The sequence below is a fragment of the Panicum virgatum genome, chromosome 1N (genome assembly GCF_016808335.1).
Source record: "Panicum virgatum strain AP13 chromosome 1N, P.virgatum_v5, whole genome shotgun sequence".
Classification (NCBI taxonomy): domain Eukaryota; kingdom Viridiplantae; phylum Streptophyta; class Magnoliopsida; order Poales; family Poaceae; genus Panicum; species Panicum virgatum.
Window position 1 is genome coordinate 9,436,188 of NC_053145.1, and position 71,205 is coordinate 9,507,392.

The 71,205-nt window shown below is 46.9% G+C and overlaps 3 protein-coding genes across 4 annotated transcripts; 1 reads left to right on the top strand and 2 right to left on the bottom strand.

Annotated features, from left to right (window-relative positions):
* Positions 1–8,984: 8,984 nt before the first annotated feature.
* Positions 8,985–10,283, bottom strand: LOC120655065 (F-box/kelch-repeat protein At1g80440-like). The gene has a single exon (XM_039932791.1). It carries the CDS (start codon positions 10,238–10,240, stop codon positions 9,065–9,067), a length of 1,176 nt encoding a protein of 391 aa, XP_039788725.1. The 5' UTR covers positions 10,241–10,283; the 3' UTR covers positions 8,985–9,064.
* A 4,236-nt stretch (positions 10,284–14,519) lies between these two features.
* On the top strand, positions 14,520–22,724 carry LOC120655067 (probable ADP-ribosylation factor GTPase-activating protein AGD14). Its single transcript, XM_039932792.1, has 14 exons — positions 14,520–14,793; positions 14,907–15,035; positions 18,426–18,487; positions 18,672–18,759; positions 18,842–18,903; positions 18,992–19,085; positions 19,189–19,740; positions 19,877–20,332; positions 20,420–20,590; positions 21,214–21,318; positions 21,402–21,581; positions 21,691–21,811; positions 21,888–21,954; positions 22,145–22,724. The coding sequence occupies exons 2-14, from the start codon at positions 14,937–14,939 to the stop codon at positions 22,260–22,262; spliced, it is 2,175 nt and encodes a 724-aa protein (XP_039788726.1). The 5' UTR covers positions 14,520–14,793; positions 14,907–14,936; the 3' UTR covers positions 22,263–22,724.
* Positions 22,725–26,884: 4,160 nt separating this feature from the next.
* On the bottom strand, positions 26,885–36,853 carry LOC120655068 (coatomer subunit beta'-2-like). Of its 2 annotated transcripts, none has more exons than XR_005667289.1 (26): positions 36,636–36,853; positions 36,354–36,374; positions 36,176–36,237; positions 36,023–36,077; positions 35,400–35,436; positions 34,998–35,323; positions 34,748–34,879; positions 34,526–34,674; positions 33,294–33,362; positions 32,813–32,963; positions 32,663–32,728; positions 31,976–32,164; positions 31,426–31,566; positions 31,256–31,330; positions 30,892–31,068; positions 30,700–30,791; positions 30,502–30,618; positions 30,308–30,422; positions 30,158–30,229; positions 29,669–29,865; positions 29,492–29,585; positions 28,958–29,064; positions 28,625–28,757; positions 27,944–28,157; positions 27,395–27,459; positions 26,885–27,315 (listed from the first exon to the last, which is right to left on the bottom strand). XR_005667289.1 is itself a non-coding variant. In XM_039932793.1 (26 exons), the coding sequence occupies exons 1-25, from the start codon at positions 36,636–36,638 to the stop codon at positions 27,440–27,442; spliced, it is 2,766 nt and encodes a 921-aa protein (XP_039788727.1). In that variant the 5' UTR covers positions 36,639–36,853; the 3' UTR covers positions 26,885–27,315; positions 27,395–27,439. The 2 variants fall into 2 exon arrangements, 1 of the variants encoding a protein (XP_039788727.1); XM_039932793.1 differs by having other exon boundaries at positions 27,992–28,157.
* Between the last annotated feature and the right edge of the window lie 34,352 nt (positions 36,854–71,205).

A 71,205-nucleotide genomic window follows, 5' to 3' on the forward strand; every position in this document is an offset into this window, starting at 1 on the left:
CATGAATATCTTTGTATAGTGGAGGGACTAATTTCCTAAAGAAATAAAATAGAGGAGCTTGTTTGGGAAAGAACTAGAGAGGTGGGAGGGCTCTTAATAGAATAGAAGGAAAGGGAGGGGCCTCTAGGCAAATCTGCCCTTCTTCTTCCTTACGACCCAGGCACGGGACAGGGGAGGCACAGAAGGGGGGCGCCAGGGGGGTGTGGTGCCGGCGGCTCAGGGCACAGCGGCGGCCGGGAGGAGGGGGAAAACGACGTGGAGGACGAGGGGATTCCATTCCCCTCCTCACCTTGGGCTGTGGTGGAGCGAGGAGTGCTGGCCACGGGGGGCGGCGGGAGGCGGCAGTGGAGCTTGTGGTGGCGGCGCTGGGTCGCAGGAGTGGAGGGCTGGAGGTGGCAGGTGAGTTGTGGAGCTCGAGGGCGACGCGCAGGGCCTATTTATAGGCGGGGAGAGGCGGTGGAGAGGGAGGGGCGCCGGTGGCCGAGCTCGATGGCCATTAATGGCGGCTCGTGGAGCGGCGACGCGATTCGCAACGGTGTATAGGACGACGAGACGGCTCGGGCGGGGCCGGGCAGCGCGCCGGGCATCCTGGCCGCGTGCTGCGCGTGGGCACACAGGCGCACGCGCGTGCCGCGCATGGGGGTCACCGTGCATGAGCAGCAGGAAGGAGGAGAAGGAACGAAGGAGAAGGGAAGAGAAAAAAGAGAAAAGAAAAAAAAAGGGAAAGAGAAAAAGTAAAAAGGGAGAAAAAGAAAAGGAAGAAGGAAAGAGGAGAAAAAGGAGGCGCCGGCGGGATTCGCGGCGGCGGTCGGTCACGCGCGCGCTGCGGCATCTGGTCAGACAATGACGCACGCGGAACGAGAAGAGGGAGATGAAATGGTGATTGGTACTGGTGTCAGGATGGTGATTAGATTTTTGGTGTCCGGGCGACGAATTGCCGAAAAAGATTCGAGCTCGGCGATGAAAATATTTTGAAAAATATTCTTAGCGAGTAATTTAGTTTGGGGAATTTTTCGGGATGTTACACTGACTCTGGTGATCTGGGGCGCCTGTCGAACCCTCGACGGGTCAGGCTTCGAACCCCTGATCAGTAAGGCCTCAGAATAAAATTCCTTCAACGGTAAGGAACCCCCGGAGGGAATATTCCGTCACGGTTTGCAAACGGCGCGGAGTTGCCGGTCGCGCGCGCGGGTCTTCCACTGGTCGTGGGCAACATGGCCCGGTGCACGCGGTGCGGTGCGGGCGCTCCTTTTTAGGCGGTCACCTCGGGCGGGTGGAGAGGCATGGGCGGCGGCAGGCTGACGAGACGGCACTACAGTGCCGCCGCCCACGTCGAATACCGCACTGCGATTACTGCTGCGCATGCGCGTGGGGGTCTCCGCGGTCGTGGGGCCCAGTCGTCGGTGGCTGTGAAATCTCCTGCATTTAATGCTGTAAATTTGGGGTCGTTGCAGTGAATCCGCCCGGCGCGGTGAATAAAAGCAAGAGAGGGGGAGATCCATTCGGCTCACCTGGCCATTCGCTTTTGCCTCCCCTGCCTTCTTCGCCTCCCCTGCATCCAGAGCCTAGAACCAAGAAGCGAGAGGAGGAAGAAGAGAAGAGCGAGCGCACCTGTGCCTTCGTCCGAGTTTGTTTCCCGTGTTTCCCGTCAATCCGGAGTGATGGTGCAGTACGAGGAGCCGCTGCCATGGGGGAAGTCCTCCGCCACCGAGGCGGTCTTGAAGGGGTTAGTCAGCGACGGGCTCCTGCCGCCGAACTCCGACCCGTTGCGGCCGGTGTGGATCGCTCCGTGGGAGGAGGAGATGGTTCCGAAGCCCCCGAGCAGCTACATCCTGAGCCTCGTGCGGCTCCACGAGTGAGGATTCGGCGTCTCCGCCGGCAGGTTCATCCGCGCACTCTGCGACTACTATAAGGTGGAGCTGCACAACATCGCCCCCAACGCAATCTCGTAGGTGGCAGTCTTCGTCGCCCTCTGCGAGGGCTACCTGGGGGAGGTGGCGTACTGGGACCTGTGGATCCTTCTGTTCCACGGCGAGCTCTACACCGACTCTGTCTAGGGCCAGCCAAGGAGGTACGCCCGCGTCGGTGGCCTTATGCTCCACGTGCGCGGGCAAAGGGCAAATATGTACATCCCCAGCAAGATGACTACAAACAACGCCGGGTGGACCCGAGGGTGGTTCTACCTGCGCAACGACGACGAGCGGCTCCCGGCGTTCACCGACAAGGTGCTCCGGGAGAAGCCGGATTCGTGGGGTTGGGGGTGGTCAACGAGCGCCAAGCCAGGCTCGACACTCTCATCGAGGCGCTGCAGCATTTGGTGAAGAAGAGGCTGACGGCGGCCGCCGTCATCGCGAATTTCCATCGACAGAGGGTGATTCCCCTTATGGAGAGGAGGTTGCCCATCTTCGACCTGACCCCCAAGGCTGCGGCCGAGGGTTCGAGGATGTCGAGCGAGCTGCTCCCCATCGACGTCGCTGCTCAGAGGGCGAGGAGCACAGTGGCGCACTTCTCCTCCGACCCCGAGGATCTCTGGAAGATCAAGATGCGCCCCGAGAAGGTGTACATCAGTCTGGTAAGTTGGGATTTTGATTATTATCGATTCCGCGCTATTTCTCTCTTTTCTCTTGTTCCTGATTTGGTCACGCTCGCAGGGACTAAGCCACAAAGGCTACGTCTCGAAGCCCCCACTTCCTGAAGTCCGCGAAGCGAACCGTCTGCACGCGCAGATGTACAAGAAGAGGAAGGACGAGGCGAAGGCGAAGGCTGCCAGGAAAAGGCAGAGGAAGGACGACCACGATAAGGTGTGCGCTAGAGCGCGGAGGGAGGGTCTCCCGCCGCCGCCCACGCCCGAGTCCACCGAGGAGGAGGATTCCTAAATAGGTGGGGTTGATTTCTCGGAGTCTGATGACTTTGAGGTGGTGATGGGCGCAAGTCCCCCGCTGGCCCAGCGAGGGGCTGGCGTTGAGGCCACGACGACGACGCTGAGCGAGAGGAGGCTCGCACCAGCAATGCTTATAGTGACGCCCGCAGCGAGGGCGGAGCGGAGGTCACCCATGCCGGTGTCGGGACGAAGGTCGCCTGCGTCGGTGACGGACCAGAGGTCTCCCGCCTCGGCCACGGGAAGGGATTCACCCATGCCGGTGACGGGACAGAGGTCGCACGCGCGTGCGGCAGGTGGGAGATCACCCGTGCCAGCGGCGACGACAGGAAGGTGAACGCCTGCGTTCGCGGCACCGGCAGGCGGCAGGATGTCCGCGGTGAATACGGAGACGCCGGGGCAGACGGCCCCGAGGGTTCAGGTCGACCCAAGGGCGACGCCCCCAGGCCAGTCGTCAAGAGGCATCGGCGTGCCGCGGGCTCGGAGGAGCGGCACGGGCAAGCGCAGCCTGAGTTCCCTGTCGGAGTAAGTGGTTTTGATTCCATTTTTCGCACTTGTTCATTTGATTCCTCGGTCCCGCTGACTTCGGCGTCCCCCCCTTTGTCCAGCCACAGGGCCACCTCCAAGGGTCCGGTGCGCCTTGCGTCGACCAAGGCCCTCAAGATCGGGGCAAGTGCGATGCCGCATTCGGTGCCGCAGCCCCCGACCGGAGGGGACCAGACCTTAGAGGCGGAGGCCGCGAAGCTCCGAGAGGCGATGGCTCGAGGGGCCCAGTTGGCCCAACAGACCCGAGCGCAGGAGAGCAGGAATGACGCCGGTCAGAGCGGCGCTGCGGCGGCCACTCGGGCCGACGTCGTGGAGGAGGCCGGCCGGGACGGCGTGGGGAGCGCCGCTCGGCCGGATGTCATAATCGAGCCCGGTCGAGGCGACGCAGATAATGCCGCCCGGCCGGATGTCGGGGACGAAGCCGGCCAAGGTGGCGCAGGTGACGCCGCCCGGGCGGTAGCAGGAGGTGGAGGAACCGGCAGGGATGCGCAAGAGCATCCCGCCAGCTGAGAAGAGGGAGAGACCCTCGCCCCCGAGCCCCCGAGGGCTGGGGTCGACGGCGCCACGGTAGTGGCGATGGCGCCAACGGTGCCAGTGGTGGGAGAGACCCTCGTCCCAGAGCTTGCGAGGGCCGGGGACGAGTGTGCCGCTGTGGCGGCGATGGCGCGGATGGCGCCGGAAAACGTGGTGCCCGTGGTGGAGCTGTCGCTAAGAGAGGAGTACGGGGAGTCAGAGGATATCGACCCGGCCACCGCGGCTAGCGCCGCAGCCCGGATAGCTGAGTTCGTCTTTGCCTCCGAGGGTGTGTTCGGCGCGGGGACGTCCGAGGGGCCCGGTCATGGGGCCAACTATGCGATTGTTCAGTCCAGGGTCCCCTCGGATTTCGCCCATGTCGAGCGGGAAGAAGGTGGTGACTGGCGAGCACATATTGTCCCCCCGGATGTGGCCCACGCCGAGCGGGAAGAGGGTGACGCCTGGCGAGCACATATGGCCATCGGGGCCTAGATTGAGGAGGACCTCTCCCGGGCTCTGAATCTCTTTTCTCGAGCGAATCGCGATGTCAACAGTGTGAGTGCCCTACTTGCCTATTTCCGATTTCGTGCATATGATTTCCACTCACATTTCTTCATCTACAGCAGCTCCTGTCCATGTTGCGGGGCAAGAGCGACAGGCTGATGCGGCTGTACTCCAGAGTGCACTGGCTTGATTCGTACAATGCCACCTTGGTCACGCAGCTGAATGAGGAAAATGCTCGAGCCGACCAGGTGACACCCTTGGAGGCGCGGATCCACGGGCTGGAACGCGAGCTGGCCCGAGCCAACAGCGAGCGCGACGCGCAGCGAGCCGCGGTTGACCAGAAGGCCCAGGAGGCCGAGCTGCGGTGAGCTAGAGCGGTGCTGGTGCAGAGGGATCAAGCACTCGAGGCAAAGGAGACCGAGCTCCAGCACAAGGAGGCCGAGCTCCAATGCGAGAAAGCGGCCGTCGCCACGCTCACCACAACCCTTGCTGAGAAGGACGCAATGCTTGCGGAGAAGGAGGTGGCCGTTCGGAACGCAGAGGCCGCCCTCAAGGAGAAGGAGACTTCCTTGTCCATGCTTCAGGACGCCGCACGGGCTCAGCTGGAGGAGGCGCAAAGGTCTATCGTGGGTAAGTGTCCGAGATTTCGTTTAACTTGATTCTAGTTTGCCGCAACTTATCTCCGTTCCCTCGTTTAGAGCTAAGGAAAGCGGTGGCAGACGAGACCGCGGCGAAGGAAGCCGCCCAGATCATGCTCACGGCGACGCAAGTTGAGCACGCAGACCTGGAGCAGACTGCCACGGCCATGTGCCAAGAACTCGAGGGGGAGGGAGCCTCGTTCGGTAACTCGGTGGCCAGCCGCCTGCGATCGTTGGGCGGTCGGGTGGCCGAGCATATCAAGAGCGCCTTCCGCCTCGGCATTCAGAGGACACTCGGCGTGGCCTCGACGCACTGCAACATGGACCTCGCACTGGTGTCGTCGGGGTATGTCGTCGTGCCCGGCGTCGATGGGGATGCCGCAACGGCTGCTATGGATGAGGCCGACGCCGCCATTGAGGGCTTCACCGCCGCCTTGTCCAAAAAGCTTGAGGATGACGTCCTCCCCCTAGCCGAAGTCGACGTTGCTGAGGATCCTCAGGGGGGAGAAGGCAACCTGTAGGAAGTCTGGGCCTCGGAACCCAAGTAAATGAGTTAGTATTTTGCCATTACTGTATTTCTGGGTAAGAAAACTAGTTAATACGTATTGACAGTGTGGCCGATCGAGGCCTTGTGCGTTCAAGCCCTCGTTTTCTCTACTTTAATTTCCATGTTCTCGTATGTGCCTTAGATAGGTCTCAGCGAGGAAGTTTGCGTTCATAAGAAACTTAGGCGTAAGGAGGCGAGTGGGGATGCTGTATCCCGGAGGCGTAGGCGGTCCCGCGGCTCAGCCGATCCCATTCCATAGTTGTTTATGCCTTGCGTCTACCTTTCTAAGTATGCGAGAAACTTAGATACGGATTTTTTTTTTCAAAAAAATGTTGGCGTTTTCGGGGACGTTCGGGGTCCCCCCCCCCCCGTAGTAGCCCTCGAGGGAGGCTTGGCTTTGCCGAGGGCAAAGTCGAGCCTACCTCAGTGTTCGTGCGCACCCGAGCCCCCGAGGGTTCGGATGATTCCCAAACAATAAATAAGTAAAGCGTACTCATTTATTATTTCGGGAAATACAAAGTACGAATACAAACTATGCACAAAGAGTTTGGAATTTTAAGGATAGAAATTACATAGCTGCTAAATATTCCAAGCGTTAGTTCTGGGCGTGGTTCGTCGGAGTAGCTGCTATGGGCGTAGTGGGATTTACCAGTGGCTTAACGGGTAAGTTCGTCGGTGGGTCCGCTGTGTCGTTCGCCGCGTCATCGCCCTGTTCCGCCAGCCCGACCATGAAGAACTCTCGAGTGAGGTCGTAACCCTCCTCGCTGGAGTCGTCGGAGCAGGAGAAGCAGTAGTCCGCCGCGGCTTGAAACAACAGGAGTGCTTCGTGATCACGAATCCTGGAGAAGTCCGGGGCGACGCGTTCACGCACGAAGACGTACCCCTCATCCGCGGAGTTAGGGTACGAGCCGTCAGGTGGCGGCGCGACGAGGTTGCAGATCGAGATGAGGAAATGACCCGGCAGATCCTCGTGCGCACTCACGTTGGTGCTGACGGGTGAAGCGTGGGTCACAGCGGGGGTGTGCGTCCCGGAGGGAAGGGGCGGCGGCTCAGCCGCGCCCTCCTCGGGGGGCACCGTTGCTATAGTCGATGATGGTGAATCGGTGACGTCCTCCGCCATGGCGCTGTGCTGCGACACGCCAGCCTCGACCCGTGTGGGGGAGCTGAGGCGAGCCGCTCTACGCTGCTCCATGTGCGCCTGCCGCGCGCGCCGGCCCGAGCGCCTCCTGCGCCGGGGCGGTGGTGTTGGTGTGTCGGGGTTGGCTTCGGGCGGGAGGAGCTCCATGTCGTGGCCGCTGCCGGTAGCCATGAAGTCGAGACTCCCAAACCGAAGCACCGTGCCCGTCGGGTGTGGGCGTGGCCCGTCTGCCATCTAGGGGACAAGAGGAAACGAAGAATCCACGCAGTGCTCCCCCTACCTGGCGCGCCAACAGTCGGTGTCCAGACCCGGTGGTCCGGCACCAACTAGTACGATGCTGCGTGATCCCTCACTCCGGATGGTTGATGCAAGAGGTAACACAGGGATGCACGGGTTTATCCTAGTTCCAGCCGCGAGGCCGTACGTCCAGCGAAGTGTTGTGCGAATGCACTGTACTATCTTGCGCCGGGGGTGCCTGTAGTAGGGGGTATAAGCGAGGCGAGAGAGGGAGGGAAGCCCCCAAGTCTCTGCTAAGCGATTGAGGCAAGTGCCAATATCAGGAGAATGAGAGGGCGAAGCTAAGGAGTTGGTCGTATGAGAGCGTGGAGGCAAGAGAGAGACAGAGAGGATAGAGCCCGCCTCCTCCTTTTATAGACACAAGGAGGGGCGGTGTACATGTACGGGAGGGGGAAGAAGTCACCATCTCTCCCCGCATCGGGGGCGCACAGTGAACAACTACTGTAGAAAGTATACTGTGGGGCACTGGAGATCATGGCGCTGGGCGTGCGGTTGTCTTGAGCGTCGTCCTTAGCCTTGCGGAGATCGTGCCGGCGCCCCTGCAGCTCCAACGGGCGTCATGGTGATCGCTGTGGAGGGTACCATCCACCGTGGTCGACGTGGCGGGGCACCGGGGGTCCTACGGGCGGGGATCGTGCTCGGGTCAAGACCCGGGCCGCGTTCGAGGGTCGCGCCGATGCCGATCGAGGGTTCCGCAGCGGGGAAAGTACACGGGGTAGTACGGGGAGTTGGCAGCACTGTGGCGGGAGCAGTGCTGGGCACGTTCGCACAGGGCATCGCAGGTTAGTGCCGGGGTTGGCTGAGCAGTGATCGGAGTTGGCAGATGGGATTCCAGTCACAGCCGCTGTGCGGCGTGGTGGCCTGACGCCGCCTGACCTCCCACTCCGTGGTGGAGTAGTTGGCATTTATTGCCTATGTCAGGCGGACGGTGAGCCGGCGGATCGCTAACTCCGTCTGCCGAGGGGTAGACTCGAGCGAAGCGGAGTTGGCCTGCTCTCCCGAGGGTAGGTCCGCTACCCTTGAGCGAGGCGGAGCTGCGGTGCGGGGTGTTGTCGAGGGCCTCGGCAGGGAGACCTCGAGCGAAGCGGAGATTGCTCCGCGGGTTCGAGGGGGTTCGGACGGGCCGCACTGTTTGAGCTGAGCTGTGGGCCGAGTGCGAAGTGGGCCTCTTTGAGTCCTTTCCTTTTCTTTGGATCGGAAGAAGACTGCAGGCCTTTGCGGGCCCGATCGCTTAACTCATGTTTTGCGTTTTGAGGACGGTTTAGTCCCCTGGTTAGGGTGTCCCTAATCATGATACCCGACAAAACTCGACTTTATTTGTGAAATATAAAAATAACAAATTTCAAGCCAGAAAGCTGTCCAGATGATTTAGTTAATATTAATCGTGAAATCTTCTTCTCAGTTTTATACACCCTTCCTCTCAGCAAACTACTCCACCGCGAGAATGAGCATGTAGCCCTGGTGGAGGAGCTCCCTCATCTCGGGAGGGTAGTCCTCGCGCGACTCGTCCTCGCGCGAATTCCACTTGGGAAACTTCGTCCCGCGCAGCATCTCCTCCTCGCGCCAGTCTCCCTCCAGCCCCGCCGCGCCCTCCGAGCCGGCGGCCCTCTTCTTCCCCTTGGCAGTGACGGGCGCCGGCGCCAAGTCTGTGTCCATGTCCATCTCTCCCCCTCCCAAACCCCCCCCCCCCCCTCCCCCTCTCCTCTCTTCTCTCTCGAAAACAGATCAAGATGGTGGCGGCGGCGGCTAATTCTAATGGTGGTGGTGGAGCGTGACGTTCCGGTTGCGAGCCTCGTGGTTTTATGCGCCGATGATCCGACTCCGACCCAAGTCCGAACTTGACGAGCCGACTCCGACCCAAGTCCGAACTTGACGAGCTGACTCCGACCTAAGTCCGAACTTGACGAGGAAGGCAACGCCGAATTCGACTAGACAAATTGCTTCCGAATGGAGAATTATCTTCACACTCACAACATGGCAGCCGAATGGAGATCTTCCGCACACTATATCTGTACACAGCATGCGGCTTGGACGTGCCCGGTGAACTCCGGCGGCGCGGCGCCGCGCGTCCACGACGGCGTCGCCGCCCCGCCGTGGCTCAGCACGTACACGGCCTGCTCGGCACCGTGGCACGCCGAGCCGACGACGGCCACGCGGCCGTCCCCGAGGGCTGCGACCTCCGCCGCCGCCGCGCGCCCGTCCTCCGGCACGCGCGCCACGGCTCGCCACGCGCCGCCCTCGCTGTCGTCCCGCGCCATGACGTGTCCGTCGCGGAGCATGTACATCCCGCTGTCCGCAGCGGTCCCCGGCGCGGCGCAGCAGGTCCTCGGGCACGCGCCGTCCTCGATCACCCGCTCCGTCAGGGGCCCCCACGACCAGGTGGCCGGGTCAAACGCCTCGGCGGAGCCCGCGAACCGGCCCTGCGCCTCCGTCGGGTACCCGCCGAGCGCGACGAACCGGGCGCCGGCGCGGACGCCCCTGGCCTCGTCCCGCTCCCGCGCCATGTCCGGGAGCGCCGCCCACGCGTCGGCCGCAGCGTCGTACGCGGCCGCCGACCGCAGCGCGTTCTTCTCCTCGTCGTGCCCGCCCGCGACGAACACCCTGCCGCCGACCGCCGCGCACGCGAAGAACGACCGCCGCGGCGGCGGCATGTCGGCGCCGCGGCGCCAGAGGCCGGCCACGAAGTCGTACACGTGCACCGCGGCCGTCGGCGCCCACGTCTCGGGGTCCCACCCGCCCAGCACCACCAGCTTCGTCGCCGGTCCCTCGCCGACCGCGGCGAGCTGGCAGAATAGCGGGAGGCCGCCGCGCGCGCCGGGGATGGCGGGCAGCGGCGTCCACGCGCCGGCGGCCGGGTCGTGCAGCACGAGGCGGTACGAGTAGCCCCCCGCGGCGGCGTACTTGCGCGCCGGGCCGGAGCCCGCGAGCGGGGGCCGCGCCTGCGCGAGCGCGAGGAGCGAGCGGGGCCGGCGGAGGCGGTGGTGGAAGGGCGACTCGACCTCCGCCTTCCACCCGCGCGAGACGCGGCGCGCCGCGGGGAGCTGGTCGAACCCCAGCCGCACCAGGCACTCCCGGGCCAGGTCCTCCGGGAGCCCCGGGATGAGGTCGCCAGTGTCCGATGTCTCTCGCGCCGCCGCGGGCTCTTGCTTGCGATCGCCGGTGTCCGGAGTGGGAATCATCTCGTGAGTGGCGGTGGTGGTGGTGTGTCATGTGTGTGGGAGAGCGCGCCGGCCGGAGGGTTTAAAAAAGGCGGGGATTTTGGTGGGAGACGGTAATGGACGGGATCAGGCTGATCGCAGTTGGATTGGATCGGACAGGGGCGTCGACGGCGGCGGCCGTCCACGGGAGTGGCCTGGGATTGCGACGGCGGGTCGTGGGTTTCGATTCCGGCCGGTGTCCTTTTCGGCGGGGCCTCGGTTTGCTGAAACCAGTGTCTGTCCCCGTGTCCCGGTTGGCTTCGAGGCAGGTATTCAGACATTTGGTTGCTATGGACTAGAGAACACCTTCACTAAGTTATTCTTTTTTTTTTTGAAAGGATCATTCAGTTATTCTTGTTTCTTTCACTCCGTTGTAAGAGAAAGTATCAATAAAGAAAAACGAAATAAAAGGTGAGGTGTCCAAATGAAATGATTATCCAAAAAGTGTTGAGAAATGAAATTCTAGGCATCCTTTTTTTTTCTGATCAAAGGCTTGTGTGCATCTACTTTTCTTTTGTTTTTTTTGTTGTTTTGGTAAGTTTTGTACATCCTGAATTCGTGATTGATCAGGAGGTTGGAGGTTGCCTACGTACAGAATCTCTGTGACTCTGTCCCTGTCCCCTGAAACACACGGCTCCGATCCGAAGTCCCGGTAACACGAACACCGAGCACGACCTCTGCTCTCTGTATAGCAAAAAAGAGTTGGCCGCTCGTCTCCTCTCTAAGCTCTGCTCACGAACGCCGGCGCTATTGATCGAGCTTCCTTCATTGCAAGCAAAGTTGCAAAATAGGCTAAATGAATGGCAAACATGCAAATCCTATCCAAAAGAAGATAAGCATGCCCTGCCGATGATGCACACACCATCATTGCATAACTAGATCTTCAGTTTCGGTGAGACGCACATCTGTCAATGGAGTTATCTCTGCATCTGATTCTTCAGATACACTACTTGTCACGGTGCCCCGGTCATGTGACAGAGATGGCAGTGGCCACTGGCCAGTGCTGACTGCTGAGGCGGCCGGGAGGCAAGCAGTAAGCTAGCTCTGGCTGCACCCAGGAGCCAACGCCATGGGCCATGCAGTGTGTGTGATCATTGCAGATGCCGGCAGCGCTTGGAGCTTATCCAGGAAGGCCACTCGGCTGTCCCAGTGGCGAAGTGGCAGCAGAAAGATGCGTATTGGAGATTGCACGCTGCAACTGCAAGTGATGAGAACTTGGGATGGCTGTGATGGACATAGGGGTCGCAATCATCGTCCCCAAAACGGCAGCGAGTCCTGTCACCGTGCCGGGCCCGGCAACCCCCCTGCCTGCTGCAAAAATTCGTTGCTACACCGGCGCCGGCGTCTGCTTCGCCACCGCCTTGCCCGCGAGGCCGCGCCGTGACTCCGCGCTCGGGCTGGTGCCAGGGTTTGAAATTTCGGCGAAATTTCGCCGAATTTCGGCGAAATTTTTCATTTCCGCTCGGTACCGGGAAAAAATATTTCGGTATTTTCGGAAAATTTCGTTTTGAAAATTCAAAATTCAAAAAAATCAGCCGAAATTTACCGAAATTCGCCGAAATTCACCGGAATTCCAGAACGAAATTCCGTTTCCGCCGATCACCGGGATTTCACCGGAAAACGAAATGGTTAACCCTGGCTGGTGCGCTGGAGCCGGGAGCATAGGCCCGCCACCCCGTCCTGGGCCCTGGTTGTTCTTGACGTTGCGTTGACTAGTCAACCCAGCTTACACGCAGACAGGAAGGACCGACGGCGTGGTTGGTTGTGACCTTTGCGTTCGCTCGTCCGAACTCGACGCAAACGGCGGGCTAGGCTGTACTGAAATCGGGGGCTCCGCTCACCTCGCCTCAGCGCTCAGGAATCAGCAGGGGACGTCCACGTCACGCGGGATCCTTTTTGGCGTCTGCTCTGCCTCTGCCGCCGCCGTGAGTTTTATAGGTAAATAGCAGCCAACACTACGGCCCGTTTAGTTTCCAAAAAAAATTCACACAGTACTCGTCACATTGAATCTTCGACACATGCATTAAGTATTAAATGCAGTTGAAAAAAATAACTAATTACACAGTCTAACTGATTATCACGAGATGAATCTTTTAAATTTAATTAGTCTATGATTGGACATTATTTGTCAAGTAACAACGAAATATGCTACAGTACCAAAATCTAAACTTTTTCATCAACTAAACACACTCTACGCGCAAAGCTGTAACCCATTATCGAGTGCAGACTGTATATAATAAAATTGTAGTATGTGCAATGCAAGTAGCAAATCGCAATCCACCTTGATCTAGGGGCGTCTGCTTTCACACTAGTGGAAATGATGGCCACCGTAAATCTTGGAACGGATGGTGAACATTTTTTTCGCTGACGTGGCCACCCCTGATTGGCCGCAAGTTCCATATATAAAAATAATGTTTGCTTCTCTTACATAAAGGAAAGTACACTGGATAATATCTGAAAGCCGTTTCTCGGTTTCTGTCTGAAAAATAGAAATTTTTCACACAGCAGTGATCGATTTGAAACGGACTTCTTTTTTTGAAGAGTTATTTGAAACGGACTTATAAGTGGTCATCCATCCTTGTAAGATGATGGCATCAAGTGTGAATTTGAGATCCATTCCTGAAACGCAAATTGTAGTATCCAACCTTTCATTTTATTTGTTCCAGTGGACTAGCCCATATGCCCATATATAGTTCTCGGCGCCGGCACAACACCATTTCCCTAAAAGCACGCGGAGAACTGAAAGGCATACATGGCGAGAAGCATCGAGTCTTTTTTTTACGAAGAAAACCAACAGCGTGCCTTTTTTTTCTTTGACATAGCTCGAATGAAGAGAAGACTGAAGAGACCAGACAAAACGGGATCGGACCTGAGTAAATAAATAAAAAAGTATAGAATACAAGAAAGAAACACAAGAGGATCTTCTGCATGGAATATGTTAACTAATGATCATCGATCGCACAATTTCTTATCACTACTACTAGATGCTGGCGTTTGGGTCTAATTAGTTGCAGATGGGCGTGCGTCATCCTCCCTGCAACCGACCTGAAGTCGTTTTAATTTGTAACCATTTTACTTACCAAACTTATTTTTAACTTTTGACCATGTTCTATAAAGTTTACATAGATGATGATTTTGAACATCTGTAATTTCGTTGCGACTAGTAATGAAATTGGGTGGAAAACCCATGGTGGAAAAAAGATGATGCTTTTTTTGAGATAAATTTATGTTATAATACTAGATTCATCATGAAAAGTACTTTTACACAACTTTAAAACCAGACAAACCCACTATAAATCATTTTACCTGCATGCAAGCAAGTTCTTCCCACCAGGTATGGCGGAAACAAGATCACGACACCACGTCATTTTGTACGTGGAGCACAGAAGTAAACCAACAAAGAAGCACGTGCTTGAATGATGAATGTGAACTTGGTCTGAGCATGTAATTACTAGGGTCTAATTGGTTGGCTACCAAAATTTGCCATACCAAAATATAAGCATGCCGAAAAAATTTAACACATGTTTGGTTGGAATCTAAAAAGTAGCTCACCTTCTAAATTTACCAACATTTTATTAAAATAAATGGGCATGCCTATATTTTGGTAGCCAACCAATCAAGCTCAATATGACATTCCATGGCATGGCAAGTCATCTGAAGCTTTTCTTTCTTGTCATTGTATGTGTCAGCATTGGATCTTAGTATTTCTAGAAGCGGCAGAACTCCCTTTGGTCAAAATACTAGAAACATTGACATTTTAGGCGACTTGATTGCAACTTTGACCACTAATTTATATTTTAATATCCTTATAACATCTAGTAATAAACGAAAGGCATTACAAAACTATTATTTATCAAGACAAAACCAAAAGCATGATTTTTACTACATAATTTGAGAGCAAATATGGCAAGGTTCAAAAGTAAAAAGACGAGAACGAAATGCCACCCACCATCCTCTCCCATACATGCGTCCAACTCATGTGCATGGCCGCACAACCCAGCCGCCAATTTAAAAAGGGCAAAAACACTTCGAGTCTTTCCTGTAATCACCTCCTGTCGGTGATTTAGCACTTCCCCCAGGTATCATTAGCCAGCTAGCTGTAGGGACACTACGCGAACCCGAAACAACCCACCTCCAGCTCACCGCGCACCCACCAGAACAGAACCCCAACTGTCCCTGTCATGCGGGCCCCGTGAACCCCCCGGCCCCACCCCTCGTGCCCCTCCGCTAGAAGCCGCCTCCCCGGCGACCGGCTAACTGGCAGCCTCCGCGCCCCGCTTCTTCCACCCTCCCGGTCACCTCACCTCCTCCCCTTCCTCCTCCCACGAGGCCACGAGGGAAAAGTTTTTTTTCCCTCCCCCTGGTAATAGCACGCGCAGCGAAGCAACCCCAGTAGCAGCAACAGAGGCGAGCCTTTCTCTCGCCGCTGCCACAGCCACCACCTCGTCGCCTCGTCTCGGCCTCGCGCGCGCGCGCGCGGGATCTCGCGCTTGCTCGCCGCGCGCACCGAGGAGGGAGGGCGCTCCCGTACGCAGGTGAGGGGCGGGTAGATTTGTTGCGGTGGTTCGGGGGGCGGATCTGGCCGGATCTCGGGGCATTTCGGTGGGTTTTCGGGTGTGATTCTGTTTGCTCGGCCGTGGGTTCGCAGGGTTTGGAGGCGCGGGGCGATCCGGCGGCGATGGGGAGCCGGGTCAAGGAGGACGAGAGGCACGAGCGGATCATACGGGGCCTGCTCAAGCTGCCCGCCAACAAGCGCTGCATCAACTGCAACAACTTGGTGAGTCCCCTCGCCCGGATTTCTCGAGCGCGCTTGCTAAATGTGGACGGGGTTTGGGAGAGGGGAAGCTAGAAGCTGTGGGGTTACTTGTTTGAGCTCGCTCGGCTCGGCTTGGCTCGGTTGCACCCACCGCAATGCCTCGTTGCTTGCTGCTACGAATGGTGCACGCACGGCATACCGGGAGGTTTCGTTTTTTGACCGGAGAGTGGCGTTTTATTGGGTTGGTTAAGATTCAAGCCCTGCTAAAATGGAATGGAATGTAGCCTTGATGCAGGAGATTAGGATTAGCTTCATCATTGTCGTAGTCACACAACATTATTTCACTGCCTTTACGATATGCGTCCGTTATGATTCTCTGTCTTATTTGCATGACGTTTTGGACCTAAAACTAGGATGCAGCGAGTCAATGGCTAACGGGAATTTAACCTATTAATTATGAAATATGTATTGTTTGTGCCTTGAAGTGGATAGCTAGCAATGACCAATGCAATCAAATGCAAAAGTTGTGCCTGAGGCATTTGGTACTTGTATTGTGTTATGTTTAGGAAACAAAACATTGGTATTCCACCATATTTAGGGCCTTGTGACTTTCATTTATAAGTTGATGTCATGTCTCAGATCATTTTGTTAATATCATACTTCATAGTGTATGCACTATGTGGCACATGAATGATGTTAAAAAACAAACTAATATTTAAGCCAAGGTTCAAGAAAACGCTAGGCGCTAGGCGGGCGCTAGACCTCTGAACAAAGATTAAACGTGATTAATCGTTTGTGAATTTATTATTATTTTCCATAATATATATTAATTTTTGGATTTATAAGTGATGTAGATGCATATATATATGAAAGAATAAATGAGAAATGAAGAGGAATGCCTCAACAGCCCAATACAACCCACTAGGCTCCTAGCGGTCCACCAGCCCATCTAAACACCCTACCACCCCCACCCCCACCCCCATTGATGCCCTACCAGTTCCCAGCAGCCGCCGTCTTCCCCCGCCGCCCGCCGCTCCTCCCTCTCTTCCCCGCGCCGACCGCCGCTCCTCCCTCTTCCCCACGCCGGCCGCCGGCCTCCTTTGCGCCCGCCGCTCCTCCCTCTCTTCCCAGCGCCGGCCGCCAGCCTCCTCTGCACCCGCCACTCCTCCCTCTCTGCTCCGCTCGCACCGCCTCTGCTCTACCTCTCTGCTCCGCTCGCACCAAATCGAGCAAAGGACGAGCAGAATCGAGCACATGACACAGACAGCCGCCACCGCCAGTCGCATCTCCCCCAGTCGCATCTCCTTCCTCTCACCTCTGCAGGCTGGATCTCTCCGGGCTGGCCACATCCACGGCGGTGGTGCGCGCAGCAGCCCGCCTCCCCTCCACAGCGCACCACCCCTGCTCCATCCGCTCTCCTCCATGGCACCACCCCTGCTCTGTCCGCTCCTTCCATGGCGTACGACCCAGCGGCAAAATCAAGCTGAGGAGGGGCAAAATCGAGCAATATGGACACCATGTAGATGGAATCACAGCCCCCGACAACCCATTTTGCGATCCAAATCTCATCTCTGCTCTTGCTTCCTTCACCATCCATGGGTTCCTTTGTTCACCCAGCGTTTAATTGGGCGTTTATGCCCTAAACGAAACGCTGGGGCTCCGTTTCTCCGTTTCGCGATTAAGCGTGCCTAGGCGTACGATTAATAACGTTTTTTCGAACATTGATTTAAGCCAATGATCCCAAAACATCTGCTATTTGTAAACTGCATTTCGTTTTGTGAAGGACCTACTAAATGCTCATGGTGAGGAGTTGGGACTACCCTACTACCCTTTTCCTTCTTTTTTTATTCCTCACGGAAACTCTGTCATGCTGGGAGGTGATGCTTGAGGTTACTCTACTCCCTTAGCATGTGTTTGGTTCAAGGGTCCAAGTGGGTTGGGTTGGGTTGAACCCGTTTTTGGAGGTGTTTGGTTTGCAAATTAGATGGGCTGGGTTCATCCCACTAAGGAATATTCCCTCAATATCCGGGTTCGATTGGTCCACCCAAAATGAAGGAATCAGTTCGACCCACTTGAACGTCGTCAATGCGCTGTCTTCCGTGGCGTGAGTGCGATGTGCTGGGCGCTCTCCTGGCCGCGCTCTTGTGAAGCTGCATGCGCCGGAGCTTTAGGAGCTCGCAATTGGGCCACACGCGCAGGAACTCCCTAGAGCTCGCGCGGAGGGCTCGCATCGGTGGCCGAGTGTGCAGCGTGCAGGAGCTCGTATGGGGGCTCATGCCGACGGCAGTTCGCACGGGGGCTCCTGCTGGCGTCGAATCTTATGTGGATTGGATTTGTGGAAGAGCGGAAGCCTGCAGTGGAGCAAGAGATCGATGGAGAGAGATGATAGCAAGCTGCTGCTTGGTTTGATGGCAGCATGAGAAAATTGGATGGGGAGCAGGGGAGGCGCTAGCTGGTAGCTGCAGCTGCTGGCTTCTTTCTTGGAAGGAGGTGGACGGAGCGGCGTGAAGGCATGCAACGGCGGACGGCACAGCATAGGGGTGTGTGACGGCGGCTGGCGTGACGTGGCACAAAGGCGGGCGACCAGCAGAGGCGGGAGGAGCGGTGCAGAGGTTGGGTGAGCCAGGTGGGGGAGCAAGGAGAAGATGACACAACAGAAAAAAAGAGAAGTTAAAACAGGAATGACATGTGGGCCCCACAGCTGACCAGCGGGTCCCATAGATAACTGTTGCTAACAGAGTGCTACTGGCATCCATTCCATCCCTTTGAACCTGTACAAAAAAGGACGTACCCAGTGCCGTAGGCTCCCGTACTGTGCGGGGTCTGGGGGAGGTTATTAGCGGGAGGTCTTTGCCACACACCATGCAATGTGTAGAGGCCACCGCTCGAACCTGTGACCTCTCGGTTCACAGGCGGCAAGCACTACCACTTGCACCAGGCCGCCCTTTTCCTTTGAACCTGTACAACCAAACAAAAAACTAGGTCAGATCCATCCTTCTCAATCAAACACTATATGGGTTGGCTCCAACCCAAAAAAACAAGGATGGATCCGACCCATCCCACACGGTCCTCGAACCAAACACATGCTTAGTGGCCAAGTGGACATCGTGTGTGCATTTGACTGAACTGCTACCTTGTACCTCAGCAAATGTCAGCCATTACTATCCTTATATTCCATTTGCTTTTAAAGTGAACTAATAAATTTTAACTGCTGGATAACTTGTCTACCTTCTTTCCTCTTTTGCACTGATTTGCTTACCTTGTCCACTTAAAAGTGTATTGGTTATGGAGGATCTTCTGCACACATCTTGCTTATATATTAGAATTGTATTAGTTTATTAGGACATCCCCCTACTGTTCCGCTCAAAATAAGGACAATGATTATTTGAACACATATGCTGATTTGAACAGGGACCACAATATGTCTGCACAAATTTCTGGACCTTCGTTTGTACCAATTGCAGCGGAGCTCAGTAAGATTCTCATTCAGTCCTCTTTCAGTTTAGATGACCAAGCTCTCTAGCTTTCCCCTTCGTTTTGTTTAATCATGATTGGTTTGATAGAGTGAACAAACAGGCCCACCAGTCCTGCTGTCCTCACTCCCCAGTTTATATATGTTGATCCTTTTCTTAATAAAGCACTTTGTTTTTTTCCTAGTCGGGAGTTCACACATCGAGTGAAATCAGTTTCCATGGCCAAATTTACCGCACAAGAAGTTACGGCCCTTCAAGAAGGAGGAAATGAGGTAGCTTCTCTCTCATCTGTTTTTCTATGTTTCTGTAAATTTGATGTCTTCTATTTACGACATTGTTTTGCTTGACCTGTAGCGTGCTAGAGAAGTATTCTTCAAGGAATGGGATCCTCAACGCAATGGATACCCTGACAGCAGGTTATCTTCTTTTTTAGTAATTCCTTCTTTTTGGACACAGCCGCTTTACTTCGTATTCAGAAGCATGACACGTTTCTTTTGGTCTCAGTAATGCAGATAAATTGAGAAACTTCATTAAGCATGTGTATGTGGAACGGAGATACACAGGAGAAAGAATTACTGATAGGCCACCTAGGGGAAAGGTGATGCTGTCTCCTTACTGCTCTAAGAGTTTCTCCTCTGTAACCTATCCCGCAAATTTATTGCTTTCTAAATTCACTCTGCTGATTGATTGTCATCTTTCAGGATGACAAAGATGAGTATAGTGAAAATAGGAGATCTGATGGAAATTGGGGTGGTTCAAGAAGTCCACCAAATGGAAGTTATTCTGACCGTCGGAGTTATAGTGGACGGAGTGATGAGAGAAACTCCAGATATTCCTATGGAGATCGTAGTCCTGGTTGTGACCAAAATGACTACAAGAAAAGTCCTCGCTACTTTGAGGGTGCCGATGATAGATCTGGAAAAACGACTCCGGTTCAAAGGTTTGAGGACCGCAGGTTTTCCGAACCAAGGAAGCCAGATAGTGGCTCTCCAGACTTTCAGAAAGAAGCAGATGGTTCTAGTCCTGTTGTACGGCCAGTGAGGGATATATTGGGTGACAATGCTCCCCAACTTCGGGTTGGTGAGCCCTCGAAGACAGCTGCTGAACCTCCGAAACCAATTGTAGCCAGACCAATTGATCCTCCAAAGCCAACTGCCAGAGCGATTGATCCTCCAAAGCCAACTGTAGCCAGACCAATTGATCCTCCAAAGCCAAATGGAACCAGGGCAATCGATCCTCCACCGCTGGCAAAGGTTGTACTTGACACTCCTGACATTTCCATTCTTTTAGAATCGCTTTTGGATTCTCTCACTATTGTGTGCATGTTCTTTTTAAGCTGGAATTCAATTAAAGATATCTTATTGTTCCTCTTGTGTGTTCTTAATGTAGACGATGTCTAGTGCCAGCAGCATTGCTTCTTCTGAGGGGATTTCAGAACCGGTGAAGGTTGCAAATGCAGTGAGTTTAATTGATTTTAGTGCAGATCCTGAACCTCCTGCACCTGCAGCACCACCACAGCCGGCCTCTATGACTCAACAGCATCCTGTTAATGCAATGGCACCACAGCCTGTTCATGAACAAGGGAAAAGTCCTGTGAGTGGTGGTGACTGGGCATCTTTTGATGCTTTTGGCCAACAACAAACACCACAAACAAGCAGCAGTGCAAACCCACTTGAGTCTGCACTTGCGCAGCTGTCATTCTCTGAAGCACCCTCTGCACGTAATGTGTCAGCTTTTCCAGCTTCAGTTGATCCCACTCTGAAAGTGAATGACGGAGGACATTCATCCATTGTAGATCAGTCACATAACTTGTTTGATGCGCCCTTTGGAATCTCAGGCAACCAGGTACTTATAGTTGCATAAAAACTTCAGGGTGTATACACACAGCCCTTTTTTTCTAAAAAAATAGTTTTCACTTGATTCCTTTCTCAGGCCTCAACAGTAATGTCCAACCAAGGATCTTCAGTTCAACAATCACCTCTTACTGCCCCTACAGCTGGACTTCCATCTCAAGTAACTGCAAATCAACAAGGAACCAGTGGTATTCAAGGAGCAGCATCTTCTACTGACAGTAAATCCAGTGGCAGGAAAGAACTTCCAGCGGTACGTCATTAGCAACTAACTGTTAGCATTGGTGAGCTATTCTTGGTTCCATGTATACCATTTAATGTATTATGTCCTCTGTTCCAAATTTAGGTTGTTTTAGTTTTGTCCTAAGCCAAACTTCTTGAACTTTGATAAGGTTTATAGTAACTATCATGTGGACTTATAATGTTTTGATAGAGATGCAGTTTTGTAAAACAATTCATGCCTTGGTAAGGCCAGGATTTTTTTTTGTGTTTTAATGCACTATCTCGGTTGGCTAACAAATTACGCAGGAAGAAGGTAGTTATTAGTTTTTTCTTTAAAAAAGTTGTTTAAGCCGTGATTAGGTGGAAAAATCATCATAATTATTGCTTTGAACCTTTGGTTTCTGTAAAGCAGCACTTTGAATGACCAGAAATGCTTGCTAATCCATACATATTGGTGCACTGGTGTTTTCTTTTTATTATCGCATGTGTTCATTTGCAAGATCATTACATTATCTAATTGTCAATTGAAGAAAAGTGTATAAATTTCTTCTGATTGAAGAATGTTGCAGAAAATAAATGATGTACTGATGGATCTGATACTATGCCTTTCAACAAAGTCATTTGCACATACTTGACAGACTAAACATGTCACAGGATATCTTTGCTGCACTATATCCAACATCAACTCCAATGATGCCTGGTTGGCAAAGAGCTCCCCAATTCGGAATGGGATATGGCATGCAATATCCTGCTGGAGTGGTATCTATGTCATTCTCACGTCTTGTATATTATGCACCTGAGTTCGTACTACTTTTTATCTTACATATGGAATGCTCTGCCAGTTCCAGGGAATGCAAGGATATCCTCGAGCAGCATTTCCTCAACCCACATATCAACAACCTGTATATCCGCAACATGCATATCCCCAACCCCAACCCCAACCCCAACCCCAACCCCAACCTGTGAAAGCTTCAAATCCTTTTGATCTTGGGAATGAACCAGCTTCAATTCAAGCTCACATGGTATGATTAAAGTGTCTATTTTAGAAAGGGATCTTTTTCCATATTCTGCATGCTTATTTTGTTAACATGTCCATCACTTGTTCCATTAACATAATTGTATTGTGTGCAGCCCCTATCTGGGCCACCAGGAGCATCAGCTGGCACAACTCCCCAAACCATACTTGGGACCTCTAGTTTTGGCGTTCCCCCACAGCAACCTCACCAGCTCTATCAATCGGCTGCACCTCCAAGTAATTACATATTTAGCCATCACAATCTTGCTTTGTTACCAATTTGCATGCTGTGCTAATTTTTGCTTCAATTCAGGCCCTTTCATGATGCAGCAAGTTCCAAATAGCATGCCCCAGCAACCACCTAATAGCATGCATGCAATGTGAGTAAATATTATTTTTAGTAAATCTTCCAAAGTGACTATGAAAATGTGTCATTTAATTGTTGATTTGTTCTATCTGTCACATCCCTGGATTATGCTAAAAAGCAACCTGCTTTAAACTACAAAACATCAGGTTCCGAAAACACCCTGATCTGGTTTCAACCCTGAAGTCTAACGTGTGACATCACAGGCAACAAGGTTTGGGTTCATTCAACATGGGTTTTGATCAGCAAGTTCCTCCCAGATACCCCCAGCCAGGCACCCCACCTTCCTACGGCTCTGTTGCGGGTAGCAATCCTTTTGGGTAAAAGAACTATTCAATGTTGAAATACCTGTACTTTCATCTCCAGACCAAGGGTTTGCAACACTCAGCGGGACAAACATGCATGGACATCCTCAAAGAGAATGTGTTTCATACAACCGGTTGTGTATTTTGTTGCCCGTAATCTGTTGTACAACTTGTTTCCAAGGGTCAATGATCGAATGTAACTCAGTTTTGGAGGGCGTGAGATGCATGCAGCTCCATTCCTTGTATATTTGTGTCCGGTGCATTCTGCTTGTATTGCGTAGTTTGTATATTTTTGCATTCGTTTGTTATCTTGGACGATATCAGATCTATTAGCTCAGCATGCCGTTTCTAGTGCAGTTGGATATTCAATTTACTGTGGATCATATAGGACTGTGTACTCGATCAAGTGTATAATTGTGATGATTAGTACAATCAATTTTGTTATTTTGCCTATTGTGTAGGCATTTGGGAAGATCATTCATTTCATGAACCGTTTTTAAGGATTTCTTGTGGCATTTCTGTGAGGAAATTTCAAATTCTGTTTGTATTATTAGGATCTTTATTTATTTCATGGAAATCACTACATAAACGACTTACGAGTTTGGAGTTTAAATGAAAAATATTACTTGTAGGTGCGGCACCAAAATTTGATAGCCCATATAGGGCCAACTTGATGCAATTTCAGCCTAGCCTTGCGCTACATCATAGCAGCCAAGTCGGACTACATCGTAATGGCCAAGTCAGACGACTTGGGACATGACTGTTCACTGATGATTGTTTAGCCAAATCAAAATTATAAACAAGGTTTATCGGAAAACCTCCAATTGCAAACTTATTCACTACCATTCAAGCTGTAAACTTATTCACTACCATTCCAAAGATAAAACATAATGATACACAGCTCTTAAGTCCAATATACATTACAGGTAAATCAAAACAATAGCTCTGAAAAATCGGCCCCATTCATAGAGTTCATAGAGATTGGAACCATTTCAGCAATCAAACACCTTAATGCATGAAAATAGGTAAATCAAAGCAATAGCTCTGAAAAATTTGGCCTCATTTATAGAGTTCAAAGAGATTGGAACCATTTTAGCAACCAACACCTTAGTGCATGAAAATAGAAGAAAAATCTATAAAAAGTAGGACAATATAAACTGGAGCAGAATTGTGGGTGTTATTTCCCGCTCGATATTTGAAAATTAGTCCAGGTGAAAAATCTCTATACATGTTCACAACGCAAGGCAGTACCCAAATACTAAAACACCAACCATTTACACTGTTACATCATTGCCAAATACTCGAGACACCACTCATTTAGTCCACAACATTGGCAGCAGTTGCGTTGGCAATCTGGACAGCAACCTCAGGAGGGTAGCATCGACGGCAGTTTGGAGGGCCGGTGGTACAGTAGACACATTCACACTCATGCTCCCCACCTTAGCAACTAGTTTAATGGCATCATTGATCATCTTACTCACATTCTTCATGATGTGGCCGAGGGCACATTGAATTTCAACAAGATGCTTTGTTTAATCAATTGATTTTTCGATTCCAAGGTTTTGCCACATGCATAGTACCACATTAACCCCTAGAGGAATTACTTAAATCAATGATTAATCTATACATGCCCCTACCACATGCATGCAATTCTTTTTTATTCATCCCCTAAACTTCAACCAGATGATTTGTTTAGTCAATCAACTTATGATTCAGTTTTGCCACATCCACACTTGGCACATATTAAACAACATCATTTGCATTTTATTTATATAACTAATAACTGTATACCTGCCCCCACTAAATAACATCAGTACCAAAATCATCATTTGCATTTTGCACATACCAAACATCATTTGCATTTTGCAACATCCATATCAGAACCATTTGACTAATGTTTAATGTATACCTACCCCCACTAAACAACACCGATTGCATGTCAAAGGACACCCAAATTTTTATAACACTAACATAGACTGTACTAGTAGAGCAGCAGAAGCATGCAATGTTGAGAAAGTTACATCAACATCATTAATATAGTTGGGGCAGTACAACCACTAACATTAAAGAATAGAAGGTACTGGAGCCTCCAAACTCAAAAAAAAAATCAACATTTCATTAGTTTTGTAGAAAGTTCATGAAACAGTGAGGCTATATTGAATAGAGCTACACGTACTGGACTGATCATGGGGAACCGAAATCTCACGCCCATGTAATAGGTTCAGGCAGAGCAGGCCCATATAGGGCCCAGTGCAAGTGGGCCTATCGCACCAGGCCCCAAAATTTTTGGCTCCCCCAAACACTAGGCCCAATATATGCCTAAATGGCCAAAAACCGATTGGAGCTACCTGTTGATTTCCAAATGAAAAAATTCCTATTTACCTCCCTAAACTGTGGATCGAGTTTACGTTTTCATCATCATGTACTTGAAAACCAGGTATTTTTACTCCTCGGACTCGTGATACCATACAAATGACCTCCTTGAGTGTTTTTTCTTAGGGTTTTCCTCCTTTTCTTTTATATTTATTTTGAACAAATTTTTGAGAATTATATTAAATCACAAAAAAATCATAAAATGGAAAGTCCAATTTTCTTGGACTCCACATGACTATATCTATCCGGTGAACATATGTAATTTACTAAAAAATAGTTTTAAATTTTATATGTATACTTTTCTATAAGTAATTCATATTTACATTTTCTGCGGTCCAATCATGGTGAAATTTCTATGATGGTATAATAATTATATTCTTGAGCTGTAGTAAAAATTTTATGCTCATTGGATCATGTATGCTTGAGCAACTCAAGAGTCTGATATAGCTTGGAATTAAGCTCCTGAATCTATAACTCTGGCATACATAATACAATGAGCATAAAACTTTTACTTAGCCATACATAATCTAATAAGCATGAAATCTTTACTACAGCTCAGACATATAATGATTAGACTGCCATAAATATTCACCATAATTGAATCACAGAAAATGTAGATATGAATTAATTACATAAAGTATATATCTAAAAGTACAACAAAAAAATTATTAAATTATATCATATCATATGTTCATCGCATAGATCTACTCATGCGGAGTCCAACAAAATTGGATTTTCCATTTTATGATGTTTTTGTGATTCACTATAAATTTTCAAATATTTATCCAAAATAAACATAAAAGAAAAGGAGGAAAACCACTAAGAAAAAAACCACTCAAGGAGGACATTTTTCTGGTATCGCCAGTCTAAGGAGCCATAATACCTGGTTTTCGAGTCCAGGGTGGAAATATAAATTCGGCCCATAGTCTAGGGAGGTAAATAGAACTTTTCCTTTCCAAATCGATATGTAGTCCATTCGGCCCGTACGCTTGTGTTTCTCTCGAGAAAAATTGAAGTCCAATCGACAATTGGTGGCTGGTGCTGATTTGTTATGAGAGAACTGTACTGCTGACTGTCTGGTAGCTGGTGGCTGGTGTTAATTTAGTATGATAAAACAGTACTGCTGGCTGGTTGGCTGACAAGCCAAGCGAACAGAGTGAACGTCGCAATATCGCAGGGACCAGGGAGCAGCATGCGCGTCTCTACGCTGTCAGGGAGAAGAAACTAGGGTCAAGGGATGCCGGATGCTAGTGCAAGTGCAGGTACGTGGGTGTCTAGGTGAGTTGCTCCATAATTGGCTTGGCTAGCATCTAGCAGTAAACATCAATTTCACTCTCATCGGCTGGCTGTGGCTGGTGGCTGGTGCTAATTTGTTTTGAGAAAAAAATACTACTGGCTGGCTGGTGGTTGGTGGTTGTTGCTGATTTGTTGTGATAGAAAAATACTGCTAGTTGACTGATGCTTACAGAAGAAATATGAATATAGTTAGGCTCTATCATTGCTCCATGATTGTGTTGTCAATTAGTTTTATTCTGTTTATAATTCATGAAACAGGGAGGCCTATCAATTTGTCATGTCTTCTACAAGTAGAAAATATGAATGCGGTAATGAAAAGCGCAAGTGATATTTTGGAGAAGATTAAAGAATATTAGATGAATGATGCTTTCTCATGTAAGATAAAAAGATATCGGAAAGAAACATTTGCTTTTTACACCTTTTACATGATACCACTACATGGTGAAGTTATCTAAATACATTTTGATTATTTATATTTTCTACATATAAGGATCTCATTTTATATTTCGCATTAGGGCCTCCGAAACTTAGGTACGGGCCTGAGGCAGAGCGTTGGCGTTGGATTTACTTACCCTTGGTCTCAACGCGATGCAAAGAACACCACATGAATCAACAAGGAGAAAGCTAATTGACGGTCGCACGCTAATGTGGTCCAATCAACAAGGTAAGCTCCGAAAAGTGTATAAGTTTCTTCTGATTGAAGAATGTTATTTTGCCTACTGTGTTGGGAAGATCATTTCAAGAACCTTGTTTAAGGATTTCTTTTGTGGAATTTCCGTGAGAAAATTTCAAATTCTGTTTGTATTATTAGGATCTTTATTTCAAGGAAATCCCTACACAGACGACTTGCAAGTTTGGGGTTTAAATGGAAAATATATTGTTTATAAGTACAGCACCAAAATTGCAGCCTGGCCTTGCACCACATCGTACCATCCAAATCAAACCACCCGGGAGATGACTTTTCACTAACAATTGTTCAGCCAAATCAAAATTATAAACACAGGTTACCATAAAACCACCAGCTGTGAACTTATTCACTACAATTCCGAAGGTAAAACATAATGATACACAACTCTCAAGTCCAATATACATCACAAGTAAAACATCCTGAATTTGACATGCTAGTACCCTATGTACCTTGTAAAATATCACGCCATATCACGCCTCCGGTTGCCGCTCATCATATCTCGGTCAAACAGAGTATCTCAGATGGTACGCTATAAAATATCTGAAAAACCTACAGATCTGATCTATATGTAAAAAAGGATGCACAAAATTTCCTATCAGGCACGATGGAGTGCTGATTAATTGTGGTCCAACTTCGTAAGGGACAAGCCAATCCTAGGGCGTGTCCAGTGCTTCAGAAAAATGGCTTTCACGAAATCTGGGCAACAGTCAGCAACCTACAGCCGAAAATTATAGAATTAATAACTCGAGGGTTCTGTGCTAAATGAATCACTATATACTTGGAATATATTTCACCTTTACAACAAAATCACTGAAGCAAAGTTGCTGTCCATGGATCCACTATTGCTCAGGTGTCAGCACTGCAATGAGAAGACAGCCATTAGGAACTTTTTTTTTATCAATGTGTACTGTTAGTAAACAAAAATACTGACAACAATGAGAGAACAACAAATTAACACCATTTCTACCACTCTGGTTGAAAAGAAATAATTCTTAGTGTAGTTTGCCTATCAAAGCTTAGTTCATTTACTATACATGTGTATAATGTTGCACATAATCAATCAGGCAAAAGGCACCAAGAAAGCAGGCACTACTTACAGAAACTGGAGCATTTAAGTATAACACCCTAAGGGAAGACAGACACGTTTTTTAAAAAGTTTGACCAAACCCGTAAAAAAAATTAATGGAGTTTTAGCTAGATTAAAACTCTCCCTGAACTGCCATACTGCTAAGGATAAGGGAAAATGAAGGATATCCAGAACAGATCATCCAGGAGGTGTTTCCTAAGATCACTGGGGCACTGGGAGGGAAGACCAGGAAAAATTAAGGTATTTAGGACTGTACACTTGCTCAACTACAGCTTTTATGCTGATGATTCTTCATTTTTCGTACCCCACTGTTCCTCACTACTATTTCCATTCACAAGGACAGCACCATCAGTTGAACCCTCAGCCTCAACCTCAACAGCATCATCTTGACTCTCTTCTACTCCCTCATCCTCGGCATCAACCTCAACAGCATCTTCTTGACTCTCTTCTACTCCACCATCCTCAACTACCTGTTGAATAAAGATCTGATTTCTCAGTTTTGCAAAAATAGTAAACAAAGAGTAGCAATGAAGTAGTTGCAGTGAAAATAACAAAAATACTGAAAGAATGAAAAATAGTAACAGCTGAAACGAACTTTAGAAGTACATCAACTAACTGATACTGAACTCAACACAAGGGAGTCTTATGCTTGTAAGCTTGGAGAAAACATGAAGTGTGTCCCACTAGTAAGCAACGATGTGAAACTAACCACAGGTTCCAAAACAAGCAAATTTAAATAAAACTTGCATGCACGTGTCAATATCGAACTAGTTCAGCATCAACAGCATTTGGCAGGTTACCCAGCAGATCAAATAGACATTAAAAAAAAAGACGCAAACATCACAAAACCATCCAACCTTACAGCTAGGGAATAATAGTTGAATCAAGCAGTGAATAACTGCATGAAAAACTTTTGAATGCCTGCTCATGGTAGTACCTCATCAACAGCATCTTCATTATCGTTTGGCAGCGCGTCTTCATGTACATGCATATTTTTGAAAGCTTCTACTAAACTCTCACTTGACCTTTCGGCATGATTCATGTACTCCTCTGCCGGCGGATAGATACCCCTATTCAAACATTTTTTGTGTGTGTGTGTGACCATCAGTAAAAATGATAGTTTGGGAAAACAGAAGTATTGACATCATTTCTGATTTTTATCAAATGATCCCAATTAAAGCAAAATCTATGCCCTCATCCGATACATGGAAGAGGTAACCAGGGGCAATTTTACAAAAGGATAGAGCAATACGAAGATAGAAAATAAAACCTTTTGGGGGCAACAGTAGCTTCTACATTGAGAGCAATCTGCCAGTCATCAAATAAGTTTGGGTACTCGTTAGGATCAGCCAGCGACTCTGCTGCTTTTGGGTTTACCTAGAAAGCAAATGGAACAAAAAAAAAGTGCACAGTTTGTAAGCTCCTGCAATTTGGAAGACAGTGAGGTAAATAACAGTGAGGTAAATATCAAGACCTCATGATTTTGGCTTTTTTTTTTGGCATAATACACAACCATCCTGAATTTAATGTACTCTATTGATATTATCTGGTACATTGTGTTTGTCGAATTTGAAACATCCTTATAAGTGAATTAAGAATAAACACCAAAGTGGACTGTACCATGGTTATGCTAAAAAACAAACTTGAATGTGTAACTTAAGGCAAAGTATGTGTAACTTAAGGCAAAGTGTCAGTTTATAATAAGGAGATATACATGCAAAGATAAAGTTAACATAATGAAGATGTGAAATATTTAGCATAAAAGTGAGTATAAGGAATCAAACGAGATTTGTAGACAGAAGACCTTTTGGAGGTCCTTTTTCCACAATGCTACGATCTCAGGGACTTTGCTAGGAAGATAAGATCTTGCCATCAATGCCGCTTCCGGAATACGATTGCTGTATAAGGGATGGTAAATGATCAATATAAAACAAGGGTTAAGCATTGTATTAAACAGGACAGTCTTGCCCGCTGCCTCTACCTTTCTATTAACAGTTGAAGGCATTCTTCCAACTTTCCTAGCATGAAGAAACAAAGGAAAGAAACATTGTTCTTTCCTTGTTCTTTAGCTACAGATGCCAACTTTGTAATACCATCAGCATCCCCAAGGGATGAATATAAAAGTAACAAACCACTAAGGTCCATAGCATATAGAAGACATTCCTCTGCCATATCAAGCTGCAGAAAGTTGTATGACATGTTAGACAATATGCAAAAGTTAAAGATCTGCATGGTTGCGTCCTATAAATATTATCTTCACAAAGAACCCGATTGGTTCAACCTAATAAGGATAGAGCAATAAGCTCAGCACCTCATTGTCTTATAAACGTCTTCATATTATCTGATTAAATTTGTCCTTCGAGTAGTTATGAACTCATACATTAAGAAACTCAATGTTATGGCAGAAAACCATACTTTATAAGGACAGCATAGTTTGCACATGCGAGATAATGATACAAAGTCGCTGTACCTTTCCAGTTGACATAGCTAACTCCCCTAGCTGCTTCCATTTGGACTCACTCTGCACCTCAGTAGCAATCGCCTGCAAAGCAACTATTATGAGAAAAATGGAAAATAATACTTTCTCAAAAATTTGGAAAACTAAAGAAAACAACTATGCCTTTGCAATTTCAAGTCGACCAAGCTGCACAGCCAGGTCAAATCTGTAATTAGTGTCTGTTGCTATCTCAAGGGCCTCCTCCAACATTCCCCGTGATTCCAAGAAACGTGCCACACTGGAAAAAACCGCATAAGGTTATGTTTATATGTTAAACCCAAATTGCTGAGTTTAACAGTTAGTTAAACATTGGACACCTGTCATATTGCTCCTTTGGTATAGATGATAAAACATCATTTGCACGATCAAAATCCCCACGCATTACAAGTGTTTTATACTCAATCAAACTAAGGAGTAAAGTATACCCCACAACACTGCAATTAAAAAATATGTTAGCCACAGAAAATGTGAATGGAAACTGCAAGAGAATATTAGAGCAACGAAGATGAACTCACTTAAATTGCTTATCGATAAGATAGACTCGGCTTTGGTTTGCAAGATATCCTAATAAATACATTGGCCGATCCAAGTGAAACAAGGTTGTGACCTGTAACACATGAAATGGTTATGACATGATATAACTCTAACAATAAATGATCTAAATGGAAAGCTATAAGAATGCCTTTTTATGTGATGAAAACACTCACCTCTCCTCCTACACAGTAATTAAGCCGCCATGAAGAATTATTGTAGATGAAACAATCGCCAACCCATAGCCCAGTCCGAACACGTTCATTGATCTCATGAAGCAGCTCAAAGGCATCTTCCACACCTTCCTCACCAACTGAACCTCCTCCATCCAAATGAGATGAAACTACATCCCTCTAGAAGCCAAAATATTACTTCTGTATTAGTGCATTTAATTTAACAAAAAAACAATTGTTTTGTAAATCCAAATGTAAAAGTTCCTGTCAAATACTAATAGATCTGATATTTTAAAAAAGTACATAAGCTGTGAACATAACAGGAAAGACAACTGATTGTAGGCAATTAAGTTATAACAGAACTCACATTATACTTCAATATGTAGAATGATGAGTCGCTTGCAATTGTTACTAAGTCACCACTGTCGGCCCAGTAAAGATTCTACAACAAAGAACAGATATTTTCAATGGTATAACATTCTAAATGGCATGCATGTAAAAACAGGTTTGAATCCATAAAGCAGCAAACTGAGTCACCTTCACATTGACATCAATTCGACGTATTAACCTGCATTCCGCCCAATCATAGAAGCAAATAAAGTCATTTGTACACATAGCTAGTAACACTCCACCAAATATACGTTCTGCGGAAAATGATGGCCTTATACTTTTCTTCTCCTGAAATGGCCAGCTCAAGTTATAGACTATGTTTCAGGATCCCATAGCAAAAGAGAATGATGCACAGAGCATAGTATGCTCTTTACTAAATGCTAACTGAACAACTTGATCTGAAGCAATACAATAAAATACATCTTAATCTTAAATACTTTACATTGCACATCACTTCAGTCATTGTAGCAAATACTAGGCCACAGATCGAATATGTGGGCCATTTGGGAAAACATTTCAAGATTATCTTTCATGGTATGATTCACCAGTGAACCCCACAATTATAAAAGGGAAGTTAAATATGATACAAGAAATAGGTATTCAATGGCTATTTGTCAGAGATAGACCTATGGTGGTATAGACATAACTAAACAAAACAGTAGCAGGGAAAAGTGAGACAAGTTATATTGAGAAAAACCTGGAAATTTTTACTGTATATCTTTATCCTAGAGGTGCTTTCTCTGACTGCATATTCTCCATCAGTTGACCAAACAAATTCAAGTGCAGACCCAAAAGATCTGTTTCTCCATGCTAATGCTGTGTATATGATGTATTCTCCATCTCCACATACAACAACAAATCTCCCATTCGGATTGTGCCTTAATGTCTGAAACAAATATCAGTATTAGTAACTCCAATGTAAGCAAGATAAAAAACGACATGCATGACCACAGAACAAGTTCCAAAAAGAAAACAAATTCCTGGTAGTTCAAACATTTAGCGTTATTCAAAAGAATCTGCTGTTACCCATCAGTTTCCCAAATGACCTATCTAAACATGAACCACATGCATTCCATTTTCGCCTATGAGCTTAACGTAATTATACTGAAACAAGTGCAGGTAACATAATCTTCACACATGTAAAATATACACATGGGAAGTGTAAACATATATTTGGATGTATAATTTCTAAGCATAAAAATTTTGGATGCATGATGAAATGATGTATTACCAAAACATTGATGTGTTAATATGATGCATTACCATGTCTACGTTGTTTGAGCATTGGAAAGAAAATTAGAATTAATTTTCAAGCATCTACTAGACTCCTGATGAATGATATAACAATTGAAGTATGTGTTCATTCTATCAGAAGTAAATATACTTGTGGGTACAGGTCGCAGCTTCCCAACTCCTTCACGGCCAATGGTAATCTATCGCCATCTGCGATCTGAAAAATGAAACAGCTAAGGACCATAGAGAAAGCCTGTAATGAACCTAAGAACTTCACAGCACAATAGCATGATTAGCCAACCTCATTGTCTACACCAACACTCTTGATATTAACAGTTTGAATTTCATTATGCTTTGCCCATATGATTTTTCCACTGCTGTCCATGCTAGCAACAGGAACTTCACGGCCAATTTTTATCATTATTGTCCCTTCATCATATCCAATCACAACCCTACACAAATTAAGGCACTCCATATCATTAGCTTATGCAGGAAAAAACAATTTAACAAAAGGCTCATAACATGTTTCATTGAGAACAAATTCTCAAACACAAAGTTAGGCAGACAAGCAATTTTACTGTCACAATGTATGAGTACAGGATACTGGAAAAAAAGTATGCCAAATACTTATTTCCAGCAGATAGTTGAGGAAATGTGAAAAATACAATGTATGCAGCATGATTGGGCTGTGGATTTGAGTGGAGCTTTGATAGTAGAATATAAGACATGATGCTCAGTGTCATCACTCATCATGACACTTCACAAGGAGGGAGGGAGACTACCTTCTTGACCCCTTCATGTATCCTAAAGCCCAAACTCGTTCAAGGCCATAGTTAAGAGTGTTCTCAAGCCTGTAAGAGTATCAAGCAAATTGTTATTCCCTTGTTCTATAAGAAAATAAAGGTGTAAATGCATGACAAAACATAGAACATGATTGCGTTTGCGATTCAATTCCACCTAGAAATAATGAATATGGCAGCTGATTTATGACAGTACTATTCATCTAAATCATAAGCAGAAAGCAGCTGTTTCCATATATTCTTGAGTTTTGACGTCAAATTGTAGTGCCATAATTCAATATGAGGAACTCAAAATTCAAGGGATTTTATAATCACACCAGTTCTACATAAAATAGTGAGTCCAAGAATTCCTTTTGTCAACTCAACATTGCAGGAGAAAGCACAGCTCCAAGAAATCTCTTTTTCTCAACACTTTTTTGTTAGAGGGGCTAATTGGTAATTGCTTCAACAGTTTATGGTCTTAAACTATTCTAGCCATAAATGCATTGATGGTTTAAAGCTCAACCACTACAATAAACTCTGATACCAATCAAGACAGGGCTAATATCATGCATCTCTCTGATTCTCCTCCTAGTTATAGTTGTGGTGTTTTTTCTGTACGTATCCCATTTGAACTGGTAGAGAAGGACTAAGTTGTAATAGAAAACTAACAGGTGCAAGTGTAACCCTGTCACTGTCATTAAAGCATATAAGGCTGTGATAATCAAAGGTACACCACAGAATCACAACTTGTCAGGTCAGCACGTGATGTGGCTACATAGAGCCAAACACGAAAGATTAAACATCAGAAGTTTTTCTCCTACCCTGCTGGACTGCTAGTATTGTCATCAATCCAAGCACATTATAATATATGAGAACATTAGTATTGTAAAACCATTCTTATCCCATCTGATTAAGAAAATCTGCTGCAATTGTAATCAACAAATAAAGAATTAAGCTCTAACACTCTAAAACCTAGTGATGTGATGTCAGTATGTTACAAGTTTAAACCTCAGATGAAAATAACAAATTTCAATTCCTTTTGTCCCAAACAGGTAAAACCTCGAATTAAACAACATGATAAAGTTCTATCATAGAAACTGCCAACAAACTTTAGCGGCTGCCAGATTTCGCCACAAAATGACAGCATACTTGCATTTAAGGGCAAGTGACATGCATGTCAGCAGCACTAACTAGATGAGAAGCAATACCACTAACTAGATGAGAAGCAATACCTGTAGGTAGTAGAGTGCCACATTCGAACTGTCCCGTCCTCTGAGCCAGTAATTATTATAGGTAGCTCCGGATGGAAACATACAGCAGAGACATTATGTGCATGTCCTTCAAGTGTTTGAACACAGCTCTTTGTTTGGTAATCCCAAACCTGATTTGACCAATAATGTCATTACAATGTACTTATACGCTTACAGGAGTACAATTCAGTGCATATAACAAACCTTTGCAGTCTGATCATCAGAGCCGGTAATTAGGTAAGGTCGATCACCACCAGTGAAGTAATCAACACAGTTCACACCTTTTGAATGGCCATCTAGTGTAAAGTTAGGGTCAGGAGAACCAAGGCTCCATATCTGAAATAAAAGAAGTATATTGGATATCATGGTCAAGCTAAGAAAAAGATGATGTCAACAAATAATATAATACACAGATTTTGACCAACAAGAAGTTATGAAGGGGAGATAAGCAAACCTTTATTGTGCGATCAAGGGAGGCACTAGCAAAAGTGTTGGTATCTTTTGGGTTAAATGTGACTTGCATCACATAGTGAGAATGCCCCTCAAAAATTTGAGTGCACACCCAGCCTTTATCCCAATCCCATAGCTTAATCAGCATGTCATCAGAAGACGACAGGACAAAAGGCTGGGTAGGATGAACAGCCACACACCTAATGTAGTCAGTATGAGCTTCGAAAACCTTGACCTTATCCATTGTATTGTAATTGTACACACGGATGAACATATCATCGGCACCAGCAACTACCCATTGCTTTCGTGAAATAAATTTGGCCGAACGAACTGAAATTGGCATGGAAATATTAGCATGATGCGAATATAAGTGAAGAGAAGCAAGCAGAAAGTTAGGCAAGCATACCTGGTAAATCCGTGACTTCAAATGATTTCACCATTGTCTGGGGATAAATTAATACAGATCCATCATTTCAAGTCAAGCTTAATAACAGACCTACCATGTAATATTTCTAAATTTTAAAAAGTACTTGCATTTCACTTTTGCCTTTCTGTTCCAAATAATAGATCTACAAGGTGTATGCTTCTCTTTTCTTTATTCCAACATTGGTGTCTATTCTTGTGTTTGCCTTTTTTTCTTTTTTACTATCCGTGGTCTGTGGACCCTTTACAAGTTAGTTATAAGCTCGTCTTATGCAATGAACACCCATCCACCTCAGCAACCGTCAGGCAGGTCTTGCTACTTTTGTCTTTGAAGTCCATTACACTTTCCTTTTGCAGACACCATTAAATCCTTCCTCTATGGGTTTTATGTAATCAGTAATCCATCCATTCCTATTTATTGCTAATGTATCGCAAAGTTCTATATTGCATACACCCTAAATGACCATGTGTCTTGATCTCTATAGCAAATGCAATATACAAGTGATGGATAGCGATAGTCATCATAGCATAAAACAGTTATCCAACAACCCAATTTAGTAGAAAATCCAAGACATAAGCTACAGTGAAGCATGAACAGACACCTACCTGCGTCTGGTAGTTCCAGATGCAAACACTCCCCGAGTACAGACTTGACAAAATCCTGCATTACACCACATAAACAATAATGTGATTAGCTGGGGTTTGATCGAAGGACTCGCAATTCACACAGCATTTCTGCATAGGTAACCAGACACTCACCATGGCTCTGTCGGATGCAGATCCACGGACTTGACCCTCTCCGACCGCTGCGCAAGCTTCCTCTGATCCAACCAACCAAACGGGCAACCACCATCAGCGAAACGACCCAGAAAAAAATTACCGACAGAAACCGCGAAGCAGAAAAGCGACGGATCCAAGTAAGAGGCGCCGCGATTACCTTGATATCCAACCGGAGCGGCTGCCGCACCACGCCCACCACCCGCCCAACACCACCACCAAAGGCAGAGAAAAAAAGGCAATCACGTCAGCACACAACGACGGAAACCGCCAGATCCACACAGATTTCGGCCAGCCCCGCCGCGGATCTCGCTGCCCCGCGAGCCGCCACGCCGGCACGAGCGGCCCAACCGGCACGATCTCGCGCTCGGTGCGGCGGAGCAGCGAGGTGGGAGCTGGACGAGGGTGAGAAGGAAGAGGAGAGAGAGGCACGTGCACGTACCATGGTGGAGCCCGCGACGGCTACGGCGGGAGTAGCGGCGAGGCGACGAGGGCGGCGTGCGGAGGCGCAGCCGTGGAGGCGGTGCTTCTAGGGTTTGAGGAGCGGGGGGCTAGGTGGGGAGCGTGGCCGCGCGGGCTGTGGCCTCTCGCCGCCGGACCGGGAGGTGCAGGCGCCGCGCGGGGAGAGGTGGGGAGATTTGCGAATGCGGGCCTGCGTGGGGCGACGAGGCGGAGAGGGGAGTGGAGGGAGGTGGCGGGTTAACGGGTCTCCGAGGTTCGTAGCGTGGATTGGATCTGAAGGCCGTGTGTTTTTCCGGTTGGCCTTTTTGGATCGTGGGATGTTGACTTGTACTGCTGCTGACGTAGTGGTTAAGCAAAGCAGGGCTGCCCTGTAATTGCAAAGCTCAAGAGCAACTAATGCTAACTTTGTGTGGTTCAAATATTTTGAGATTTTTAAACATGCCTAAAATGTCTTTGAATCGACCCATCAATATCGATTTGATCTCAATAATGTACCGAAGTATTTGTTATTGACTAATTTGGTGAGCAACTATTGTCGAATCACTACTAAAAACCAATTATGGTAAGCATCATAGCATGCAAATTACTAATGATTCGATGTGTTAATTCTAGATGATACGGGAAAACTAAAAACAAATAATTAAAACTAAAATTAGATCAATCAATATATCTTTTTTGTATATGAGTGTATCTTGGCCTTTCAATATATAGCGATATGTGAAAAATAATGAGAAATGCATCTCAACATGTATGTGAGTACAATAGTTTTGTCACATATTCTACACGTAGTTCCTCGTATTGGTGAACCGACACTATACAAATATAACGCTAATATTTTTTCTGAGTCCTGCACAAAAAGGAGGGGAGATCTGTATAGTTACATCAATGATTTTCCTAATTATTCCTTATACGGCATCACTATTGCTTGTCCAATGATAAACTAAAAAAAAATAGTGTTTATTGCCATGGGAGCTAAGGAGAAGGAATAACAAGGGCATGCTATCTTTATCTAAAAAAATCAAGGGCATGCTATAGAAAAGAGAATACTTCCACAGTGTGGTGGCACTTCTAAGATTAATGTCGATGGTACTTTCTATCCTGATATAGGTCCTCCTGCATTTTGTCTGGTAATTCAAGATCAGGAAAGGCAGCCAAAGCTAACAACCGAGTGGTTATTGCAGAACCATGGGCGATGCATTGTATTCCCAGGAATACCCAACAATTTTGTTGAAATATCAAGCATATGTCAACTATGCACATATATGTACATATATTATTATATTGGGCCAAAATATTTTATTTTCAGCTTATAACTCAAGCCCAACATAACTCAGAGCACTGCCCTCGTCGGCCCTTCATTCGTCCCCACTCTAGCTACCTTACTCGCCCCAGCTGCCACCTGATGAGGCCAATGCATCACACGCCCTAGTTGATGCAGATGCCAATGCAGCGGGCGAAGCGAGCGGGGCATGTCGGCACGACGAGTACAAGGCAGAGCTAGACAGCCAACGGGAGTGCCCGCTCCTAGTGATCCAAGCACATCCCAATGGTGGTGCCCCTGCGGCATGCTCACTCTCCCATGCCGTTAGCAGGGCAACGACAACGCCCCGTGCTCAAGCTAGGAGAAGAAACGACCGATAGCCACCAGCAAGGCGTGGACAAGAACCTAACCCCTAGCAATTGAATCGAGCATCATGCTAGCACTGCAGCAGTATTGGTGATGAGGGTATCTCACATCCCAATTTCTTATTTTCTAGTACAATCAGTGTTGAAATCTTTGTTGAGCTATGTGCATTCTATTTTGTTTACTATTTTTTAAAGCATAAAACTAATTGTTTAGGTGGGATCACTTATTTTGTGAATATGGGGATTTAAAAATTGAGAAATGAGAAGCAATTGTAATTTATGTTTGTTGCATACTCCTTCCGTCTCAAAAAACAAGTCATCCTAGAAATTCTAGAATAAATTAACAAAAGGGTAAAATGACCATGTTTGCCCCTATTTACTTTCCATATTTGACACTAATTGATCCTTACATGCGTATGTACTTTCTAAATAGGGTAAGATGACTTGTTTTTTGGGACAAATTTTGAAATCTAGAATGACTTGTTTTTTGGACGGAAGGAGTAGTTCATTTCTAGTTTGAATGATTCGTACCATTTTTGTATCCGACATATCTTTTTTAATATGGGAATACCCAACTTCTGTATCCTAGGAACACAGAGGACACCGAGGAAGCTGGATTAGCAATATAGTGCCTGACAAGCTAAAATGGTCTCAACGGTTGGTTGGCTACCATGAGGTAGTGATAAAGCTCCAGAACATGAAGCAAGGTCGATTGCTTGTGTGGCCGTTGATAAAAAATGAAGTAATCAAAATTAGGAGAGCACATAATGAAGTTGTGTGCGGTGTTATGAAGTCAGCAATTTGATCTAATGAGATTGTTTGCTTTTTCTTGCTTTTCCCAAAGTGTGTTCTCCTTTATAATGATACTCTTTGATATTTAATAAAGCTCTTACTTTATGCTTAGATTTTTTATAGGTAAATAAAGATTGAACTAGAGACTTTTCTCTAAGAATGCGATGTTATATTGGTTTGAAATTTTGTATAAATATTAACAAATAATTACTAAGAGACAAAATAAATGTATCCTTGGCACACATAAAAGTTGCTACTTGAAAACATGCAGTTATTGATGCTCGTTAACCATACAAGTACTCCACTATGGTTGAACCATGTTTACATAGTAAACAAGAAAATCCTAGCCTAAAAGTTGAGTGGGTGCCCTTTTTTATACACTTGTGGTAGTTTTTTTTAATAAAATGACCAAGTCCACTATGTTAATTGCTTTGGATCGACTAAATCCTAATGGGTCACATGTAAATGCTTAGAGTAAGGTATAAGCATACCTTCTTTAGATGTAGAAGCTATCTATATGTATAGATGGATTGAGTGTGGTTCTTCTTAGTGCTTGCAGTAGAAGTCTTGTGTGGCAGTCCCGCCTAAATTAATCCAGCTTAAGTGCGCTAACCATCACCGAAATGGCAACCAGGGTTAACACGCACTTAAAACGGAGTAATCCGACAGTGCTGTCGGGTAAAATCCCGATTAAACCACTTGAAACAGGATCGACAAAGCAGTTCAGAGAATACACCATTTCGCAAATTTTACTGTACAGAGTATGAAATTAAATTATTATTACAAATCGAGTTTGAATTTATAAACGTACATCAAATTCAAGTGCAGCAGAAAAAAAACATGATAGTCTAGCGACGAAAGAAGACGTCATGATGAAGCCCGTACATGACGTCAACCGTAACCTCCGATGTACCACCTGGAAAACAAAGCCACAAGCAAGGCTGAGTATACTAATACTCAGCAAGGCTTACCCGACTAAGGGTATATTTAGCCCATTATCTAGACATGTAAGGCTTTTGGCTTGAGGGGTTTGTTTTGCCGAAAAGCAGTAAAGAGTAAATCCTTAATTTCATGTTTTAGCTTTCAGGTTCTAGTTCAATTAACCATTCTAGGTGAGCATCTATCCAATAGCATACATGGTGGAAACAATTATCTTTATCATCCAATCAGCCATATTCATCATCATCATCTTTCACATCTTACTCTATGTGGCAAAAGGGTTAAGCAGTCCCAAACCGTGAGAAGCGGACGATTTGAATCAAATTTGTTAACCTGGCCAGACAGACCTAACACACACGCATGGGGATCGACGTCTCACTTCACCCACACGACTTTTCACTTCAATTCCCGCTTCACGGAACAGGCCCACCGCCCTCGACTACAAGAATCCACGCCCGGCGTGCGCCTTCTTGTACCCGCATGTGACCGCATGAGAACAACGTTCAAAGATAGTGGGAATGTATGTTCCGACCTCGGTGCAATCCAGTACTTAAGCTTACCGATTACCATATTTCTCGGCATGTGGTTAGTACGTTCAGACGCTTAACCACCACTACCACACACTACGGCCTTATCCATTTTCACTAAACAAATAAGATCACAACCCTGCTCGTGAGCCTTATAGTTGTAGTATGTAGTAGACATTCAACTCCTATAGTTCTCGCGAGTGACAGAAAATCACTCGACTTCTACCGAACCATTAGCCTAGCCAACTAGCGACCTACACATACTAGTGTTCAAGCATAGGTACCTAGAATCATGCAGCTAAGGTTCCAAGCAACTCCTTTAATCTTAAATGCACAAGTAGATAGTAATAATAACAAGTTGCATAAATTTAAAATAGATAGGATATGTTCCGGGGCATGCCTGGGATTAACACTAGGTCAGTGTTAGTTAGGAGATATTTGCTCAGCGAGCATCTTACTTCGGTCGTGCACATCGGGATCTATCCGTCCATCTTCTGGACGTGTCCACCATTCACCGTCTTCTGACTCGGTTCCAACATCACATCCTTCACGTGGTACATCTATCGTACCTAAATGAAATGCAACAATGCATATGTATGAATGCAAAGTTCCGAGTTGCTTAGCGATTTAGGTGTTATTATTTTTCCCTTCACGATAAAGTTGTAGCCCAACAAAACCGAAGTTAAAGAGTGAAACACTTTCATTCATATTTTACTGGGCAATCGTTTATAGAGTAAAATCTAATATGTTTTAGTTCATAAAAGAATCTAGGGTTGAGTTTCAACACTTCATCTAAACATGCAACTTAAGTAAATCAACCTACACTAGTTACATATGTATATATATATCACAGGTCAAGTTACACTTAGCCTCTGGTCATGAAAATTTTACACAACAAGCATAACCTAACCAGCAACCTACTGCAAAATTTTCAGCAAGTTTCATGAAGCAGAAAAAGCATGAAAAACATTTTACGTAGCCACTGCTAGAAACAAAAATTAATTTGTGCAGGTCAAACTATGCAAGTACTAGTAATGAAACTTTTACTGAATATTGTTTACCTAAAGATGAGCTCGGTGTAAAATTTTCATATTTAATTAAGCATCACACATGTCATGAAAAATAGAACAATGTACATCTGTAGTAAAGAAAAATAATTTCTACAGGTAGTTCTACTAAGTTTCAGAGGTTCAAATTTTTCCAAAAAGATGCAGTACAGAAATAACAGCTCTGGTAAAAATATCAGATTTTCTAGGTGCAGAAACTATTTTCCCTGATTTAATGTAGTTCTCCTTACCAAAAATCATTTGGTCTAGGTAGGCATAACTAAAAATTCTCAAACTTTTTCTATAGCACTTAGGAACCAAAGTAAAGGTACTATAAAAGTTTCAACTCATGTAACACAGTAGAACAACTTTAAGAAATAAAAAAAATTAACATAGGCATAAGTAAAGATTTATTTCAAAACCCAAGCTAGGAGTGTGCACTGGCCATCAAATTTTTACACAAGACTACACTACTAGCATACATATCACTAGCCAAAAATGGTAGACATGCAGTGTATAGAACAGGAGATCTAATTAAAGGCCTAATAACATTGCATTTAACCTAGAGAAAAATACAGTGAGCAAATAAAAAAGTGCATGCAATGAAACTTGTATATTTTGTTGCAAGGAATCCAAAACACTTGAGCTTGTATTTTTCTGATTTTTCTATGAATTTCTATGAATTTTACAATTTCACTGCTTTTGAAACTAAAAAGGAAACAAAGAATTTGCAGTTAGGCCCTTGGAAACTTGCAGCAAGGACCCTGGAATCTAGGTTTTTCTTGTGGAAAGGTCCCTGGCCGGAGGGGGAAACAGATGAGGGGCGGCGCTGGGTTTTCCGGCTGGATTCCGGTGGCGAGGGGAAGGAGGGGGAGGAGCTAGAGGAGGTTCGTGCGCACCGGTGGGTAGTCTTGGGGTGCGAGGAGGCACTCGGAGGCGGCGGCTCTGGCCTGCCGTGGCGGCGCTCCGGCAAGACTCGGGCGTCTGGGCGGAGGGGAATCGCCCTAGGAGCTTCAGCATGGCGAGGAGATGGTGGAGGTGAGGTCAAATCGGGTCGGGGCGGGGTGGAGAGGGTGCTCCACGGAGCATGGTGGCGATGGGGAGGGCGGAGAGCTTCACTGAGCCAAGAGGAAACTGTTTGTGAGGTCGATTAGGGCCAAGGAGGACCGGAGGAGGGGGCTCCGCGGTGGCCTAGGAGGCGGCGGCGGCCATGGTGGGCGGCGGCGGCTATTCCCGGGCAAAGGGGCAAGCGGGCTCGGCTCTCGAGCTCAGGAGGGGAGAAGGGAAGGGTGAGGACGTCTTTGAGCTTGCGGGAAGGATCTAGGTGGGTCAAGGGCGAGAGAAGGGGAGAGGTGCAGTCGGCCGGCTCGGCGCGGCGTCGCCGTGACACTTCGGCGGCCAACCTCGGTGTGGGCGCAGGGGACGGCGCCGCGTGGCGAGGCTGAGCGGTTAGGGGAGGCCGGTTTGGGAGAAACCGGGGGCGGGGAGGTGGTTTGGCCGGGGAGGGCGGCGCGTGGCCGGCGGCCTCTGCTCGGCCGACGCAGAGCAGGGGAGGGAGAGAGGAAAGAGAGAGAGTAGAGAGAGAAAGAGATTTGACTGATTCAAATTTGAATTTTTCTCAAAATTTTCAATTAACACTCGAAAAGTTTTGAATACGAAAGTTATTTCAAATTTCGAACCCTACCACTTTTATTTCAGGCTTAATTTCATTTGGGGCTCAATTCAAAACTTAAATTTGAAATCCCAACGAATGTACGTTATTAGTCGATTCGAGTTTGAATTCAAATTTTCTTCAACTTTTGTATGGAAACTTGAAAATATTTGAACATGAAGTTGTTTTCTATTCAAAACCCTACAACTTTGGTTTTGGACAAAAATCCATTTAAGCAACGTTTTAAAATTTATTTTGAAAATCTGTTAGTTAGAATTTGAAAGATAAATTAAACATTTAGAAACTGTAATTTGAAGAACTCGTCATTTCATGTGTAAAATTTCATTTTCTCACTTTGACCTTAACTAGACTTTGGTTTTAGCTAATTAAATACCTGGGCTGTCACAGCATACGCCCCTTAAAAAGAATCTCGTCCCGAGATTCCGAACGAAAGACTCTCAAGGGAAGAGGAGCAGACCAACCATCAAAGCCAGCAGGACAAGGTCACAATAGAGAAGATTGATGTTGACGATATGATCCTTTGCAGATAAGAATTGAGAACTTAGAGAAAGTTTAAGAAGCAAGGTATAGGAAACACGATATCTCCTACGATTTTACCCGATTGGTAACTTGTCTAACTTTGCAAGTTTTATGCCCTCTTGTTCCAACGGTAATGGTTGTTCCAACGGTAATGGCATAGATTGCTTGAGCATCTGTGCAGATCAAACATAATTCCTTGTCTACCACCTCTTGGAGTCTTCCCACGTTTACATCCATTACCAGTTCCTTTGAAGATTATCCTCTTCGCAACTTCAGAAGAAAGGCTTACTTCATTTGAGGTTCGATATATAGATCTCCAGGCAGACAATAAAGACAGAATTGAGGGAGGCTCATGCGATACCTGCGCATGCCAAATAATAGAACCTGGTGTTGGTTGTTCACAGAAGGCTCTCGCTCGTTTCTGTCGTAATACTGCTAGTTGTTACTAATAACACCACTAACGAGCATATATCTAACAAGAATTTCCGGGTATGGCATTATGAGAAAGATGGATAGCGAAAAGAAGGTATGGTATTATGAATGGGAGAGATTATCTGTGCCACTGTGTGAACTAATCAATGGTTTTTCCATACTAAAAAGCTCCAGGGTTTCAGCTTTTGCTGCGAGTGATTGTGGATAACATATGTGGACACAATTACCACCAAAGTCAGGTGAAAAGGGGTCGGTTGATAATTCTAGTGCTAGCATATAGCAGGATTTTGCAGAGAAGAGAGGTTCTAAGTCCTAGAAGAATCAAATTTTCAATCTGGTGGTGAATCTAAATAGAAAAGATATCAAGCTGAGTTTTTGGTCATGGACATTCTTGCTCAAACTATTGATTCAATTAAATGGTATGATACGAGATACATATGCTCAATAACCATGATAGTGATGCACTCTTGAGATGTATGATTGCAATGCTGGTGCAATTCAATGATGGAATTTTCCATGCGAATGAAATGGTGAATATGACATGATGCAATTGCCATGATGCTGGACCAATGATGCAGACATTATGATGCAACGATGACAATGTTCTTGATGTATGCATGTAGGTGAGGCATAAAGTATGATGCATACACACATGAGTTGATGATGCACATGATTCACACCTCATAACCGTTCTCTCATGACTAACACCTTGTTAGCTCTATACTCTTGAGAAAGGACAAGAAGTTAGGACACTTAAGGGTTGCATAAAATGAGATTAAAGTGAGTTAAGTCACACATACCAAGGCACCAACGCGCTCCTAGTGGCTCAATCATGTGGTTGCAGCGCACATGAGGCCCTAGGTTCTGTCGCGGCATCAAGGTCACGTGACTAAATATCACCACACGAGAAATCAAGAGCAGCAACCCAATAGTGCCAGCAACGGCAAGATAGGTTAGAGGGAACTGAAGACAACCCACGATGTTACACTCGAACGCATACCCGTTAGTCAGTCTATGGATTACCGATGATGGTGCGACACCATGCATTGAACAATGACGTGAAATGACGTGGTGCATGACTATTGTAGCAATGATTATATTCAAAAGGTTATTATGATCATGAACCTATTTAATTTACCCATGTTTAACCGAGCAAGAATGAGGGTACAGGTTTCCAGATGTTGGAAATGAAATGCCATCAATAGAATACCCGACATCGGGAGAGATTAGAATGTTCATTGAGCCAAGGATTGAAGGGTTTTGTTGACAAACATCAAGACTTAGCCAATATAGGAAAAAAGACCAATGGTTTTGCTGAAACAGGTTCAAGGCATTGATCAAGAGTTGGATTTGAATGATAAGCTAAGAGGAAACGTAAGGTTCACATAAGATCCAAGCTACTGTAAAAGATCTTCTCAACCAAGGTTAGCCTAGCAGATTGCATGAGTCCACTACAAAGTACACAAAAATCTAGGTGGACGCTTAGGTAAAAGCAACACATTTTAGTAAAATAACATAACAAGCAAGGCGATCAATCAAACCAAGATATGCCATGCGCATTCTATATGTCCTCACAAAACAAAACAACTGCCAAATAGCTTTGGACTTACGGGGTTAGCACCGGTGGCACGACACAAATTACGTCTCTCCCTATATATAACTAGCTGAATGCCATTCGTTCTTAATCTATCGTAATCGGGATTAGCGTACCTGCAGGAAATTGACAACATATATATATAAATATTCATGACTGGACCCTTCGTGCCAGCACTCACGAACGGCCCCCATGTGTCCTACGCCACATGGGTAATGCATATGCAGTTGCCCACATATTCACCCATACATTACCGTTCACTATAGAAACGGCAACCATACAATTTCTACCGTATGGCCAACGTTCACATACACCACCGAGATAGCGTATTCACGAGTTCCTTTACTCCCAATATAATCGATCGATGATCGGTATATTGGCAGTTGCTCAAGTAGGCCACTGTTTGAGCACAGCGTTTGGTTCGCATCACCGACGGGAAGGTCAGACTCCCTCAGCTGACTGAGTATATTTTACTCCCAATATAGTCAACCGATAGTTGATATATTGGCAGCACCTCAAGTAAGCCACTGCTTGAGGGCAGCGTTCGGCTCGCATCACCGACAGGAAGGTCAGACTCCCTTAGCTGACTGAGGATCTTTACCTTCTTACCTTAGCGTAGGTGTGTTGTTACAGAATTTAAGGGTTGATTGAGCACAACAGTAAGGTTTGATAGAAATGTAAAGTGCTGGAAGTCAGATATAAATAAACTATAACTAGATAGCCACCTAACAAAACTCCCATAATTTCCCTTAGAGCTTTACGAACTATGCACAATCCTTAACGGACCAACACATTTGCAAACACAATTTTTGTGATCAAATTTAAAGAAAACAAGATTTTAAGGTTTGTTACACTCTCTGAAGTATGCTTTGCAGCTCAAATACCAACTGTGGCAGTCCTGCCTAAATTAATCCGGCTTAAGTGCGCTAACCATCGCCGAAACGGCAACCAGGGTTAACACGCACTTAAAACGGAGTAATCCGACAGTGCTGTAGGGTAAAATCCCGATTAAACCACTTGAAACAGAATCGACAAAGCAGTTCAGAGAATACAACATTTCGCAAATTTTACTGTACAGAGTATGAAATTAAATTATTATTACAAATCGAGTTTGAATTTATAAACGTACATCAAATTCAAGTGCGGCAGAAAAAAAACACGATAGTCTAGCGACGATAGAAGATGTCATGATGAAGCCCGTACATGACGTCAACCGTAACCTCCGATGTACCACCTGGAAAACAAAGCCACAAGCAAGGCTGAGTATACTAATACTCAGCAAGGCTTACCCGACTAAGGGTATACTTAGCCCATTATTTAGACATGCAAGACTTTTGGCTTGAGGGGTTTGTTTTGCCGAAAAGCAGTAAAGAGTAGATCCTTAATTTCATGTTTTAGATTTCAGGTTCTAGTTCAATTAACCATTCGAGGTGAGCATCTATCCAATAGCATACATGGTGGAAACAATTATCTTTATCATCCAATCAGCCATATTCATCATCATCATCTTTCACTTCTTACTCTATGTGGTAAAAGGGTTAAGCAGTCCCAAACCGTGAGAAGCGGACGATTCGAATCAAATTTATTAACCTGGCCAGGCAGACCTAACACACACGCATGGGGATTGACGTCTCGCTTCGTCCACACGACTTTTCCCTTCAATTCCCGCTTCACGGAATAGGCCCACCGCCATCGACTACAAGAATCCACGCCCGGCGTGCGCCTTCTTGTACCCGCATATGGCCGCATGAGAACAACGTTCAAAGATAGTGGGAAGGTATGTTCCGGCCTCGGTGCAATCCAGTACTTAAGCTTACCGATTAACATATTTCTCTACATGTGGTTAGTACGTTCAAACGCTTAACCACCACTACCACACACTACGGCCTTATCCATTTTCACTAAACAGACGGGATCACAACCCCGCCTGTGAGCCTTATAGTTGTAGTATGTAGTAGACATTCAACTCCTATAGTTCTCGCGAGTGACAGGAAATCACTCGACTTCACCGAACCATTAGCCTAGCCAACTAGCGACCTACACATACTAGTGTTCAAGCATAGGTACCTAGAATCATGCAGCTAAGGTTCCAAGCAACTCCTTTAAACTTAAATGCGCAAGTAGATAGGAATAATAATAAGTTGCATCACGTGGTACATCTATCGTACCTAAATGAAATACAGCAATGCATATTTATGAATGCAAAGTTCAAAGTTGCTTAGTTATTTAGGTGTTATTATTTTTCCCTTCACGATAAAGTTGTAGCCCAACAAAACCGAAGTTAAAGGATGAAACACTTTCATTCATATTTTACTGGGCAATCATTTATAGAGTAAAATCTAATATGTTTTAGTTCATAAAAGAATCTAGGGTTGAGTTTCAACACATCATCCAAACATGCAACTTAAGTAAATCAACCTACACTAGTTACATATGTATATATATATATATATATATATATATATATATATATATATATATATATATATATCACAGGTCAAGTTGCACTTAGCCTCTGGTCATGAAAATTTTACACAACAAGCATAACCTAACCAGCAACGTACTGCAAAATTTTCAGCAAGTTTCATGGAGCAGAAAAAGCATGAAAAACATTTTACGTAGCCACTTCTAGAAACAAAATTAATTTGTGCAGGTCAAACTATGCAAGTACTAGTAATGAAACTTTTACTGAATATTTTTACCTAAACATGAGCTCGGTGTAAAATTTTCATATTTAATTAAGCATCACATAGGTCATGAAAAATAGAACAATGTACATCTGTAGTAAAGAAAAATAATTTCTACAGGTAGTTCTACTAAGTTTCAGAGCTTCAAATGTTTCCAAAATGATTCAGTACACAAATAACAGCTCTGGTAAAAATATCAGATTTTCTAGGTGCAGAAACTATTTTCCCTGATTTAATGTAGTTCTCCTTACCAAAAATCATTTGGTCAAGTTAGGAATAACTAAAAATTCTCAAACTTTTTTTATAGCACTTTGGAACCAAAGTAAAGGCACTGTAAAAGTTTCAACTCATGTAACACAGTAGAACAACTTTAAGAAATAAAACAATTTAACCTAGGCATAAGTAAAGATCTATTTCAAAACCCAAGCTAGGAGTGTGCACTGGCCATCAAATTTTTACAAAAGACTACACTACTAGCATACAGATCACTAGCCAAAAATGGTAGACATGTAGTGTATAGAACATGAGATCTAATTAAAGGCCTAATAACATTGCATTTAACCTAGAGAAAAATACATTGAGCAAATAAAAAGGTGCATGCAATGAAACTTGTATATTTTATTGCAAGGAATTCAAAACATTTGAGTTTGTATTTTTCTGATTTTTCTACAAATTTCTATCAATTTTACAAGTTCACTGCTTTTGAAACTAAAAAGGAAACAAAGAATTTGCAGTTAGGCCCTCGGAAACTTGCAGCAAGGACCCTGGAATCTAGGTAGTTCTTGTGGAAAGGCCCCTGGCCGGAGGGGGAAAATAGAGAAGGGGCGGCGCTGGGTTTTCCGGCCGGATTCCGGCGAAGTGGCTTGCCGACGGCGAGGGGAAGGAGGGGGGAGGAGCTAGAGGAGGTCCGTGCGCACCGGTGGGTGGTTTCGAGGCGCGGGGAGGTGCTCGGAGGCGACGGCTCTGCCCCGTTGTGGCAGCGCTCCGGTGAGACTCGGGCGGTCTGGGCGGAGGGGAATCGCCCTAGGAGCTTCAGCATGGCGAGGAGAAGGTGGAGGTGAGGTCAAATCGGGTCGGGGCGGGGTGGAGAGGGTGCTCCATGGAGCATGGTGGCGGCCATGGCGGGCGCCGCCGGCGGCACCAGCATTCCGGCGAAAGGCCGGCGAGGTAGGGGTGATGGGGAGGGTGGAGAGCTTCGCTGAGCCAAGAGGAAACTGTTTGTGAGGTCGATTAGGGCCAAGGAGGACCGGAGGAGGGGGCTCCGCGGCGGCCGTTCCCGTGCAAAGGGCAAGCGGGCTCGGCTCTCGAGCTCAGGAGGGGAGAAGGGAAGGGTGAGGACGTCTCTGAGCTCACGGGAAGGGTATAGGCGGGTCAAGGGTGAGAGAAGGGGCGAGGCGCAGTCGGCCGGCTCGGCACGGCATCGCCGTGGCACTTCGGCGGCCAACCTCGGCGTGCGCGCAGGGGACGGCGCCGCGTGGCGAGGCTGAGTGGTTAGGGGAGGCTGGTTTGGGAGAAACCGGAGGTGGGGAGGCGGTTTGGCCGGTGTAAGGATCGATGGACCAAGAGGGGGGGTGAATTGTGCCTTTTTCAAATTTCTAAAACAAATTAAAGCAACCTTAACCCATGCAATGCTAGTAAGGCTCAATTCACCAACCGGCTAACTAAGCAAATTACACAAGCTATCAAAGAAACAACAAGGTATGGAACTAAGCAAGGTAGAGCTAAGTTATGATCTCTAAGCTCAAGCACATGAATAATTGCATGAAAGTAAGTGCTTGAAAGTAAAGAGAGGGCAAGAGACAACCGGATTTTTTTCCCGTGGTGTCGATGTGTTGGCACACACCCCTAATCCACGTTGTGACACTCACTAAGAGTCTTGTCACCTCCCATGTCACCGAGACGTGGGCGCTCACTAAGAGTCTCCGTTCACCATCCCGGCGTGGTGGAGCTCAAGCCACGTACAAACTTCTTCGGGCTCCCACAATCCTTGGCAAGCTCCGAAAGAAACACCTTCAATCACCAAGATCGCCTAGGTGCTGCCAATCACCAAGAGTAACAAGCTAGGGCCTTCACTTGAGCAAGAACCGATCACCAAGAACGGATGCACACAAGCTTCTCTCTACTCAAGTCCTTAGTCTTGCTTCTTGAATGATTGAATGAACAAATGTGTGGAAGACGAAGCTCAAGGTGACTCTCAACAATAGTACGAGTGTATGAATGTTGCCTGGTGTCAAGAGAGAGTAAAATGACTCATTGAAGGGGTATATATAGGCAGCTCACACGAATAGAGCCGTTGGAGAAAAGCTGCCAGAAAAGTACTTAATGCCGGTTAATCTGACGAACCTCCAATAGCCAGCGTCGGTTTAACCGATGAATGTAAACTGCCCATTTGGAAAACTAGCCGTTACAACTTGGGCAGATTAACCGACGTATCATCGGTTTAACCGGTGAGTGTAGTTGTCCACTGATCAACTAAAAAACCAACTCTCTGGACAACTGCACCGACGTTAACTCAAATTCATCGTCGGTTTAACCGGTGAGTATAACTTCTGAAATCCCTGGAAAAACCAACTCTCTGGACAATTGCACCGACATTAATTTCAAACATCGTCGGTTTAACCGGTGTATATAACCTTGAAACACCATGGAAAACCAATGTTCTGGACAACTGCACCGACGTTAATTTCATATATCATCGGTTTAACCGGTGTAGGTACTTGTCCAGGCTCTGCTATCTGTGTTTAACCGACGTAAAGAAAAATTGAGTCGTCGGTTAAACCGGTGTATAGACTTTTTCTGATTTTGCCTTTTCTGATTTGAGTCTTGAATGAAATCCAAATATTCTTGAGATATAAGTTGAAAACCACTTTTTTGAACTTCTTTAGAACCTAAGTGACCATAGTGTGCATCCATTTTTGATTGACCATGTCCATGCTCAAGTTACTTAGCCTTAACCCCTCTTAATAGTGCGACCTCTACAAAACTATAAAACCTATACTAACCTAAGTGTCCTTCTCAACCTTATGACACTTAGGACTAGAAAGATCCTTAGTCTTGATATATATTTGAGTTGAATACCGAGATCGTCTTTTTGAATAATGAAATTTGAGGGGCCTCTTTAACATATGACCAAATGAGCAATAATGTTTCATTAAGCTACACAAACTCATTAGTCACAATAATGGTTGTCATTAATCATCGAAACATACCTAGAGGGCCTAGATGCTTACAATCTCCCCCTTTTTGGTGATTGATGACAACACAAACATAAATAATAACGAGAGAGCGAGAAAGATAAAACAGGAGAAACTCAAGCAAACTCAAAAGAGAACCAAGGAGCTCAACGACTCAAACGGAATCCATAGATATGTCTCAAAGCACAGCATACTCAAGAGTCAAATGTACATATCCATGAACTAACATCAAATGAGATATAAAACATCAAAGTCTTGTAACTACGAGCTCTCTCTAACTCTACCCTCCCCCTGACTCCAACTCCCCCTAACTCTCTCCCCCTTTGGCATCAAAGCACCAAAAAGGCGAGCTACTGATCCGGCTGTCGTGGCACGGCGAGGAAGCGGTCTGGGTCGTCGTCGTCGTCGGACGGAGAGCCCTCGGTGACGGACGGGAGCTGAGGGTCTGAGCTGACTGGAGGTGTAGTTGTCTCGGAGGCTCTCGTGCTGGCACTGCCTAGAAGAGGGTCCGTAGAAGTGGTAACCGGGTCAGCAGAAGACGTGTCAACATCTGAAGTCGTGAGTGCTGAAGCTGCCGGCTGCGTTGACTGCGAAACTATAGACTCCTCTCCTCCTCCCCCTGAAAGTGGTGCCTGTGATATGACGGGGAGGGCGACTGACTGAACCGCTGACGGTGAGTCCTGAAAGAGCGTAGTCGCTGGCAGTGGCGAGAAGAGCGGACGACCGGCAGACCCAAGGAGTGCGGACATCGAGAACGTGGTCTCCGGTGTCGCCGAAGTAGCTGGGGCTGCAGTAGGGGCTGGAGCTGGAGTGACTGCAAGCTGAGGTGCTCCAACACCCTGAAGTCCTGGCTGCTGAGGAGTGAGTCCGGTGTGAGTGTAAAGCTGTGTGATCATCCCGAACATCGCCATCATGCCCTGCTGCATCTGCTGGAACTGAGCGTCTGTCCTCTGTGAAACTCGGTCAATGAGCCCGACAAAACGTTGAGCTGAGCCTTATGGGCTCTCCTGGCCTCCTCCTGTGCTATCCGATCCTCTCTCTGCTGAGTGACAAGCTGCTGAAGGAGAGAGGTGAGCTCGGACGGCTGAGTCACCTGGGACTCTGAGATAGTAGCAGCTACAGGTGACGAAGGAGCTGGCTCTCTGGACCCTCCTACCTCGTGGTCGTGACTGGCTGGTGCTGCAGGAAAGTACTCGTCGTCCTCGGAGGAGTCTGACTCAAGTTCAGACCAGTGTATCTCATCATCTCCTCCGAGAAGTTGTGCCTCTGCTGCCAGAAGTGCCTCGTCCTCCTGTGCTACTCGGGCCTGCGCCTCAGGTGATAACTGTGCCATAGCAGCTCTCTCGGCCTGTCTGCCCCTCCTCCGGTCCTGGGGAGCTGTCGGACGGTAAACTGGGAACCGGGGAGCCTCATCCTGACGGTATACTGCACTGATGGGTGACTCAGCTGGCACGATCATAGAACAGATGTAACTGATCCAGTGAGCATAAGGAAACTGATGTACAACACCCATCCCATCAGTGATCACATCCTCGATCTCAGCTATAATAAAGTCAACTATATCAAACGGCTCGTGAGTGAGGATGTGAAGTAGTAGCAGCTGCTGCAAGCCAGTGAACCCCTCTGGGTAGCCACTCCTCGGTAACAGAGTCCTCCGGAGGGCCATGTGAACTGCGTATGCCTCTGGGGTCAGCAGGCTGGGGACTCTGGCATACGAGGCTGGAAACGGCTGGCGGAAGCACTGAGAGATCGCCTCGTGAGAAGGTGCAATCCCGCCAATCATCGCTCTGCGCGGTGGATCTGCATCTCCTTATACCCTCTCATGCAGGGAGACATCGACTAAGTCGACTCCGAGAATCCCTGCAATGGTCGCCCTCGACAGACCAAAGACCTGGCCTCCAAACACGAAGTGTACAGCTCTGCATTCGGGAGCGATCCAGGCTGTGGCATAGAACACTCTGACCCAGTCCTCGATATATCTGTTCTGCTCCATCTGAAGTAGCCTGGGCAGACCTCTGAAGTGTGCAAAGTGCTCTCTGATGTCCGCTCCCCCTGTGGCTATCCTCAGTGAAATCCAGTCGAGCACTCTGTGTGGGAAGATCCTGTGGCCCCGTCTCTGGTAGGTCTCGTAGAAACTGGCCTGAAGAAGCGTCCAGAACCTACGGTCAACGCTGCTGTCACGTGTCACGGGGAACCAGTCCTACTCTACTACACTCCACCTGAGCCTCTTGACCTTCGCCGCATTGGCCTTGGTCAAGTTCTGGAGCAGCACACCTGGCTCCAGACGCACAACAGTGTCCATACGGAACACTGCGCACTCGGCCTCTAGGGCCTCGGCTCTGCGAGCTGCTGCTGCTGTGGACCTGCGAGGCTCCTGTGGCTGGTGACCTCCTCGCGTCCTGGGTCCAGTGCGACGCTCCGTCGCTAGCGAAGACTCTCCTGCTGGGGACGTCTGCTGAGTACGGCCAGAACGTCGTGGAGTCGGTGACCCCTGAGCACTCTCTCCCTGGGACTGCTCTGACTGCGCTGCATCTGAATCTGCATCTGACTCTGAGCGATCTGACTCTGCAGCAGCCTCAGTCGTGGCCCTGGTGGCCCTGGCACCTCAGACCCTGCCCATACCTCGGCCTCTGCCTCTGCCCCTAGCTGGCTGCTCCCGAATCGCAAACAGACGAGCACGGCCTGACGCCTGCTCCTCGACAGCCTTGGCCACCAACTCGGCCCTCTCGGCCTCCCTCTCTGCACAGGTCTGCTTGCGGATGGGCTTCTCGACCACAACCTCCTTTCCCTTCCTCTTCTCGCGACCCATCTCGATCAGGCAAATGATCGAACACCTCGCGAGCACTGAGCGGCTGCGGCTGCGGCGTGAGGTGCTGCTGCATGGGCGGCGCGTGGTGCGGGAGTGGCGGTTCTGAGTGGGGCGGTGGCGCGAAGTGGCAATGGCGCCTACGCGGAGGCGCTCAGTGGCGGCGGCGCACGGACGGCGCGCGGACGGAGCGGCGAGCGGCGCGGGCGCAGACTGCGTGAGCTGAGCGCGGGCGGCGAGGATGACTTGCAGTGGTGCAAGGCGTGGCGACTGTGGCTCGGCGGCGTGCAGGCGGCGCGTGGATTGCGGGCGAGCAGGGGCACGGCGGCGTGAGCGCGGGAGAGCGGGGGCACGGCGGCGTGAAGAGACACAGAGAAAACAGAGGAGCACGGCGCGGGCAAGAGACATATATGACAAGTGGGCCCTGCGATTTTCCTTAACGCCGATTAAACTGATGCCTAGATTTAGAACGCTGGTTGATTGCATCGGTTCAGTTCACCCGAGACTCTAGCAGAAATTCATCTGAACGCCGGTTGATCCGACGATATGTATTTTGAACTCGCCGGTTGAACGCTGCTATCACCGGTTGATTGTTAGGTCAGATCTGAGTTACGTTCACCGGTTGATCCGATGATCTGACATTTGAATACGCCGGTTGAATGCCTGGTTTTGACTGAGCTGAGACAAAAACTTAGTAACGCCGGTTAAACCGATGGGTTGTTCCATTAAGCATCGGTTTAACCGGTGAACCCGAAAAACCTTCACTCAGCTCACTCTTCTATGCTAAGTCCAATAAACTTATAAAATTCAACTAAACTTAAGTTAATGGACTTGTATAGGCGACTTTACCCCTCAAAATATTTAGGATAGCGCACTAGCTTAATAGATTTTCTTTTCAAACACAAGGGAAAGCCGCAAAGCGAGACAAAGCACCAAATAAAATATATGAGCCTTGTCATAGGAATATTGAAGATAGAGAGCTTCAAACTCATCATGACATGAATCACTAGGCAATAACGCACCTAACACTTTGCCCTTTTCACTTTTCATGAATTAAGATCTTGCATATGAAAACAAGTCTCGTTTTCATCAAGTGATCTCCTTTGTGACCCTTACGCATGCAATGATGGTGCAAGCTAAAACCACATGTGAAAGAAGAGTAAACATGAAGTGCACATCTATATGACAAGAAATGCATAACAAGAATTTATGTTCTACTTGTCAAGTTTGAACCCACGAGGAGCTTCTTCATGATGAGCCTTTCTACAAGCCTAGAGGAAAACAAGTGCACCACCTGTTATCGCCATAAATTAACAGGGTTAATTAATGGGCCGAAAGCAAGTTGGGCTTAAAGCAGAAGGTTAAGAAGGCTTGTAAATCGGCTCCTGCGTGAGCATTTGGGCCACATGGGCCGTGTATCTTTAGATTTAGATCAAGATTAGAGATAGTGTCCAATCGGGACAAGATAGAATTAGATTATTTCCCAAGTCTCCGGACTATAAATATGTACCCTATGTTCTTCATGAAAGAGAGAACGTCATCACGTTTCGCAAACAACAACTCTCGGCGCACCGCCACCCCTAATCTTAGGGTTTCATCCAAGTAAGCGCCATGCTACCCTGATCGCTTCTTGCGATCAGGGCAGCATTGTTCTTGCCTTTACCTTGGTATTACTCGTACTGAAGCATTTTTGATGGCGAGTAATGCTAGTTACCCTGGTGTTCGTAGCATGCCTTTTAGTAGATCTATTGTGCTTTGTTGCTTATCATCTACGAATATCATGTTGTTTTCCGTGCAGTCATGTTTCAATCTTGTGCTAGTTCTTGTTGTGAAGAATTAGTTGCACGGAGACAACACCCTGCTTCTTTTCCGTCTAGTAGATCCAATCTGTTACGGTTTGCTCTTGTTCATAAGAGTCGGCGTGATATCTGCTAGGTTAGGCCTTGCAAATGGATTGGATGTTCCGGTGATGTATTAGATGCTTTGCCTTAGTCTTAACAGGGAATTGATCCGGGAATCGGCTCTTGCTAGTTCTTAGGCCTCTGTTTCTGGTTAAGGTTTAGTTATTTATTACGTTCATTAGGCCCACTCACGTGTAGGATGTTCCGATCTAGCAGTGAAGCTTTTACCGTCGTGGATTAGATTAGTTAGATTTAATTGAAGCAGCTTTATATTTATTTGCTTTATTTATCAATATCCGGATAGATGCAGATCCAATCTGACACTGGGACTCGATCGACACTTTAAAGCCGATGCAAGAGTCGTGCTAGGGAGCCGACCACGGCTCGGACTTACTTTTCCACGTGTTTGTGTATGCAGGGAAATCGTTGCAAGCACGTTTGCACCTTCCTGATCGGGTATAGGTCGGGTGGCACGCCCGACATTCTCTGGAAACTCCGGGCCGTTGACGAGGGAGCAGTGCCTGCCTACACTCCGGTGATCTCCCGGCTCTTCGTGTTGCCTGTCGCTGCTCACCGGTGGGTTTCGACCGACAACACATTCTGGCACGCCCTGTGGGACATTCTTCAACAACAACGCCCGCCGCAGAGATGACAGGAGCTCAGGACCAAGCACCGGTTCCGCCAGTCACCAAACCTATCACGTATGAAGAACTGACTCTGGAGCACAAGCAAAAATACGATGAGATCAAAGCTCAGTTCGAAACCGATCTCATCGGCTCTTTTGAGAGGACCCGCAACCATGGCATTAGGTTAAAGGAGTTCTCACCAGAGGGCGCTCTCGACAATGTTGATCTGTCCGTGCCTTCAGAGTAGCACACCAGGGCCCTACGCCAGGAGATGAACTATATGGTGGCTCATATGCTTCATCGGCACTCAGAAATCCTGGTGAACGAACTTGAGCGCGTGGCACATCGCGTCGTCTAGGAAGTGATCAAGAACCAGTACTCCCCTTCCGCACCAGTTCTGGGGAGCCACAAGGGGGAAGCTGCACTGCAATCTAGGCCACCTGTGTCCTACTCGCTCGCGGCAGCAGGACAACAGAATTCGCCGATCTATGTCGTTCACAAGATCGGCGGTGATCCTGGAGAAGGCCAGTTCCTGACCGAGCCACCCAAGGAGATCCCGTACGGCTACACGTGCGCATACATCCCAGACAGTGTTAATCCAACACGCTCGGTGCAGTTGTTGAGCCCATGAGCTTCTGGAGCAGACGCGAAGAAACAAGCGTGGCTGGCAAAGTACGCTACCGGGCCGAGTGCTGAGCCATCGGCCCCAGGAGTTCTTAGTGTGGAGCAGGTCAGTGCAATGCTGAGAGACCAGTTTGGCATCCTGCCAAAGAGAAAAGCGATCGGCTATTCCAAGCCGTATCCAAGTGACTACGACTTGATCCCGTTGCCACCCAAGTATCGGCTCCTTCAGTTCACCAAGTTCAACGGGTCAGAAGGAGCCAGCTCCATCGAGCATGTGAGCCGATACTTAACGCAGCTTGGGATGATCTCAGTATCGGATCCGCTGAGGGTCCGGTTCTTCGGCCAATCTCTTACAGGCCCAGCTTTTGGATGGTACGCGTCATTGGCTCCAGATTCGATTCGAACTTGGAGGCAGCTGGAAGATCAGTTCCATACCCAGTATCACTCAGAGGCTGCTGAAACTGGGATTGCCGACCTCGCCCAAGTCAGGCAGAAGTGAGGAGAGACTGTGTCGGAATACATACAGCGCTTCAGAGAGGTCAAGAATCGATGCTACTCATCACGCATTACGAAGAAGGAGGCAGTTGATCTGGCAGTTCTGGGACTCGCTAAGCCAATCAAGGATATGGCTTTCCAGTTGGAGTTCACATCTCTGGCGCACCTGGTGCAGAAGCTTACGGCATATGAGCTTTACCATCCTGAGCTGTACCAGGACAAGTTCAAGCGCCATGTGAACATTGCCCAAGCGGATGAATCTGATGACTCTGGCGAGGAACAAGAAGTGGCAGTGGCAGAGTGGACTCGGGGGGGGGGGGGGGGGGGGGGGGGGCAAACCCCGTCCCGTGCAAATGGATCAAACAGTAGGGGCTTGTGAAGAGCTTCGACTTCGACGTAGCCCAAGCAGAGCAGATATTTGATCTGCCGCTCAAAGAAAAACAGCTGAAGCTCCCAGAGAATCACAAGCTGCCAACCGCACAAGAGCTGCAGGGGAGACTATACTGTAAATGGCATCATTCGTTCACTCATGCCACGGGTGAATGCAAGGAGCTGCGTCGTCAGATTCAATCGGCTATCGAGCAAGGCCGATTAATCCTGGCCCAACACACGATGAAGGTTGACACGAAGCCCTTCCCGCAAGCCAACGTGGTAGAGTTGTCAAACTTCACTCCTACGGGCCAGAATTTTTGATTCCAGATCAACATGGCGGGGCCTGTACGCCGTCGTGACGAGCAAAGGAGAGAGGCCGTTTCTGGCAAATGGCCCCATGATCAAAATAAGCCTGGGCGACAGCATATTACTGAAGAGCAAGTGTGTCACATCCGTAATCAGCTTCCAGCTTCTGATCGGCTTCTGGAGAAATATGAATATCAACACAAGCTGCGTCGCCGATATCAATCGGAAGAAGAGGAGCATGAGTACCGCACAGGGAGGACGCTGGGAAGGCGCCAGGCTATACGCGACCACTGGCATTGCCCGTTCTTCAGGTACTGCTGGAATTCCGGCATGAGCCGATTGCCCACTATAGATGATTGTCTGGAGTGCAGGCCTCGGACACGCCAGTCAGGCGAGACATCGGTGTTCCGGCGCTTGGGGCCCAAAGTGCGTCACAACGAACATATTGAGCGGCCGACCAGGGGCAATTTCGAGCCAGAAGAAGAAGACAGGTACCATCACCCACGGTGGTGCCCTGATGGGCTTAATCGCTAGCAAAAGCGCAGAGTGCAGCGCTAGCAGAAGCGCAGAGTGCAGCGCTTGCGCAATCTAGAAGAGGCAGAAGCAAGATACCTTGACGTGCTGAGGAAGGCACGTCTGGATCTCGTGGAATAGGTCAGGCACCCGCCATCGGCTAAAGTGAACATGGTGCTTGTGCTCCCATCAGAGTACCGGGCACCCCAACCGGAGGATTTGCCTATTGCACAGTTGGATCTTGGCCCCTAGTCGATCATCTTCGAGAAGCCAAAGGAAAAAAGCTACAAACATTTGAAGGAGCTGTATCTCAAGGGCTTCATCAATGGTAAACCCGTTAACAGGATGTTGGTTGACACCAGTGCTGCAGTCAACCTGATGCCATATTTAGTGCTGCGCCGGTTGGGGCGTTCTTCTGCTGACCTCATCAAGACCAACGTGACGCTCAATGACTTCAACGGGCTGCCATCAGAGGCAATGGGGGTTCTTAATGTGGAGTTGAAAGTGGGTTGCAAGACGATCCCGACTTCATTCTTCATCGTCAACAGCAAGAGTACATACACGGTGTTGCTTGGGAGATATTGGATTCACACCAACTGTTGTATCCCTTCCACAATGCATCAGTATCTGGTCCAATGGGATGGCGATGAAGTAGAAGTGGTCCCTGTAGACGATTCCAGCGAGGTCTTGCTCGCAGATATGAATGCCTGGGAAGCAGAAGGACAAGAGCCGATCTCAAGGATTTCACTGGAAGACTGTGATCGGATCGAGGCGACGAAAAACAGACTGAGGCTGGTGTTATCCACCGGCCTCACAGAGTAAACACGTCCTGGCATGCTACGGGGTGTAATAGAGTTAGAGAGGCCGGTCCCAGCGACTGGCCCCAAAAATAGAAAAATCATATTTGGTGTTGAAATTGTTACATCATGTACATATGATGGCCTGCTCCGGTAGTTGGCTACTCATTGACTATTTGGTTTCGAATGATAATGGAAGTATAGAAACGGCTAGCCCATGCGATTGGCCAAATAATTTCTCTTGTCATCTCCCTGTGTTTGCCGCTGATCTTGTGGATAACGAAGACTCGCCTGCGTTTGCAGCTGGTTTTTCAGACGACGGCAAGCTGGGATACTGGTTCACGTCAGCTGATAATTTGGAAGAAATTGACATCGGTCCTGGGGATAAGCCACGGCCGACATTTATCAGCAAAAAGATGGATCCGGTCTTGCGTGAGGAGATGATTGCACTGCTAAAAGAGTACCGGGATTGTTTCGCATGGGACTACACTGAGATGCCCGGTCTAGACAGAAGCATCGTCGAGCATCGGCTCCCGCTCAAGAAAGGGTTTCGGCCGTTCCAGCAACGAGCACGTCAGATGAAGGCCGAAGTCTTAGAAGAAGTCAAGAAAGAGGTGGAGAAGATGTTGGATGCTGGGTTCATCAGACCGTGCCGGTATGCAGAATGTATCTCTAGCGTGGTACCAGTACAGAAGAAGGATGGCCGATGGCGTGTCTGCGTCGATTTTAGAGATCTCAACAGAGCGACGCCAAAGGACGAATACTCGATGCCTGTTGCAGAGACATTGACCAACGCAGCTGCGGGCAACAAAATGATGAGTTTTATGGACGGTAATGCCAGCAACAACCAGATCTTCATGGCCCTAGAAGACGTGAACAAGACCGCGTTCAGAGTACCAAGCGCGGTCGGCTTGTTCGAATACTTGGTTATGACCTTTGGATTGAAAAATGCCGGTGCAACGTACCAGCATGCCATGAATTACATTTTTCATGATCTCATCGGCAAACTGATAGAAATTTATATTGATGATGTTGTGGTCAAGTCCAAATCAGCTAGGGGCATCTAGAAGATCTACGTCAAGTCTTAGAGCGGACTCGGAAGTTTGGGCTCAAAATGAACCCAAAGAAATGTGCTTTTGGCATGTCGGCCAGTCAATTTTTGGGATTCCTGGTGCATGAACGGGGAATCGAGATCGGCCTGAAGAGTCAAGAAGCTGTGAAGATGATGAAGCCACCTACTACGAAGAAAGAGTTGAAGAAGCTCATCGGTAAAATTAACTTTGTCAGATGATTTATTTCTAATCTGTCTGGGCGCATCGAACCGTTCATGGGTTTAGTGAAAATCAAATCCGATGATGAGTTTCGCTCGGGGGCAGAACAGCAGCAAGCTTTCGATGAAATCAAAGAATATTTATCAAAGCCTCCAGTGTTGGTTCCTCCACAGCAAGATAGGCCGTTCTATGTGTATCTATCCGTGGGTGACACTTCCATTGCTTCAGTATTGGTTCAGAAGCACGATGGCCAGGAGAGGGTGGTTTTCTACCTCAGCAGGCGCATGTTAGACGCCGAGACCAGATATTCTGAAATCGAGAAGCTTTGCCTTTGCTTATTCTTTACATGTACAAAGCTTCGTCATATTTTGCTCTCGGCGGAAACAATTGTCATATGCAAATCGGATGTCATAAAGCACATGATGTCGGCTCCTGTTCTGAAAGGCCGGCTTGGAAAATGGATGTTCGCATTGTCAGAGTTTGATATTCGATATCAGCCTGCAAAAGCAGTCAAAGGATAGGCACTAGCGGTTCTTGTTGCAGATAGGATCAGCACTGATATTGCTGCACTATTTATTCGTGCTTGGGCTATGTTTTTTGACGGATCGGCTTGTGATGATGGGTGCGGTGTGGGAATTCTGTTGGTATCGCCTCGAGGGGAGACTTACTCCTTTTCCATCAGGATGACTGCCCCATGCACCAATAATTTGGTGGAATATGAAGACGTTCGCAAAGGGATGGAACTACTCCTCGAAGCTGGTGCAGAAGCGGTGGAAATATTTGGATATTCGAAGCTGGTGATTTCTCAGCTCACGGAAGAATATAGATGTGAGAGCGAGACTCTTTTTCCAATATGGATGCAGTGCCGTGAGTTGATGTCACAATTCAGGTACATCAATTTCCACTGGATATGCAGGACTCTGAACAATGAAGCCAATGATTTGGCACAGATGGCTTCTGGGTACAAGGAAACGGCCGACGGGGTCGATGTAGAGGTTCAGTTTCTAGAACCCGGAGACTGGAGAGCCGATATCTTCAATTACTTGAAGGATTCGGCTCGGGGGGCACCCATGAGGATAAGACTTAAGGCCATGAAGTATGTTCTGATAGGGGATGATATGTTCTACAGGACCTTGGAAGGACTACTGCTTAAATGTCTAGGACCTTCAGAGTCAAATCGGCTCTTGCATGAGGTTCACGAGGGAACCTGCAGTATTCATCAATCGGCTCATAAGATGAAGTGGCTGATTAGGCGATCGGGTTATTACTGGCCCACTATGCTTGAAGATTGCTTCAAATATTACAAGGGATGTCAGGCATGTCAGAGGTTTGGCAAAATACAGATAGTGCCATCATCATTAATGAATCCTATCATCGAACCGTGGCCATTCAGAGGTTGGGCCATGGACATGATTGGTCAGATCAACCCGTCATCTAGCAAGGGTCACCAGTGGGTCTTAGCTGCTACAGATTATTTCACAAAGTGGGTAGAGGCAGTGCCCATGAGGTCAGTAGCGTCAAGAAATGTGATAAGCTTTGTCAAAGAGCACATCATTCACAGATTTGGGATTCCTCAAACTATTACAACCGATGGAGGGTCGGTCTTTATATCAGAGGAATTCAGGAAGTTCGCCGATGACATGGGAATTAAGCTGATCAGATCATCTCCATACTATGAACAAGCTAATGGACAGGCTGAAGCATCCAACCAGAGCCTCATCAAGCTCATAAAGAGAAAGATTGATGAATATCCTAGGCGCTGGCATGAGGTGTTGTCAGAAGCTTTGTAGGCGTATTTCATGTCACGGGTCCACCAAGACATCACCGTACCATTTAGTCTACGACCAAGACGCTATGTTGCCATGGGAAATCACGGCTGGATCAAGGCGTGTCGAGTTCCAGAACGATTTGACAACTGAACAATATGCAGCCTTGATGAATGACAATGTGGAGGACCTGACAGAGCTAAGACTTTGGTCATTGGAGAAGATTAAGGAAAACAAGGCTAAAGTTGCTCGTGCGTACAACAAGAAGGTCAAGCCAAAGAATTTCCAGGTTGGAGACTTGGTTTGGGAGGCAGTATTGCCATTGGGAACTAAAGATAAAAAGTATGACAAGTGGTCTCCAACTTGGCACGGGCCGTACAAGATTGATCAGGTTTTGCTTGGGAATGCATACATGCTCGAGGAATTGGACGGCGTCAAGTTCCCTGTTGCTGTCAATGGCCAACACCTCAAGAAGTATTTCCCGAGCATGTGGGAAAGCGAGTAACAAGAGCTAATCAGATCCGTCTGGCTGTACCGAGAAAGGCCAACACGTTGAGTTGGCCAGTAAAAAAAAGAAAGAGAAAGGCCAACACGTTGAGTTGGCCGGTAAAAAAAATTAAAAAAAAAGAAAGAGAAAGGCCAACACGTTGAGTTGGCCAGTTAAAAAAAGAGAGAGGCCAACACGTTGAGTTGGCTAGTAAAAATACATATGAGAAGCAAGATAGCCTATGTGTAACCATCGACTTAAGGCGTTTTAAATGAGTAAAAGTTTCAGGTTTAACATGCAACATCAAATGTTTTTTGAATAGTTCTACTAGTTCAGGAATCTCTCTATGGCATGGATGGCTTCTGCATGTACAGCGTCAGCTCTTGCGATGATTTCTTTGTCATCCTTGTCATCGCCTGATATTATCTGTCGACTCAAGGTGCTTATCTCTGCAAACTCTGCCTGTATTTGTTCAGTCATTTCTTGGGCTTCCTGCTTGGAGTTTGCGATCAAAGCTTTCTCCTCTTGGATTAGTCTTTGGGTATTGCGGACCTTTTCTTCAAGTTCCATCAGTTCCTTTTCCAAGAGATTGAGTCGTCTTGTGCTCTCGGAGATATCAGCTTTAGCATCCAGAGTTGCCTTCTTTTGGTTGAGTAGTCTGCACTTCTGGGTGATGTGGGCTTTCAGAGGGATTTGAGAATGACACAGTTCTATCCTTTGTTGTGCTGCCTTCACCTCTGCCCGAAAGAAAGATGGCCGGCTGGCCAAAGTTTGACTCGAAGTGATTCTAGAAGCTGGGATTCTATCTGCTCGAGAGTTTCTTTTATCTTGCTGGAATCATCAACCAGAGCAGTGATCGGAGCAGATAGTAGATCCTTGATGAGATGAAGCTGATTTGCCAAGTTAGCCGATTGCTGCAAAGATGGTGTTTTTGCTCCAGGGGCAGTCAGACCCATTGATGCCGGGTCAAAGGAAAGCAAACTTGAAATGTCAAAGCCCAGTGGACATATTTGAAGTTAGAGCAAGGTGCATTTATGAAGCTATCGGCTGGTTCAGAATTGGTTCTCATAAAAGTTACCTGTTCTGAACAAGAAGTGATGATCGGTTTAGGTGTAGCCGATCTGGTTGGATTGGAGGTGACAACAGGGGCTTCGACTATGTCAGCCTGTTCGTCATGCACATCTGTCAGAGCATTTGAAGTTTCAGTTGCTCCAGTATCAGCTTCATGAACGGTGACTTCGTGTTGTGCTGGGCTACTAGTTTCAAGGATGTCTTCAGTTGCGTCCTGGAAATAAAATTATGGTCAACCAGAGTACATATGTACGCAATAAAGAAGAGGTTTTGGAAAAATGAGTTACCTGGTTGGTGTTAGACTCTGATGGACTCGGGGAAGCTTGTGCTGATTTCTTGATGACTCGTCTTGTGATCATCTTCATTTTCTTAGTTGGCACTCGGGGGGCAGCGCTTGCAGAAGTTTGTCTTCGTTTAGAAGCCAACTGGAGTAAGTCTGGCTGAACAGCCATTATTACCTTCTTCATTGATGGTGATCCCTTGCAAAAGAGGACATCAGGAGCAGTTGGAAGAAAGTGGAATGGTTCCCCGTTACTGGTCACAGGTGCTGGACCATCTTGTTGCTATAAGAGAGGTGAGCAAGGGTTAGGCAAGTAAAAGGATAGTGGACTCAGAAGGGATAAAGTGCACAGATTTAGTACCTCTTCCTCGGGGATTACATATTCAGGATCAATTTGCTGCAGCAGAGGGCCTAAAGCTCTTCTGAAAATGTGAGTTTTCCACATTTCCCACCAAGTGGTAAAGCCGATTGAAGAGGAAGTGAAGGATAGATTGGCTGGTATTGGAATGTGGAGGTTGTCAAACATACTGTAGCATCTTGAGCTGGTGAGACCATCAGGCAGATCGGCTCTACTCTCCACCAAGTGGTTAATATGGAAGTGGGGAGGGACTTGTCCTAAGCCAAATTGCCGAGCTGCTATGACTGGTTGATAGATTTCATAGCCTGGTTTGATAATTCTATTGGAAGTACTCATGCCAACAGGGAGGAAACTAGGTTGAATCTTCAGGGAATATAGATGCCGAGTGTTGTCGTCATCGGCAAAACTATCTAGTCTAAAGGCAGTTGGGTTCTCAAAGGATTCAGATTCAGTGAATGGGAAATAAAGGGGATTCTCTAGACCTTTGTAGAAGATTCTGAACCATTTTGCTGCATCTGTTGGGTTCAATTTACTACCAGGAAGACTAAATAAAGCTTGGCCATAACTAGTACATCTAATTGGTTTGCCACTCTCATCAGGAAAAGAATTCTTAGTCAGGCCTTGGAAGTTTGGGATCTGGTGTTGAAAGTACAATTGTGCCCACAACTGAATGAACCACCAAGGGCCTCCAGTTCTCAGTTTCTTTTGGTTAAGCAAGTTAGATATCATCAAATGGAGATATCTGTAGGTTTCTCCAAGGAAAAGTTTACCTAGGCCGGTGCGATTGCCATGGGCCAGGTGATAGGCCAAAGGGAGATAATTCTTAGTTGGAGCTAAAGAAGGGCCATAGAAGATGAAATGTTCTAACCAAAGATTTAAAAAGGCTGTGTGTTCCTTTTCACTCACTGGACCTCTTGTTTTCATGTGCTGGTTCATGTAAGTGCCCCAATTTGTGCAATTTGCCTTGGATGAAAGTTTAAAGGGGACTTCTGCCATTTTGTGGGCAGCTGGATTAGGAGATCCAATGTCTAGGCCAGTGATCATGGTGACATCTAGCAGAGTAGGGGCCATGGGACTATGGCCAAAGAAGAAGCAGTTCAGGGCATCAGACCAAAAATAGCCGATGGTTTTCAGAAGATTTTCATCTTTGTCAAGGGGAGATAATGTTAAGCTAAGTGCATCGGCTATGTTCAATTCCTGCCACAAGAGCATATAAACTTTTGCTACTCTACTGTACCATATAATCCAGCTCTCAGGAGGGTTAGGCCAGGCTCTTAAGCAGTCGGCCCAGAGGTTCAAATCAATGTTTTGACTCACGAAAGGAATCCTATTTGCTTCACAAGAGATTAAATATGTGGGATTTTCGTGAGCTCGTGGGCCAAGACAGAAAGATTTTGGATTGGAAGGATGCGGCAGAAGGATGTCTGACACCCGAAGTTCAGAGATTCAGAAATTTACATATGGTGTCATGTTTCAGAGTTTAATTTGTTTAAAGGCTTAATAAGCTGAAGAAAGTTAAGAGGATTGGGCTGGATGTTACCTTCAGGCCGCAGATTGCCGCATCATTGATTGCAGAATTTGTTGTCTGAGCTGCAGAGTCTGCCATGGTTCAGATCTGTTGAATTAGGGTTTGGTTGCTGTGGGCTCCGATTCGAATTCCGAGTGCTTGGAGAAGTTCTTGCTCGAATTTGTAGAGCTGGGTTTTCGAATTACGCTCGGATTTGAGAGTTTGTTTTGAGTTCGGTTCAAGGTGGAAGTGATACTCTACTCTTGTGCGGGTTGCATCTAGTTTGAATTTCGTCGGCTCTTGGATATTTATGGAAGCCTGATGCGTTGCCATCGGCTTTTGGGAAAACAAATCAAATACACAGTAATTGAAGGGAGTTAACTTCATTAAAAGGAAATGTTTTTATAGAGGAAAACCGATTTGACAAAGGAATAATCCTTCGGCTTTGCAATCCTACTCCTATAGCACTACTTCTACTGCTCGTAGGTACCTAGTACCTACGGCGTTTGGGGCTCCGGGCCGGCGCATCTCCGCCGTCGTCACTGTCGTCATCGACGTCATCGCTACTGAAGGCGCTGCTGCCACCCTCAGACCCAAAGTCGCTGCTCCGACCACCACCGCCGCTGCTCTCTTCCTCGCTATCCTCCTCGGAGGACCCGAGGAACCGAAAAGGCTTTCCGCCCATCGGTTCGTCGCTGGAGGAGGAGCCAATTTCCTCTTCCGAGGAAGAATCGGTTCCCTCCGAGGAGTCTTCTTCGTCCTCCTCGGAGACGACCCCGAAGTCAAACTCCTCTGCATCCCAGTGCAGAGGAGCCAGCACTTCATACGCTACTGTCGGGTCCCACTCCGGCGTCGGCTCCCGACTCTCTGGGATAGAGTCGATGGAAGAAGCGGAGAGGGAAGAAGAAGAAGGAGAAGAAGAAAAGGAAGAATCTACGAAGGAGTTGGAGCCGGAGGAGGAAGAGATTGCCATGGCTGCTGGTTACTGAAGGTGGGGTTTTCTGTGCTACTTGGCTTTGGAGGAAGAAGAGTTTGCCGTGAAGAAGAGCCGATTCGGGGTGAGATTAAATAGTAAAAGGATGGAAGATGGATCGGCAGTTTCACATTCTACGAGGAGCCAGTTGAAGAGACATCGCGTCTTCCTTGGTGGTTGCAGCAGTTTTTAATGAAAATTAACGGGAAGATGAAGCGACGGAGTGGTTTTGGAATTATCATTGCCAAAACCAGAGGGGCATGTGTTATCGCCATAAATTAACAGGGTTAATTAATGGGCCGAAAGCAAGTTGGGCTTAAAGCAGAAGGTTAAGAAGGCTTGTAAATCGGCTCCTGCGTGAGCATTTGGGCCACATGGGCCGTGTATCTTTAGATTTAGTTCAAGATTAGAGATAGAGTCCGATCGGGACAAGATAGAATTAGATTGTTTCCCAAGTCTCCGGACTATAAATATGTACCCTATGTTCTTCATGAAAGAGAGAACGTCATCACGTCTCGCAAACAACAACTCTCGGCGCACCGCCACCCCTAATCTTAGGGTTTCATCCAAGTAAGCGTCATACTGCCCTGATCGCTTCTTACGATCAGGGCAGCGTTGTTCTTGCCTTTACCTTGGTATTACTCGTACTGAAGCGTTTTTTATGGCGAGTAATGCTAGTTACCCTGGTGTTCGTAGCATGGCTTTTAGTAGATCTATTGTGCTTTGTTGCTTATCATCTACGAATATCATGTTGTTTTCCGTGCAGTCATGTTTCAATCTTATGCTAGTTCTTGTTGTGAAGAATTAGTTGCACGGAGACAACACCCTGCTTCTTTTCCGTCTAGTAGATCCAATCTGTTACGGTTTGCTCTTGTTCATAAGAGTCGGCGTGATATCTGCTAGGTTAGGCCTTGCAAATGGATTGGATGTTCCGGTGATGTATTAGATGCTTTGCCTTAGTCTTAACAGGGAATTGATCCGGGAATCGGCTCTTGCTAGTTCTTAGGCCTCTGTTTCTGGTTAAGGTTTAGTTATTTATTACGTTCATTAGGCCCACTCACGTGTAGGATGTTCCGATCTAGCAGTGAAGCTTTTACCATCGTGGATTAGATTAGTTAGATTTAATTGAAGCAGCTTTATATTTATTTGCTTTATTTATCAATATCCGGATAGATGCAGATCCAATCTGACACTGGGACTCAATCGACTCTTTAAAGCCGATGCAAGAGTCATCCCGGGGAGCCGACCACGGCTCGGACTTACGTTTCCACGTGTTTGTGTATGCAGGCAAATCGTTGCAAGAACGTTTGCACCTTCCTAATCGGGTATAGGTCAGGTGGCACACCCGACATTCTCCGGAAACTCCTGGCGCGTGACGGAATTGCGGGCCGTCGATGAGGGAGCAGTGCCTGCCAGCGCTCCGGTGACCTCCCGGCTCTTCGTGTTGCCTGTCGCTGCTCGCCGGTGGGTTTCGACCGACAACACCACCACCTCTAGCTAAACCCATGCTCATCACTATCTTACCATGGTTAGACAAGTGTCCTATATGTATGCATATTTTTATATGACATGGCAACTTACATGACGTTTGCCGCATCTAATTCATTAAGCTCATTCCTTAGCCTAACAAAACTACTCTCGTCTAATGGTTTTGTGAAAATATCCGCCAATTGCTCCTCGGATCTCACATCTTGAAGAGATATGTCTCCTTTAGCTTCGTGATCACTCAAGAAGTGATGGCGAATATCAATGTGCTTTGTGCGAGAGTGTTGAACCGGATTTTTTACAATTTTTACGGCACTTTCATTGTCACAAAGGAGTGGTATCCTATCTAGTTTCACACCAAAGTCCAAAAGGGTTTGCTTCATATATAGGATTTGGGCACAACATGCACCGGCCGCTATATATTCCACTTCCGCGGTGGACAAAGCCACGGAATTTTGCTTCTTACTCGACCAAGAAACTAGAGAATGCCCAAGCAAGTGGCAACCCCCGGAGGTACTCTTGCGATCCACACGGCTTCTGGCAAAATCCGAATCTGAGTATCCCAAGAGATCTAAGCTAGCGCCTTTGGGGTACCACAAGCCTATGCTTGGGGTGTGTTTGAGATACCGAAGGATCCTATTCACAGCCGAGAGGTGTGATTCCTTTGGGTTTGCTTGAAAGCGGGCACACAAGCACACACTAAACATTATATCGGGCCTAGATGCGGTAAGGTAAAGCAAAGACCCTATCATAGAACGATAGAGGGATTGATCAACCGGTTTACCGTCCACATCCAAGTCGAGATGCCCATTGGTTGCCATGGGTGTCTTGATCGGCTTGCATTCATCCATCTTAAACTTCTTCAAGATATCTTTAGTGTACTTTTCTTGATGAATGAATGTTCCTTCCTTCAATTGTTTGATTTGAAAACCAAGGAAGAAGGTCAATTCGCCGATCATGGACATCTCGAATTCCCTAGACATCATGGTAGCAAACTCATGGCTTAGTAAGTTATTAGTTGAGCCAAAGATAATATCGTCAACATAGATTTGACAAATGAAAAGATCTCTGTTGACGTCTTTTGTGAACAATGTGGTGTCCACCCTCCCGATCTTGAAGCCTTGCATGATTAGGAAGTCACGAAGCCTCTCATACCAAGCCCTTGGAGCTTGTTTGAGCCCATAGAGTGCCTTGTGCAACCTATAAACATGGTTAGGATTCCTCGGATCTTCAAATCCGGGAGGTTGCTCAACATAAACAAGTTCGTTAATAACGACATTTAAGAATGCACTTTTCACATCCATTTGATATAACTTGATATTATGATGTGAAGAGTAAGCAAGAAGGATACGGATAGCTTCAAGTCTTGCGACCGGAGCAAAAGTTTCACCAAAATCCAAACCTTCGACTTGAGAGAACCCTTTTGCCACAAGTCTTGCTTTATTGCGTATTACCACCCCATGTTCATCTTGCTTGTTTCGGAAGACCCACTTAGTGCCGATGATGTTCTCATTTTTTGGAGGAGCTTCAAGGACCCAAACTTCATTGCGGGTGAAGTTGTTCAATTCTTCTTGCATGGCCATCACCCAATCCAAGTTCTCAAGCGCTTCCTCTATGCTAGTGGGTTCAATACAAGAAACAAACGAGTAATGTTCGCAAAATAAAGCATGCTTAGAGCGAGTTCTTACTCCCTTGGAAGGACTACCAATGATTTGATCAATTGGATGATCCTTGGAGATGCGACCATGCTTCACTAGCGGTTCATGTGTGGATGTTTGTTGAGGTGGATCATGAGTGACTTGTGCTTGTGGTGGAACATTTTGCTCTTCTTGTTCTTGGACTTGGGGTGTTGGCATTGGCACATTTTCCTGAGATTGTGGATCA

Excerpts from the sequence above, each read along its gene's own strand:
- LOC120655068 (XM_039932793.1), bottom strand. Across the intron at positions 30,619-30,699 it reads CTTATCGATAAGCAATTTAA|TGTTGTGGGGTATACTTTAC; the intron begins GTGAGTTCATCT and ends TTTTAATTGCAG. Across the intron at positions 29,065-29,491 it reads GGAAAAAGGACCTCCAAAAG|GTAAACCCAAAAGCAGCAGA; the intron begins GTCTTCTGTCTA and ends TTTGCTTTCTAG.
- LOC120655067 (XM_039932792.1), top strand. The coding sequence starts at position 14,937 with ATGGGGAGCCGGGTCAAGGAGGACGAGAGGCACGAGCGGATCATACGG. Across the intron at positions 15,036-18,425 it reads GCATCAACTGCAACAACTTG|GGACCACAATATGTCTGCAC; the intron begins GTGAGTCCCCTC and ends TGATTTGAACAG. Across the intron at positions 21,812-21,887 it reads TCAATCGGCTGCACCTCCAA|GCCCTTTCATGATGCAGCAA; the intron begins GTAATTACATAT and ends GCTTCAATTCAG.
- LOC120655065 (XM_039932791.1), bottom strand. The coding sequence starts at position 10,240 with ATGATTCCCACTCCGGACACCGGCGATCGCAAGCAAGAGCCCGCGGCG.